Source organism: Mobula hypostoma, chromosome 5, assembly GCF_963921235.1.
Source record: "Mobula hypostoma chromosome 5, sMobHyp1.1, whole genome shotgun sequence".
NCBI classification, from domain to species: Eukaryota; Metazoa; Chordata; class Chondrichthyes; order Myliobatiformes; family Myliobatidae; genus Mobula; species Mobula hypostoma.
In genome coordinates, this window is record NC_086101.1 from 22,141,741 (window position 1) to 22,213,829 (window position 72,089).

Sequence of the window (72,089 nt, forward strand, 5' to 3'; positions counted from 1 at the left end):
CACACTCATCCACATAGGACTGCTGCGTTCCACCAGCATTTTGTGTGTGTCACTTTGTAGAGAACTGTCTTCACTTTCACATGAAACTTTTTCTGTTGATCAGTGTCAAAAAAAGCCAAATCAAATCAACTGTGATTCAATGTTGTAAAACAATAAAGCATGGACTTCCAAGGGGAGGGGGTGATTTCTTTATAAGCACTATATATATATAGTATGTGTGTATGTATATGTGTACAGTGTTTATACACACACACACACAAACTGCAAAAATTCTGTTTAAATCAGAATCAGGTTTAATACCACTGACATATGTCATTAATTTTCTTTTTGATTTGCTGCAGCATTACAGTGCAATGCATAAAATACTATAAATTACAATAAGAAATATGTTTTAAAAATTCAATTAACTGATTAGTGTTAAAATAGAGCAGAAACAGAGTGGTAGTGTTCATGGTTTGTTCGTTCAGAGATCTGATGGCCTTGGGGTAGATCCATAGCCTGAACGTTGAGTGTGTGTCTTCAGGCTTTTGTACCTCCTCACTGATGGTGGTAATGAGAAGAGGGCATGTCCTGGATGGTGAGGGTCTTCAAAGATCCGTGCCGCCGTCTTGATGTACCACCTCTTGAAGATGTCCTTTTAATAGATTTGGCTAAATCTACAACCTTCTGCAAGCTCTTGTGATCTTGTGCATTGGAGCCTTCGTATAGGCATTGTCTTCAACCGGAACCACCCAATCAACTTAACGTCACCAGGGGGGGATAAAACACCTTCTGAATTTATTGTATTTTTACAGACAGGGTTACCCCGGTTTTACGCAATGCCTGTCCCCACCCCATTTAGATGGGGCGTTGGCTGGTCGAGCAGAGTTTTCAAGGATCGCTGAAGTTTAGAAGACGGCAAATGAATTATTTGTTCGCGTTTTGTTTTTGTTCGCTGTTAAGGCTGGGCAGCGCTGGAGGTAAGAAATAATGTTCAGGGAATGGGAAGCGCGCTTCACGGTGATTCTCGGTGCCGCCGCAGGAGCGCTGAGGCCGAGGTGGCTCGGCATCCAGAACGGCTCGTACCTTATGGGCCCTGGAAGCTGCTGCCATCACGTTTGAGAACTTCGAGAGAAAGCCTGGTTTCTAATTCTGCGTCCACGCGTCGCCGTTTATAGTGTTGCTGTGACGCGCACCTCTCCCAAACTTCGCGTCGCGGCAACGCAAACGTAACAACTGTGATTGGTCCGCAAGTCACCCTACGCTGCAGTAGCTTCCCAGTGGGCGACTGAAGGACTGGGGAGGAATTCTGGCTGCAAAGCTTTCCATAAAGCTTTACAGACCTCCGAAATTATGGAGGACACATTTCGCACGAAAAAAGACGCTCTCGTCTTGTTCACCCCGAGACTACCATGACCATGAAGCATTGCGCGGGCAGGTGAGTGCGCATGCGTGATATGCGCGAATTGCCGAGCGACGCAGACTCACTAACGCACAAGTATAAATACTCACTACGCGTAAGCCACTTGCGTAGTTTACGGCGTTCAGTTAAGGCTGCAGATGCTGAAAATTCAAGCAACACACATCAAAGTTGCTGGTGAACGCAGCAGGCCAGGCAGCATCTCTAGGAAGAGGTGCAGTCGACGTTTCGGGCCGAGACCCTTCGTCAGGACTAACTGAAGGAAGAGTTAGTAAGAGATTTGAAAGTGGGAGGGAGAGGGGGAGATCCAAAATGATAGGAGAAGACAGGAGAGGGAGGGATGGAGCCAAGAGCTGGACAGGTGATAGGCAAAAGGGATATGAGAGGATCATGGGACAGGAGGTCCGGGAAGAAAGACTGGGGGGGGGGAACCCAGAGGATGGGCAAGGGATATATTCAGAGGGACAGAGGGAGAAAAAAGAGAGTGAGAGAAAGAATGTGTGTATAAAAATAAATAACAGATGGGGTACGAGGGTGAGGTGGGGTATTAACGGAAGTTAGAGAAGTCAAAGTTCATGCCATCAGGTTGGAGGCTACCCGGATAGAATACAAGGTGTTGTTCCTCCAACCTGAGTGTGGCTTCATCTTTACAGTAGAGGAGGCCGTGGATAGACATATCAGAATGGGAATGGGATGTGGAATTAAAATGTGTGGCCACTGGAAGATCCTGCTTTCTCTGGCGGACAGAGCGTAGGTGTTCAGTGAAATGATCTCCCAGTCTGCATCGGGTCTCGCCAATATATAGAAGGCCACATCGGGAGCACCGGACGCAGTATATCACCCCAGCTGACTCACAGGTGAAGTGTCGCCTCACCTGGAAGGACTGTCTGGGGCCCTGAATGGTGGTAAGGGAGGAAGTGTAAGGGCATGTGTAGCACTTGTTCTGCTTACAAGGATAAGTGCCAGGAGGGAGATCAGTGGGGAGGGACAAATGGACAAGGGAGTCGCATAGGGAGTGATCCCTGTGGAAGGTTGGAGGAGGGGAGGGAAAGATGTGCTTAGTGGTGGGATCCTGTTGGAGGTGGCGGAAGTTACGGAGAATTATTTTTTGGACCCGGAGGCTGTTGGGGTGGTAGGTGAGGACCAGGGGAACCCTATTCCTAGTGGGATGGCGGGAGGATGGAGTGAGAGCAGATGTGCATGAAATGGGGGAGATGCATTTGAGAGCAGAGTTGATGGTGGAGGAAGGGAAGCCCCTTTCTTGAAAAAAAAGGTGGACATCTCCCTTGTCCTAGAATGAAAAGCCTCTTCCTGAGAGCAGATGCCGCGGAGACGGAGGAATTGCGAGAAGGGGATGGCATTTTTGCAAGAGACAGGGTGAGAAGAGAAATAGTCCAGATAGCTGTGAGAGTCAGTAGGCTTATAGTAGACATCAGTAGATAAGCTGTCTCCAGAGATAGAGACAGAAAGATCTAGAAAGGGAAGGGAGGTGTCAGAAATGGATCAGGTAAACTTGAGGGCAGGGTGAAAGTTGGAGGCAGAGTTAATAAAGTCAACGAGCTCAGTATGCGTGCAGGAAGCAGCGCCAATGCAGACGTCGATGTAGCGAAGGAAAAGTGGGGGACAGATACCAGAATAGGTTCGGAACATAGATTGTTCAACAAAGCCAACAAAAAGGCAGGCATAGCTAGGACCCATGCGGGTGCCCATAGCTACACCTTTAGTTTGGAGAAAGTGGGAGGAGCCAAAGGCGAAATTATTAAGAGTAAGGACTAATTCCGCTAGACGGAGCAGAGTGGTGGTAGAGGGGAACTGATTAGGTCTGGAATCCAAAAAGAAGCGGAGAGCTTTGAGACCTTCCTGATGGGGGATGGAAGTATATAGGGACTGGACATCCATGGTGAAAATAAAGCGGTGGGGGCCAGGGAACTTAAAATCATCGAAAAGTTTAAGAGCGTGAGAAGTGTCATGAACATAGGTAGGAAGGGATTGAACAAGGGGGGATAAAACCATGTCGAGGTATGCAGAAATGAGTTCAGTGGGGCAGGAGCAAGCTGAGACAATAGGTCGGCCAGGACAGGCAGGTTTGTGGATCTTGGGTAGGAGGTAGAAACAGGAAGTGCGAGGTGTGTGAACTATAAGGTTGGTAGCAGTGGACGGGAGATCCCCTGAGCGGATAAAGTGGGTGATGGTGTGGGAGACAATGGCCCGGTGCTCCTTAGTGAGGTCACGATTGAGGGGTAAATAAGAGGAGGTATCCGCGAGTTGTCGCTGTGCCTCAGCAAGGTAGAGGTCAAATGCACGGGGATCTCATTGAAACCCATCGAATGTTGAAAGGACTAGATAAGGTGTAAGTGGCGAGGATGTTTCCTCTAGTGGGAGTATCCAGAACTAAAGAGCACAGCCTCAAAATTGGGCGGGGGGGGGGCGACCTTTTAGAACAGAAGTGAAGAGGAATTTTTTTAGCCAAAGAATGATGAATCTGTGGGATGCAGTGGAGTCCAAGTTGGTGGACAGATGTAAAGTGGATTCCTGATTAGTTGGGGCATCAAGCTATCAGGGATCAGCCATGGTGAAATGGTGGAGTGGACTTGATGGGCTGAATGGCCTAATTCTGCTCCTATGTCTTACGATCTTAGTGTGCCAGACTACAACAGCACCTCCCTTATCGGCGGGTTTAATAGTAAGGTTAGGATTAGTGCAGAGGGAGTGGAGAGCAGAGCGTTCGGAAGGAGTGAGGTTGGAATTGGAACAAGGTGCAGTGAAGTCGAGACAGTTGATGTCCCATCGGCAGTTAGCAATAAAGAGATCCAGAGCAGGCAGAAGACCAGAGTGGGGTGTCTATGAAGAGGAGGAGGGTTGAAGATGGGAGAAGGGGTCATCGGTGGGGGTGGAAGAGTCCTTGCCGAAGAAGTAGGCTCGGAGACAGCGGAAGAACAGTTCCGTGTCATGGCGAACGCGGAACTCGCTGAGGTGTGGGCGAAGGGGGACAAAGGTGAGGCCCTTACTGAGGATAGAGCATTCTGCCTGAGACAGTTGAAGGTCGGAGGGGATGGTAAAGACCCGGCACGGATGAGAGCTGGGATCAGAGGGGGTGGGGGGAGGCTGGGGGTGTCAGTGGAGAGGGGAGGGTTGGGGTGAGAGGAAGATGGAGCCTCTGAGGGCCCAGGAGTTGACGGTGGGATCTGAGGGAGACGGGGTTGTAAATTGGTGGTGGGGGAAGGGGAGACGAGAGTCACAATAGCAGCACATAAAGACCCGGCCTGGAGTTCAAGGCTGGCGTCGCAGTTGGTGGTTGTGCAATCACTTTGAAGGTGTCCATGGTCGTTGCTGGAGTCCGGGTTTTGAATATGCCCTGAGGTGTTGAAGCCGGCGAGATCAATGGCAGAGGCCGCAATCTGAAGTTCATGCCTGCTAGCATCGGGGCCAGCAGGCTCTGGGGTCTGCAGATGTAGGATCTTGCGATCTTTGCCTAATATGACAAAGTCAAAAAAACAGCGATTGCAGGCGTGAATCCGACGGAGGATGAAATAACGGGTAGGACCATTGCAGCCGGCGAAGAAAGTGTCCCGAAGGTGTGGAAGGGTCTGGGATAGGGACACCAAATACCTGTTCATGGCGGAGAGGGTCGCCTTCAAACAAGGCTGTAGTGAAGAAGTTGCAAAGACTCAGCGGGTCAGACTGCATTGGTGGTTGGGTTGGGTGGGTGAGTGGGTAGGGGAATCGATCTGACGTAAACGGAAGAGATGGGGCTGGGGAGAGAAACAACAGCAGGGAGGTGATGGGAGGAAAAGTTTTCAGGAGGTTGATTTTCAGCAGTTGTGTGTCAAGGTCATTGATCTCAAACTGAACTCTTTCACTCTCCTCTCATCAGGGCCGGATTAAGCTAGTGCAGGGCCCTAAATTTTTAAAAAATGCACATAAGTATTAAAACATAAATTATTTACTTGCATAGTAAAGTAATTAATTTTTCTCATTTGATATACAGCCAGATAATACGATGAATGTCTGACACTTCAGTAGTAGTATTACTTACACATAGGTATCAATTTCAAATGTCAAAAATAACAAAACTACAATTTAAAAGTTATGTTATCTAGGTTTAGCATGAGCAAATTTGTTGATGATACTGGAAATGTCTATATCACGCAGAAGTTCATGTTCAATGCTCATTAGAGTGAGATTGTTCAATCTGTTTTGACCCATAGTGCTCCTTAGTGCATTTTTAATCCTTTTCAGTTTTGAAAATGAGCGTTCTCCACTGCATTTGGTCACCATGAGTGACAAATAGATGCACAAGGCATTTTCTACATTTGGAAAACATGACTCCAAAGAATTGTCAGTTATCAAACGGTACAACCGTAACTCTACAAGGTCTTGTTTGGTGCCAATATGAGAAGCAAGATCAGTTTTCAACAGTTCAGTAAGCTACACAAATTCTTCATCAAGACTTTCTTCCAGATCTTCCGGATATGATTTAATAAGATTTGATGACCTCTTTACAATCTCTTCAGGTGTAAACAATGGTAACTGATGAAGGAATTCAAAAACACCATTCACCTTTAGATAAGCTTTCTGCCTTTTTGACAGGGCAGAAAGCAAGCTGTCAATAATGGCAAAAAATGTTCAGCTTTTAAACTTCTGAGAAGGCGTTTGAGATTCAATAAGTGGATCAAGAGTGCTGGAACTACTGAAATCATCATACGCGCGATTTTGCTTGTGTTTTCTTCAAGTTTGCTGTTGATAATCTTCACACTTAGTCAGATCCTTGGCTTTTTGCTCAATGTCTAAAAAAGTAGACTGCATAGCTTGAATATATCCATGCAAGGATTCATAGAGTGCACAAGCTGTGTTCAAGTCTTGGCCAGAAGATTGCAAAGAAGCACTGGTCATTTGAAAACACTGTAATACTTGATCCCACAATATGACCAATATTCCTGTTTCCAACTTCATCATGGTTGAAAGTAGTCCATGAGCCTGTTGTCAACACCCTGCCTTCTGATCATTGTTATTTGAAATGTCATCCAAGACTTGTTTTATTGCAGAAAAGCTGTGTAAGAGTGCTTTTGTTGCATCTGCACAAGCTGACCACCTGCTCTGAACATACTGTATGCCAACGTAAGTGAACTTGAGACCAGGTATCTGGAGGCTTTGCTCATTACAGCCGGGGACTTTAACCAAGCCAACCTTAGAAAAGCGCTGCCAAAGTTATACCAACATGTCTCCTGCCCCACTAGAGGCCCGAATATACTTAACCACTGCTACACAGCAGTCAAGGATGCCTACCATTCCGTCCCACGACCTCACTTCGGAAAATCGGACCATTAGGCCGTACTCCTCCTCCCGGCTTACAAACAGAAACTGAACCGGGAGGTCACGGTGTCAAAAGTAGTGTCGCGATGGACGGAGGAAACGGATGAGGTCCTCCGTGACTGTTTTGAATCGGTGGACTGGTTAGTATTCAAGGACTCGGCAGCTAACCTCGATGAGTATGCCTCAGCTGTCACAGACTTTATTTGGAAATGCATGGAGGACTGTGTGTCTCGCAAGACGATCCGGGTATTCCCTAACTGGAAACCTTGGATGAATTATGAGGTCAAGTCCCTTTTGAAGGCTAGAGCTGCAGCTTTTAGGTCCGGGGATGCCAGTCGCTACACGGAATCCAGGCGTGAACTCCGGAAAGCCATTAAGGGCGCCAAGAGGCAATATCAAACCAAGTTGGAAGCCCAGGCTAACCAGAGGGATGTCGGTAGACTATGGCAGGGTCTAAATGAGATCACTGGGCACAAAGAAAAGGCTGGGAATATCAATAACTGTGGCACTTCTCTTCCTGATGAACTTAACGTATTCTATGCAAGATTCAAAAAGGAGCATCCCGCTCCCTCCGGATGAACCGGACCTGGTGACATCGAGATTCATCATCACAGAGGAGGATGTTAGAAGGGCCTTCCTGAAGATAAATCCAAGGAAGGCGACGGGCCCAGATGGCGTCCCAGGACAGGTTCTCTGGGCCTGTGCAAGTGAGCTAGCTGGAATATTTGCTGACATCTTCAACTGCTCCTTGCTTCAGTCTAAGATCCCCTTGTGTTTTAAGAAGGCAACGATGATCCCGGTGCCGAAGAAGAGCAAGGTGGCATGCCCAAATGACTATCGACCTGTGGCTCTGACATCAATTGCGATGAAGTGCTTTGAGCGATTGGTTATGGCACACATCAACCACAGCCTACTGTTCAACCTCGACGCTTTGCAATTCGCCTACTGGAGCAACAGGTCAACAGCAGATGCCATCTCTCTGGCCCTACATTCCTCTTTGGAACATTTGTAGAACAGACGTATATGTAAGGCTCCTTTTTATTGATTACAGCTCTGCCTTTAATACCATCATTCCAAATAAACTGATCCCTAAGCTCTGGAACCTAGGTCTTAGCACTCAGATCTGCAGCTGGATCTTCAACTTCCTCACAGACAGGACCCAGGCTGTAAAAATAGGGGACAAGCTCTTCTCTACAATTACTCTGAGCACCGGTGCCCCACAAGGCTGTGTACTTAGCCCCCTGCTGTACTCACTGTACACCCATGATTGTGCAGCCAAGTTCCAATCGAACTCAATATATAAGTTTGCTGATGACACCACAATTGTAGGCCATATCTTGGGTAATGATGAGTTTGAGTACAGAGAGGAAATTAAGAACCTGGTGGCATGGTGTGAAGACAATAACCTATCCCTCAACGTCAGCAAGACGAAGGAATTGGTTGTTGACTTCAGAAGGAGTAGCGGCCCGCACAACCCTATTTACATCGGTGGTGCGCAAGTGGAACAGGTCAAAAGCTTTAAGATCCTCGGGGTCAATATCACAAATGACCTGACTTGGTCCAACCAAGCAGAGTTCACTGCCAAGATGGCCCACCAGCACCTTTACTTCCTGAGAAAGCTAAAGAAATTTGGCCTGTCCCCTAAAACCCTCACTAATTTTTATAGATGCACCATAGAAAGCATTCTTCTAAGGTGTATCACAACCTGGTATGGAAGTTGTCCTGTCCAAGACCAGAAGAAGCTGCAGAAGATCGTGAACACAGCCCAGCACATCACACAAACCAATCTTCTGTCCTTGGACTCACTTTACACCGCACGCTGTCGGAGCAGTGCTGCCAAGATAATCAAGGACACGACCCATCCAGCCAACACACTTTTTGTCCGTCTTCCCTCCGGGAGAAGACTCAGGAGCTTGAAGACTCGTACGGCCAGATTTGGGAACAGCTTCTTTCCAACTGTGATAAGACTGCTGAACGGATCCTGACCCAAATCTGGGCTGTACCCTCCAAATATCCGGACCTACCTCTCAGTTTTTTGCACAAGCTTACGTTCCCTTTTCTATTTTCTATTTATGATTCATAATTTAAATTTTTACTATTTACTATCGATTTGTACTCCAGGGAGCGCAAAGTGCAGAATCAAATGTCGCTGTGATAATTGCTCTAGTATCAATTGTTTGGCAACAATAAAGTATCTGACATTCTTTTCACAATGGGCAAATGAGCACCACCATCAGATAATGCAGCAGAAAGGAGATCCCACCGATAAGTAGAAGCAGAAAAAAATATGTACAGGCTTTCTACAAATTGAAAGAAAATTAATGCTTCTTGACAACATTCAGCAGCACATTTTCCAACCAAATTAGTGAATGTGCAAAACATGGAATGTAATCTGCACACTCATTCAGCTCTTTAATTCGTGATTGTAAGCCGCTATACTTGCCACTCATGTTGCTGGCATTGTCATAACTTTGACCACGGCAGTCTTTTCTATCAATGTCATTTTCCCTTAAAAAGTCAAGTAAACTATGAGCGAGCTGTTCAGCACTATGCCCTTCCATATCCAAAAACTTCACAAATCTGTTAACTGGTCCAGCTGGCAGAACATAGCGCACAATCAAAGTCAGTGGCGTACCCTCCAGCAGCGTAACAGCACATGCTGTAGTGGCTTGGGAGCATGGGAGATAGCACAAAGGTCACCACAACACAGCAAGGAACCAACACAAGCCTGCACACACATACCATGCAGCATGCAGCTCCCCCGACATGAAAACAACAACGTTGCCAGATCGTTGTGAGAATACAGTGAGATGTCGATTTCACCAGACTGCAGCTTGCAAGCATTTACTGTGGGGCCAGTAGCATATGCTACTTTTGCTACTAGGTTAATCCGGCACTACCTCTGATGCTGCTTGACCTGTTGAACACGTCCAATATTTTCTGTTTTAATTTTAGACCTGTGTCTAGTGCAAATGCCCCTTATTGAGAGGAGTTCTTATGTCTACTTCATTTATCACCTTGCCTTGACCCCTGCCCACATTTCACCCTTTTCAAGGATGCAACTTAATTGATTTTTTTTTTTCCTTCCTTAATGCCCAGCTAAAACGATGCAAGTTCAGGGTGCCCTTGGTTCGAATGTTTTGTTGGAGTCTGGAAACAGTGCTGATCTCCACGGTCGTGAAGTTGTGTGGGAGTTCACCAGCAGCAATGGAACCGAGTTCACCATTTTGGATGTTGGACCAAACCACCCAGAAGTGAAACCAAACAAACATTTTAAAGATTTGATTTTTAATCTGTCCACTGGAGATTTATTATTAAGCAATTTAAAGACAAGTGACCAGGGAAATTATACTGTCAGCATTGATGGTCAGGAGCGGAGAAAAATAGAATTGCGAATCTTTGGTGAGTAGCTTGTGTCACTGAGCATTTATAGTACGGTTGGATGCTGTTCAGCTTGGACAAGTTCTCATGAACAAACACAAATTGCTGCAGGAATTCTGCACATCAGACAGCATCTATGGAGAGGAATGATACTGATGAAGGGTCTCAGCTTGAAACGTTGACTGTTCATTCCTGTCCTTAACTGCAGCCTGACCCGCTGAGTTCAGGTATGTGAGTGTTACTCTGGATTTCCATAAGATATAGGAGCAGAAATAGGCCATTCAGCCCATTGAGTCTGCTCTCCCATTTCACCATGACTGACCCATTTTCCTCTCGACTCCACTCTCCTGCTTCTCCCATAACCTACATGGGAAAGAGGTGGGGGTGTGGCACTGTTGATTAGATTGGCTGCAGAAAAGGTGGACGCCATGGAGGGATTGTCTACGGAGTCTCTGTGGGTGGAGGTTAGGAACAAGAAAGGGTCAATAACTTTACTGGGTGTTTTTTATAGACCACCCAATATTAACAGGGATATAGAGGAGCAGGTAGGGAAACAGATCTTGGAAAGGTGTAATAATAACAGAGTTGTCGTGATGGGAGATTTTCATTTCCCAAATATCGATTGGCATCTCCCTAGAGCAAGGAGTTTAGATGGGGTGGAGCTTGTTAGGTGTGTTCAGGAAGGTTTCTTGATGCAATATGTAGATAGGCCTACAAGAGGAGAGGCTGTACTTGATTTGGTATTGGGAAATGAACCTGGTCAGGTGTCAGATCTCTCAGTGGGAGAGCATTTTGGAGATAGTGATCATAATTCTATCCCTTTTACAGTAGCATTGGAGAGAGATAGGAACAGACATGTTAGAAAATTGTTTAATTGGAGTAAGGGGAATTTTGAGGCTACCAGGCAGGAAATTGGAGGCTTAAATTGGAAACAGACGTTCTCAGGGAAAAGTATGGAAGAAATGTGGCAAATATTCAGGGGATATTTGTGTGGAGTTCTGCATAGGTACGTTCCAATGAGACAGGGAAGTTATGGTAGGGTACGAGAACTGTGGTGTACAAAGGCTGTAATAAATCTAGTCAAGAAGAAAAGAAAAGCTTACAAAACGTTCAGAGAGCTAGGTAATGTTAGAGATCTAGAAGATTATGAGGCTAATAGGTAGGAGCTTAAGAAAGAAATTAGGAGAGCCAGAAGGGGCCATGAGAAGGCCTTGGCGGGCAGGATTAAAGAAAATCCCAAGGTATTCTACAAGTATGTGAAGAGCAAGAGGATAAGACGTGAAAGAATAGGACCTATCAAGTGTGACAGTGGGAAAGTGTGTATGGAACTGGAGGAAATAGCAGAGGTACTTAATGAATACTTTACTTCAGTATTCACTGTGGAAAAGGATCTTGGTGATTGTAGTGCTGACTTGCAGCAGACTGAAAAGCTTGAGCATGTAGATATTAAGAAAGAGGATGTGCTGGAGCTTTTGGAAAGCATCAAGTTGGATAAGTCGCCGGGACCGGATGAGATGTACCCCAGGCTGCTCTGGGAGGTGAGGGAGGAAATTGCTGAGCCTCTGGTGATGATATTTGCTTCATCAATGGGGATGGGAGAGGTTCCGGAGGATTGGACGGTTTTGGATGTTGTTCCTTTATTCAAGAAAGGGAGTAGAGATAGCCCAGGAAATTATAGACCAGTGAGTCTTACCTCAGTGGTTGGTAAGTTGATGGAGAAGATCCTGAGAGGCAGGATTTATGAACATTTGGAGAGGTATAATATGATTAGGAGTAGTCAGCATGGTTTTGTCAAGGGCAGGTCGTGCCTTGCGAGCCTGATTGAATTTTTTGAGGACGTGACTGAACACATTGATGGAGGAAGAGCAGTAGATGTAGTGTATATGGATTTCAGCAAGGCATTTGATAAGGTAGCCTACGCCAGGCTTATTGAGAAAGTAAGGAGGCATGGGATCCAAGGGGACATTGCTTTGTGGATCCAGAACTGGCTTGCCCACAGAAGGCAAAGAGTGGTTGTGGGCGGGTCATATTCTGCATGGAGGTTGGTCACCAGTGGAGTGCCTCAGGGATCTGTTCTGGATGACCTGGATGAGGAAGTGGAGGGATGGGTTAGTAAGTTTGCTGATGACACAAAGGTTGGAGATGTTGTAGATAGTGTGGAGGGCTGTCAGAGGTTACAGTGGGACATTGATAGGATGCAAAACTGGGCTAAGAAGTGGCAGATGGAGTTCAACCCAGATAAATGTGAAGTGGTTCATTTTGGTTGGTCAAATATGATGGCAGAATATAAAATGGTAAGACTCTTGGCAGTGTGGAGGATCAGAGGGATCTTGGGGTCCGAGTCCATAGGACGCTCAAAGCAGCTGTGCAGGGTGACTCTGTGGTTAAGAAGACATACGGTGTATTGGCCTTCATCAATCGTGGAATTGAATTTAGGAGCCAAGAGGTAATGTTGCAGCTATATAGGACCCTGGTCAGACCCCACTTGGAGTACTGAGCTCAGTTCCAGTCGCCTCACTATAGGAAGGATGTGGAAGCCATAGCAAGGGTGCAGAGGAGATTTACAAGGATGTTCCCTGGATTGGGGAGCATTCCTTATGAGAATAGGTTGAGTGAAATCGGACTTTTCTCCTTGGAGCGACGGAGGATGAGAGGTGACCTGATAGAGGAGTATAAGATGATGAGAGGCATTGATCGTGTGCATAGTCAGAGGCTTTTTCCCATGGCTGAAATGGTTGCCACAAGAGGGCATAGGTTTAAGGTACTGGGAAGTAAGTACAGAGGAGATGTCAGAGGTAAGTTTTTTACTCAGAGAGTGGTGAGTGCATGGAATGGGCTGCCAGCAATGTTGGTGGAGGCGGATATGATAGGGTCTTTTAAGAGACTTTTAGATAGTTACATGGAGCTTAGTAAAATAGAGGGCTAGTAATTTCTAAGGTAAGGGCATGTTCAGTACAACTCTGTGGGCCGAAGGGCCTGCATTGTGCTGTAGGTTTTCCATGTTTCTAATCAAGAACCTATCTTCTCCATTTTGTAAATGTCCATTGTAATTTCCATCCATATATTTAAAGTTGGGCTCTCCTGAGATAACCATTTTCTGGTAAGGGTCTTTTTACCAGCCACCAGCAGTACATTCATTAAATATTTATATCTCTTTTCAACCATTCTTGAGGTATATACCAAAATATATGGTCTTACTCTCATTTATCTGTTAGTATATCATTGAAATTTGCAGAATATAGCTTAATCAATCTACTCCCTGAACAAATAAGAACCAAGAAAAGTGAATTTTCAAAAAAGGGTAACAAAGGTGTGGTTCCAAGGCTGGGGTCTCTAGATGACCCTGGGTTGGGCTAGAAGAAAAGTCTAGCCGTGGGGGATAGCCCCACCTACATGTGGGTTGAGGGCCCCTACTGCAGTACCTATAAAAGTAAGTTTAAAAAAAACGATGTCCATTACACAGAAATGATTTCCTGTGTATTCCTCCCATGTATATATTCTCATTTAGGCGGGGAAAAAGGAATGAATAAATGAATTTTAAAAATTGAGTAATATAAAATCCACGTTATAACACTATTTCTCGAGATGGGTATCTCACCGTCTATTTTTGCTTCTGTTTAGTTTATCAGCACTTTTAAAATTAGCCAAACCTTATGGCTCTTCTGGAGGAGGTGAGGGCTGCCCTCGGAGAACTGACAGTCTTCTCCTAAAATCCTTCTCTTGTCCTGTTCCTGTCCCCTGCTTTCTAGGTTCTCTTACTATTTCCCAAGCAGTTCGGGATAACTGCTCAGCCAGACTTTCCCTTGGTTTGACCACGCTAATAGACAGTCCTCTGTTATTCATGTCTGTAGTTGCCTCCTCCACCATCTGGTACAGTTGCATCCCTTCTTGGTAAAATACCCCCAGTTTAGCAGGGTATGGGATTTGGAATTTAATCTTTTCTTGCTTTAATATTCGTTTTGCTTCGGAATATTCTTTCCGTTTCTGTAGGACCGCCAGGGGGGTAATCATGATCGAAGTATGTTAACTTCCCCTTCCAAAATACCCTCTTCTTACCCCAGGCCCTTCGTAGAATCTCCGCCTTGCTCTTGAATCGAAGGAATCTAAGTACCATGGAGCGCGGTTTACTTTGTCTCCGGGAGGCCGCTGGATGAGTGAATTTCAATCTCTGTAGTCTGAGGAATCTCCAGCGCTTCCCACAGCAGCTTGTCTACAAAGTCCGTCTTCGACAATCCCTGCGCTCCTTCGGGAACATTATAAATCCTGATATTTTTCCGTCACGGTCTTCCCTCCTGGTCAAGCAATTTACTTTCCTGTTGATTTAATATTTTTATTGTCTTACTTTTAGTATCTGCTCCACATTTTGCATGCGATCTTCCATCTTCTCAATTTGAGTCTCTGCCACCGCTATTTTCTCATTGACGTTGGCGAGCTCTGACTGGATATCATTGAGTTGTTGTTTTATATCTTTTTGGACTTCCCTTATCTCTTCCAGAATCCTTATCATATTTGCCGCTTGGACTGCACTAGGCCCAGCGTCAGCATCGCCGCCACGGGCACGTGTAGGAGAGCCGCACGCTGTACCTCTCTCTTCCATAGGCTCCGCAGTGGTGCTTTTTTTATCTCCATTCTTTCTCCCCATTCTTGCCCCCCCCCTTATCAATTCAGATATTTTCGAAAGATCTTATATTTGATGGATTAACGGGCCAAAATATGCGTTTTTCCAGAGACGCTGTTGATTTAAGCTGCCATTCTGAGCAATGATGTCACTGGAACTCCAGTATTAGCCTGCACTTTTATACCTTCTTCCAAAGTGTGTGCCCAAACACTTCCCGACACAGTATTCAATCTGCCACCTCTTTGCCCATTCTTCTAATCTAAGGCCTCCTGCAGCCTCTCTGCTTCCTCAACACTACCTACCCCTCCATCCATCTTCATATCATCCACAAACTTGGTCATAAAATGATCAATTTCATCATCCAAATCGTTGACATGCAATGTAGAAGAATCGGTCCCAACACAGACCCCTGTGGAATACCACTAGTCACCAGCATCCAATCCAAAAAAAGGCTCCCTTTATTCCCACACATAGCCTCCTGCCACTCAGCCAATGCTAGAACCTTTCCTGTGATACCCTGGGCTCTTAACTTGTTTAGCAGCTTTACGTGTGACATCTTGTCAAAGGCCTTCTGAAAATTCAAGTACACAACATCCACCAATTCTCTTCATCTATCCTACTTATTATTCAAAGAATTCCAACATATTTGTCATGCCAGATTTTCCCTTAAGGAGGCCATGCTGACTTTAGCCTATTTTGTCGTGTGCCTTCAAATTCCCTGAAACTACATCCCCAACAATCGAATTCAACACTTTCCCAGCCACTCAGGTCAGGGAAACTGGCCTATAATTTCCTTTCTTCTGCCTCCCTCCCTGTTTGAAGAGTGGAGTGACTTTTCAATTTTCCTTCCTCCAAATCCATGCCAGAATCGATTTCTTGAAAGTTCATTACTAATGCCTCCATAATCTCTTCAGCTACCTCTTTTTGAACCCTGGGGTATTGTTTGGCAGGACCAGGTGACTTTAGACATTTCTGTTTCCCAAACACCATCTCCCTTGTAATAGCAACTGCACTCACTTCTGTCCCTTGATACTCTTGAACTTCTGGCATACTGGTGTCTTCCCCAGTGAAGACTGATAGAAAATACTTGCTCGGTTCGACCACCTTTCCCTTGTCCCGCATTATTTTCCAATGGTCCAATCCTACTATTGCCTCCTTTTATATATCTGAAAATATATTGGTATTTTAGGCTAGCTTAGCTACATATTTCATCGTTCCCCCCCCCCACAGCAAAACTGTTTTTTTCAGTTGCCTTCTGTTTAGTTATATATATCACCTTGCCTTGAACCCTGCCCACATTTCACCCTTTTCAAGGATGCAACATAACTGATTTTTTTTTCCTTCCTTAATGCCCAGCAGAGATGAAGCAAGTTGAGGGTGCCCTTGGTTCAAATGTTTCGTTGGAGTCTGGAAGCAGTGCCAATCTCCATGGTCGTGAAGTTGTGTGGAAGTTCACTAGCAACAATGGAACTGAGTTCACCATTTTGGATGTTGGACCAAACCACCCAGAAGTGAAACCAAACAAATATTTTGAAGATCGTTTGATTTTTAATCTGTCCACTGGAGATTTATTATTAAGCAATTTAAAGACAAGTGACCAGGGAAATTATACTATCAGCGTTAATGGTCGAAAGCTGAGGAAAATAGATTTGCGAATCTTTGGTGAGTAGCTTGTGTCACTGAGCATTTATATTAGGATTGGATGCTGTTCAGCTTGGACAAGTTCTCATGAACAGACACAAATTGCTGCAGGAATTCTGCACATCAGACAGCATCTATGGAGAGGAATGATACTGATGAAGGGTCTCAGATTGAAACGTCGCCTGTTCATTCCTCTCCATAAATGCAGCCTGACCTGCTGAGTTCCTCCAGCACCAGTGTATGTGAGTGTTACTCTGGATTTCCATAAGACATAGGAGCAGAAATAGGCCATTCAGCCCATTGAGTCTGCTCTCCCATTTCACCATGACTGACCCATTTCCCTCTCGACTCCATTCTTCTGATTCTCCCATAACCTACATGCTCCAACTAATCAAGAACCTATCAACCTACGCCTTAATTACATCCAGTGACCTGGCCTGCACAGCTGCCAGTGTCAAGAAATTCCACAGATTCACCTCCCTCTGGGAAAAGAGCTTCCCCCTCTCTCTGTTCTAAATGGATGTCCTTCTATCTTGAGGCTGTGTCTTCTGGTCATAGGTTCCCCCACCAAAGTAAACAGCCTCTTCACATCTGCACTATCTCGGCCTTTCAGTATTCAATGAGATTCCCCCACCACCCCCAGTCCTTCTCAATTCCAGCGAGTACAGGCCCTGAGCCTTCAATCGCTACTCTTTCCCTCCTGGAATCATTCTCGTGAACCTACTCCAATCCCTGTCCAGTATCAGCATGTTCTTTCTTGGATAAGGTGCCCAAAACTGCTCACACCACTCTGAGGCCTCACCCTTGCCTTATACAGGCCTCAGCATTACATCTTTGTGTTTATATTGTAGTCCTCTTGAAATGAATGCTAACATTTCATTTGCCTTCCTCACAACTGATTCAACCTGCATATTAACCTTTTGGGAATCCTACATGAGGATTTCCAAATCCCATTGCACCTCAGATTTTTGAATCTTCTTCCCATTTAGAAAGTAGTCTACACTTTTATTCCTTCTACCAAAGTGTGTGCCCATACACATCCCGACACAGTATTCAATCTGCCGCCTCTTTGCCCATTCTTCTAATCTGTCTAACTCCTCCTGCAGCCTCCCTGCTTCCTCAACACTACCTACCCCTCCATCTATCTTCATATCATCAGCAAACTTGGTCGCAAAAATGGTCAATTCCATTATCCGAATTGTTGACATACAATGTAGAAGAATCGGTCCCAACACAGACCCCTATGGAACACCACTAGTCACCAGCAGCCAATCCAAAAAAAGTTTCCCTTTATTCCCACACTTAGCCTCCTGCCACTCAGCCAATGCTAGAACCTTTCCTGTGATACCCTGGGCGCTTATCTTGTTAAGCAGCTTTATGTGTGACATCTTGTCAAAGGCCTTCTGAAAATCCAAGTACACAACATCCACCAATTCTCTTCGTCTATCCTACTTATTATTCAAAGAATTCCAACATATTTGTCATGCCAGCTTTTCTCTTAAGGAAGCTATGGTGACTTTAGCCTATTTTGTCAAGTGCCTCCAAGTTCCCCGAAATTACATCCTCGACAATCGAATCCAACACTTTCCCAGCCACTCAGGTCAGGCTAACTGGCCTATAATTTCCTTCCTGCTGCCTGCCTCCCTCCCTGTTTGAAGGGTGGAGTGACTTTTCAATTTTCCTGTCCTCCAAATCCATGCCAGAATCGATTTCTTGAAAGTTCATTACTAACGCCTCCATAATCTCTTCAGCTACCTCTTTTCGAACCCTGGGGTGTTGTCTGGCAGGACCAAATGACTTTAGACCTTTCTGTTTCCCAAACACCATCTCCCTTGTAATAGCAACTGCACTCACTTTTACCCCTTGATACTCTTGAACTTCTGGCATACTGGTGTCTTCCCCAGTGAAGACTGATAGAAAATACTCACTCGGTTCGTCCACCTTTCCCTTGTCCCGCATTACTATCTCTCCAGCGTCATTTTCCAATGGTCCAATCCTACTATTGCCTCCTTTTATATATCTGAAAATATATTGGTATTTTAGGCCAGCTTAGCTACATATTTCATCTTCCCCCGCCCCCCCCAGCAAAACTTTTTTTTAGTTGCCTTCTGTTTAGTTATGTATATCACCTTGCCTTGAACCCTGCCCACATTTCACCCTTTTCAAGGATGCAACATAACTGATTTTTTTTCCTTCCTTAATGCCCAACAGAGATGAAGCGAGTTCAGGGTGTACTTGGTGAAAATGTTTTGTTGGAGTCTGGAAACAGTGCTGATCTCCACGGTCATGAAGTTGTGTGGAAGTTCACTAGCAACAATGGAACCGAGTTCACCATTTTGGATGTTGGACCAAACCACCCAGAAGAGAAACCAAACAAATATTTTAAAGATCGTTTAAATTTTAATCTGTCCACTGGAGATTTATTATTAAGCAATTTAAAGACAAGTGACCAGGGAAATTATACTATCAGCGTTAATGGTCTGAAGCTGAGAAAAATAGATTTGCGAATCTTTGGTGAGTAGCTTGTGTCACTGAGCGTTTATATTAGGATTGGATGCTGTTCAGCTTGGACAAGTTCTCATGAACAGACACAAATTGCTGCAGGAATTCTGCACATCAGACAGCATCTATGGAGAGGAATGATACTGATGAAGGGTCTCAGGTTGAAATGTCGCCTGTTCATTCCTCTCTATAAATGCAGCCTGACCTGCTGAGTTCCTCCAGCACCAGTGTATGTGAGTGTTACTCTGGATTTCCATAAGACATAGGAGCAGAAATAGGCCATTCAGCCTGTTGAGTCTGCTCTCCCATTTCCCTCTCGACTCCATTCTTCTGCTTCTCCCATAACCTACATGCTCCAACTAATCAAGAACCTATCAACCTACTCCTTAAATGCATCCAGTGACCTGGGCTGCACAGCTGCCAGTGGCAAGAAATTCCACAGATTCACCTCCCTCTGGGAAAAGAGCTTCCCCCTCTCTCTGTTCTAAATGGATGTCCTTCTTGAGGCTGTTTCTTCTGGTCATAGGTTCCCCCACCAAAGTAAACAGCCTCTTCACATCTGCACTATCTCGGCCTTTCAGTATTCAATGAGATTCCCCCACCACCCCCAGTCCTTCTCAATTCCAGCGAGTACAGGCCCTGAGCCTTCAATCGCCACTCTTTCCCTCCTGGAATCATTCTCGTGAACCTACTCCAATCCCTGTCCAGTATCAGCATGTTCTTTCTTGGATAAGGTGCCCAAAACTGCTCACACCACTCTGAGGCCTCACCCTTGCCTTATACAGGCCTCAGCATTACATCTTTGTGTTTATATTGTAGTCCTCTTGAAATGAATGCTAACATTTCATTTGCCTTCCTCACAACTGATTCAACCTGCATATTAACCTTTTGGGAATCTTACATGAGGATTCCCAAATCCCATTGCACCTCAGATTTTTGAATCTTCTTCCCATTTAGAAAGTAGTCTACACTTTTATTCCTTCTACCAAAGTGTGTGCCCATACACATCCCGACACAGTATTCAATCTGCCGCCTCTTTGCCCATTCTTCTAATCTGTCTAACTCCTCCTGCAGCCTCCCTGCTTCCTCAACACTACCTACCCCTCCATCTATCTTCATATCATCAGCAAACTTGGTCGCAAAGATGATCAATTCCATTATCCGAATTGTTGACATACAATGTAGAAGAATCGGTCCCAACACAGACCCCTATGGAACACCACTAGTCACCAGCAGCCAATCCAAAAAAAGTTTCCCTTTATTCCCACACTTAGCCTCCTGCCACTCAGCCAATGCTAGAACCTTTCCTGTGATACCCTGGGCGCTTATCTTGTTTAGCAGCTTTACGTGTGACATCTTGTCAAAGGCCTTCTGAAAATCCAAGTACACAACATCCACCAATTCTCTTCGTCTATCCTACTTATTATTCAAAGAATTCCAACAGATTTGTCATGCCAGTTTTTCCCTTAAGGAAGCTATGGTGACTTTAGCCTATTTTGTCAAGTGCCTCCAAGTTCCCCGAAATTACATCCCCGACAATCGAATCTAACACTTTCCCAGCCACTCAGGTCAGGCGAACTGGCCTATATTTTCCTTTATTCTGTCTTCCTCCCTTCTTGAAGAGTAGAGCGACATTTGTAATTTCCAGTCCTCCAAATCCGTGCCAGAATCTATTGTTTCTTGAAAGGTCATTAATTGTGCCTCTATAATCACCAGCTACCTCTTTTCGAACCCTGGGGTATTATCTGGGAGGTCTGGGTGACTTTAGTCTTTTCTGTTTCCCAAACACCATCTCCCTTGTAATAGCAACTGCACTCACTTTTGCCCCTTGACACTCTTGAACTTCCGGCATTGTCTTCCACAGTGTAGACTGATACAAAATGCTCACTCGGTTCATCGACCATTTCCTTGTCCTACATTACTATCTCTCCAGTGTCATTTTCCAGTGGTCTAATATCTACTCTTGCCTCTCTTTATATATCTGAAAATATATCGGTATTTTTAGCTAGCTTACCAACATATTTCATCTTCCCCCTCCCAATGTTCTTTTAAGTTGCCTTCTGTTTAAATATCTCTCAATTCTCGAACTTTCCCTCTAATTTTTGCTCTACTAGATGCTATTTCTGTTGCTTTAATGTTGGCTTTGACTTCACTTGTCAGCCACAGTTGCATCTTTCTACCTTAAGAACACTTCCTCTTCTTTGGGATGTATCTATCCTGTGTCTTCCGAATTGCTCCTGGAAACTCCAGCCTTTGCTGCTCTGCCATCATCCCTGCTAGTGTTCCCTTCCAAAGAACTTTGCCCAGCTCCTCTCTCATGCCTCTATAATTCTCTTCACTCCACTATAATACTGATATATCATATTTGAGCTTCTCCCTCCTAAATTGCAGGATGAATTCTATCATATTATGATCTGTTTCCTAAGGGTTCTTTTACGTTCAGCTCCCTAATCATATCCAGTACATTACACAACACCTAATCCAGAATTGCTGATCCCCCAGAGGCTTAACCACAAGCTGCTCCAAAAACCCATCTTGGAGGCATTCCACAAATTCCCTCTCTTGGGATCCAGAGTCAACTTGATTTTCCCAATCTATCTGCATATTGAAATCTCTTGTGACAAAAGTAACATTACCTTTTTGACATGCTTTTTCTATCTCCTACTGTAATTTGTACACCTTGTTTTGGCTATAGTTCGAAATCCCGTAAGTAACTCCCATCAGGGTCTTCTTACCCTTGCAGTTTCTTCACTCTACCTACAAAGATTCTACATCTTCTGGTCGTATGTCACCTCCTTCTAAAGATGTGATTTAATTTCTTACCAGCAGAGCCACTCCTCCTCCTCTGCCTACATGCCTGTCCTTTCAAGAGACTGTGTATCTTTAGGTATTAAGCTTATACATCTGAAGACTTTCTTGTGTCCTCATTTGCTCTTTGCAAGTCAATATAGTGAATCTTGCTCCCTTGCAGATCATTTTCTTTAATGTAGTCTAGCTGTTCAACTGTCTTTTGAATTCTATAAATAAATGCCTGCACTACTATCCCAGACAATTCATTTCCGAGACTAGTCAAATTAAGTCAAGTTTATTGTCATTTAACTATAACGTGTATAACCATACGATGTACAGAGAAACAAAACATTTCTTCGAACCGGGGTGTAAAGCACATAACACACATAGCACATGATGACATATGAAGGTAAGGATAAAATCTACAGATGAATCACACATAAATAACAAACTAAAGTAAATTAATATTAAATATTGTAAGGTAAGGAACAGATTAACCAGTGGCACTTCGAATACGATACAGCAGGGAGTTCAGAAGCCTGATGGCCTGGGGGAAGAAACTGTTTCTCATTCTGACCGTTATTGTTTATATGCATTGTAGTCTCCTGCCTGCTGGTAGAAAGTCAAAGAGGATGCTGGATGCAGGGGATCCTTAATAATACTAAGGGCCCTGTACACACAGTGCTCCTGATAAATGACCCTGATGAATGGTAGGGAGACCCCTATAATCGTGTCAGCTATTCTCACAGTCCTTTGTGGGGATTTCTGGTGCAGTGCTCGACTGCTGCCATACCAGATGGAGATGCAACTTGTCAGGACACTCTCAATGGGGCTCCTGTAAAACACAGTTAAGAGGGTAAGGGGCGTGGGGGTCAGGTAGCCTTGCTTGCCTCCATCTTCTTAGGAAGTGGAGGTGCTGCTGTGCCTTCTTTTTCAGGGAGGTGATATCAAGGGACCAGATGAAGTCATTTGTGGTGTGAACTCCCAGCAACTTGGTGCACTTAACTCTCTATACAGAAGCCAGGTTTTCGCAGAGGGGGATGGTTCATCTGCACCTCCCTGAGGTCCACAATGATTTCCTTTGTCTTCTCAGTGTTCAGGCTTAGGGTGTTTTTCTCACACCATCCGCCAGCCCCTCCATGTCCTCTCTGTATTCCATCTCATCACGTTCTTGGTAAGGCCGACCACTGTTGTGTCATCCGCAAACTCGGTGACACGGCTTGAGCGGGATCATGCGACAGACACAGTCATGTGTCAGCGGCGTGAACAGCCGTGGGCTGAGCACTCAGACTTGGGGAGCGCCAGTGCTCGGCGAAATGGAACAAGAGACATTGTTGTCCACATGGACTGACTGTGGCCTTACTGTTAAGATGCCCAGTATCCAATTGCAGAAGGAGGTGCTGAGACCAAGCGAGGACAGTTTCTCCACCAGTTTCTGGGGTAGGTTATGATGGTGTTGAACTCAACTCCGAACTGAACTCTATAAACAGCAGTCTGGCGTATGAGACCCCGTTTTCCAGTTGGGACAGGACAGTGGAAAGCTGTGGCTATTGCATTGTCAGTGGATCGACTTGACCGATAAGTGAACTGGAAAGGATCCAATGTAGCCAGGAGAAAGGCTTTAATGTGCTCCATGACCAGCCGCTCAAAGTATTTCATAATCATTGATGTTAATGCCAGCCGACGATTGTCATTTTGGTAGGATACTGGCGCTAGGCACGGACCTCTGCTGTAAGCCATGGCTTCTGATTTTCCCTCACCCGGATGTGTTTCATGATGGTAACATCCTCAGTACACTTCTCTGTGGCTGGTCACAGAATCGGCACACAGTGTTGCTAGAAAGTTTGGAAACCCTTTAGAATTTTCTCTGTTTCTTCATAAATATGACCGAAAATGTAATCAGTTTTTCATGTTGTCCTAAAGCTAGATAAAGAGAACCCAATTAAATAAATAACGCCAAAACATTGTACTGGTTTATTCATTTATTTATTGAGAAAAATGCTTCATCATGACATGTATTTGTTGGAAGAAGTATGTGAACCTTTGCTTTCAGCAACTGATGTGACCCCCTTGTACAGCAACAACTTCAACCAAACATTTCCAGTAACTGTTGATCAGTCCTGCACATCAACTTGTTGGACGCCGTTCCTCCTTACAAAACTGCTTCAACTCTGGAATGTTGGTGGGCTTCCTTGCATGAACTGCTGCTTCAGGTCCTTCCACAACATTTTGCATAGGATTAAGGTCAGGACTTTGACAACCATTCCATAACACAAATTTTCTTCTTTTTAAACCATTCTGTTGTTGACTTACTCTTTCGGATTATTGTCTTGTTGCATTATCCAACTTCTACTGAGCTTCAGGTGACGTACTGCTACCCTGACATTCTCCTGTAAAATATCTTGATACCATTTTGAATTTGTTGTTCTCTCAACGATTGCAAACCGTCTCAGCCCTGAGGCAGCAAAGCAGTCCCAAACCATGATGCTCCTTCCACCATACTCCACAGTTCAGATGAGGTTTTGGTGTTGGTGTGCAGTGCCCTTTTTCTTCCAAACATGGCAATGTGCATTTCTGCCAAAAGGTTCAACTTTTGTCTCATCTGTCCAGAGAACATTGTCCCAGAATTGTTATAGAACATCCAGGTGGTCTTTTGCAAACTTGAGAAGTGCAGCAAAGTTTTTTTTCTGGAGAGGAGTGGTTTCCTCTGTGGTGTCCTTCCATGAACACCATCCTGTTCAGTGTTTTTCTTAAAGGGAACACATGAACAGAGACTTTAGTAAGTTCTAGAGATTTCTGAGGGTCTTTTGCTGTTACCCTTGAGTTCTTTTTCACCCTCTTCAGCATTGCACATTGCGCTCTTGGTGTGATCTTTGCAGGATGCCCACTCCTAGGAAAAGTAGCAACAGCACTGCGTTTCCTCCATTTGTAGCCAATATATTTTACTGTGGACTGATGAACACTCAGGTCTTTAGAAATGCTTTTGTAGCCTTTTCCAGCTTCATGCACCTCTACAGTTCTTCTTCTAAGGTCCTCTGAAAGTTGTTTTCATTGAGGCATGGTGCATGTAAACAGATCTTTCTTGAGAAGAGCAGGCTTTCAGTAGCCTGACTTTGTGTGTCTTTTTTATCGGGCAGGGCACCTCTGCAATCCACACCTCCAATCTCATCTCATTGATTGGAACACCTGACTCCATATTTGGAGAAGGCATTAGCCCAGAGGTTCACATACTTTTTCCAACAAATACATGTAATATTGGATCTTTTTGCCTCAACAGAAGTTTTTTTTGTGTGATGTATTTAATCGGGTTCTCTTTATCTAGCTTGAGGACTTGCATAAAGATCTGATCACATTTTAAGTCATATTTATGCAGAAATAGCGAAAATTTTACAGGGTTCACAAACTTTCTATCAATACTGTATTCCTCGAGGTTAACGTGGTTGCCATAGGTAACAACCTCCCTGAACATTCTCCAGTTTGTATTATCAAGGCAGTCCTGCAGTGTAGAGATTGCCCCCTCAGGCAAGATTTTCACCACCCTTGGAACTGGTTTGACCTGTTTGATCACTGGTTTGTTATGCTGGAATTAACATTACAGATTGGTGATTTGAGAGTCCATTGTGGGGTTGAGAGACTGCTTTATAGGCAGCTCGTATGTTAATGTAAACTGGTAGCAGATTCAACATGTTGATGGAATTTAGGCAGGACTGCCTTTAGGTTTGCATGGTTAAAATCACCTGTAATCATGAAGATACCATTGGGGTGTTTGGTTTGAAAGTCACTGATGGTGCTGTAGACCTCACGCAGTACCTTGCTGGTGGGGGAGGGTATTTACAGCTACAGTGGCATGCAAAAGTTTGGGCACCCCGGTCAAAATTTCTGTTACTGTGAATAGCTAAGCGAGTAAAAGATGACCTGATTTCCAAAAAGCATAAAGATGACACATTTCTTTAATATTTTCAGCCCGAAAACATTTTTATTTCCATCTTTTACAGTTTCAAAATAACAAAAAAGGAAAAGGGCCTGAAGCAAAAGTTTGGACACCCTGGTCAGTACTTAGTAACACCCGTTTTGGCAAGTATCACAGCTTGTAAATGCTTTTTGTAGCCAGCTAAGAGTCTTTCATTTCTTGTTTGGGGGAGTTTCACCCATTTTTCCTTGCAAAAGGTTTCTAGTTCTGTGAGATTCTTGGGCCATCTTGCATGCACTGCTCTTTTGAGGTCTATCCACAGATTTTTGATGATGTTTAGGTCGGGGAACTGTGAGAGCCATGGCCAGACCTCAGCTTGCGCCTCTTGAGGTAGTCCATTGTGGATTTTGAGGTGTGTTTAGGATCATTTTGCTGTTGTAGAAGCCATCCTCTTTTCATCTTCAGCTTTTTTACAGACGGTGTGATGTTTGCTTCCAGAATTTGCTGGTACTTAATTGAATTCATTCTTTCCTCTACCAGTAAATGTTCCCCGTGCCACTGGCTGCAACACAAGCCCAAAGCATGATCGATCCACCTCCATGCTTAAGTTCTATTCAAAAAGTTCAAAGGAACATCTAACCAAGCCTGATGCATTTTGGAAACAAGTCCTGTGGACTGATGAAGTTAAAATAGAACTTTTTGGCCGCAATGAGCAGAGGTATGTTTGGAGAAAAAAGGGTGCAGAATTTCATGAAAAGAACCCCTCTCCAACTGTTAAGCACGGGGGTGGATCGATCATGCTTTGGGCTTGTGTTGCAGCCAGTGATACCTGTAACATTTACTGGCAGAGGAAAGAATGAATTCAATTAAATACCAGCAAATTCTGGAAGCAAACATCACACTGTCTGTGCAAAAGCTGAAGATGAAAAGAGGATGGCTTCTACAACAGGATAATGATCCTAAACACACCTCAAAATCCACAATGGACTACCTCAGGGGGCGCAAGCTGAAGGTTTTGCCATGGCCCTCACAGTCCCCTGACCTAAACATCATGGAGAATCTGTGGATAGACCTCAAAAGAGCAGCGCATGCAAGACGGCCCAAGAGTCTCACAGAACTAGAAGCCTTTGCAAGGAAAAATGGGTGAAAATCCCTCAAACAAGAATTGAAAGACTCTTAGCTGGCTACAGAAAGTGTTTACAAGCTGTCATACTTGCCAAAGGGGGTGTTACTAAGTACTGACCATGCAGGGTGCCCAAACTTTTGCTTTGGGCCTTTTACCTTTTTTGTTATTTTGAAGCTGTAAAAGATGGAAATAGAAATGTTTTCTTGATTAAAATATTAAAGAAATGTGTCATCTTTAACTTTATGCCTTTTGGAAATCAGTTCATCTTTTACTCGCTTAGCTATTCACAGTAACAGAAATTTTGACCAGAGGTGCCCAAACTTTTGCATGCCACTATATTCCTGAGCCTCCACATGGGACTTGGATAACTAACCCTAGTGAAATCCAAGAGGAAGCTATTGACATGATGAAGGAAGCTGTGAGCACTGCCAGAGATGGAGAACCTTCATTGCTGCCCTAAACACCAGCAGTGTAACGGGCAGTAAAACCAACATTGTGGGCCAAAGGGCCTGTAATGTCCTGTGTTCCAGTTCAGTCCTCTAACCACAAGTCGGTGAGACTGGGCAGGGGTGGCGCATTCTCTTCTCTGCAGCAGATAAATGGTTATTGCAACATCTCGCAGCTTTTATGTTAACTGGGTGAATAATGAGAATAAGGGATAGGCCATTTAGAACGGAGTTGAGGAAAAGCTTTTTCACCCAGAGAGTTGTGGATCTGTGGAATGCTCTGCCTCAGAAGGCAGTGGAGGCCAATTCTCTGGATGCTTTCAAGAAAGAGCTGGATAGAGCTCCTAATGACAGTGAAGTCTGGCGTTGTTGTGCAGGAGAGAAGGAGGGTGAAGAGAAATGCGGTAGTCGTGGGGGATTCCATAGTCAGGGGAACGGACAGGAGATTCTGTGAGCCTGACAGAGGTACCCGCATGGTGTGTTGCCTCCCAGGTGCCAGGGTACGGGATGTCTCGGATCGGGTCCTGAATATTCTAAAGGGGGAGGATGAGCAGCCAGTTGTCTTGGTACATGTTGGTACCAATGACATAGATAGGACAAAGGAGGAGGTCCTGAAGAGAGATTTCCAGGAGTGAGGAAGGAAGCTGAGAAGCAGGACCTCCAGGGTAGTAATCGCGGGATTCCTACCTGTGCCACGTGCTAGCGAGGGCAAGAGGAGTCGGATCAGGCAGATGAATGCCTGGCTGAGAGACTGGTGCAGGGGGCAGGGCTTCAGATTCTTGGATAATTGGGATCTCTTCTGGGGGAAGTATGACCTGTTCAAAAAGGACAGGTTACACCTGAACCCGAAGGGGACCAATATCCTGGCGGGAAAGTTTAATAGAGCTGTTAGGGAGGGTTTAAACTAATTTGGCAGGGGGACGGGAACCGGAATGATAGAGCGGAGGAAGGGGAAAACAGAAATAAATCTAAGATAGTGAGCAGTAAAGATGTCAGGAAAGACAAGCAGGTGATGGGGCAAATGTGTAGCCATTGGGATGAGTTGCCGTGCAATAAAGTTGCAGTGAAATCAAAGCAAAAAGTATCAAATACTGGTCTTAAGGTGTTGTACTTAAATGCCCGCAGCATAAGGAATAAGGTGGATGATCTTGTTGTACAGCTACAGATTGGCAGGTATGATATTGTGGCCATCACTGAGACCTGGCTAAAGGACACATGTCTCTGGGAGCTGAATGTCCAAGGATACACGGTGTATTGGAAGAATAGGAAGGTAGGCAGAGGGGGAGGCGTGGCTTTATTGGTAAGAAATGATATTAAATCATTAGAAAGAGGTGATATAGGATCGGAAGGTGCAGAATCTTTATGGGTTGAGCTAAGGAATAGCAGGGGTAAAAGGACCCTGATGGCAGTTATTTATAGGCCTCCAAACAGCTGCAGGGATGTGGACTACAAATTACAACTGGAAATAGAAAAGGCTTGTCAGAAGGGCAGTGTTATGATAATTGTGGGGGATTTTAACATGCGAGTAGATTGGAAAAATCAGGTCGGCACTGGATCTCGAGAGAGAATTTGTAGAATGTCTGCGAGATGGCTTTTTAGAACAGCTTGTTGTTGAGCCCACTAGGGGATTGGCTGTACTGGATTGGGTATTGTGTAATGAACCGGAGGTGATTGGAGAGATTGAGGTGAAGGAACCCTTCCCCTTAGGAGGCAGTGATCATAACATGATTGAGTTCACTGTGAAATTAGAAAAAGAGAAGCCGAAATCTGATGTGTCGGTGTTTCAGTGGAGTAAAGGAAACTACAGTGGCATGAGAGAGGAACTGGCCAAAGTTGACTGGAAAGAGAGCACTGGTGGGAAAGACGGCAGAGCAGCAGTGGCTGGAGTTTATGCGAGAAATGAGGAATGTGCAAGACAGCTATATTCCAAAAAAGAAGAAATTTTCGAGTGGAAAAAGGATGCAACCGTGGTTGACATGAGAAGTCAAAGCCAAAGTTAAAGCTAAGGAGAGGGCATACAAGGAAGCAAAAATTAGTGGGAAGACAGAGGATTGGGAAGTCTTTAAAACCTTACAAAAGGAAACCAAGAAAGTCATTAAGAGAGAAAAGATTAACTATGAAAGGAAACTAGCAAATAATATCAAAGAGGATACTAAAAGCTTTTTCAAGTATATAAAGAGTAAAAGGCAGGTGAGAGTAGATATAGGACCGATAGAAAATGATACGGGAGAAATTGTAATGGGAGATGAGGAGATGGCAGAGGAACTGAACAAGTATTTTGCATCAGTCTTCACTGAGGAAGACAGCAGGATACCGGACACTCAAGGGTGGCAGGGAAGAGAAGTGTGCGCAGTCAAAATTACGACAGAGAAAGTACTCAGGAAGCTGAATAGGCTGAAGGTCGATAAGTCTCCTGGACCAGATGGAATGCACCCTCGTGTTCTGAAGGAAGTAGCTGTGGAGATTGCGGAGGCATTAGCGATGATCTTTCAAAAGTCGATAGATTCTGGCATGGTTCCGGAAGACTGGAAGATTGCAAATGTCACTCCGCTATTTAAGAAGGGGGCAAGGAAGCAAAAAGGAAATTATAGACCTGTTAGCTTGACGTCGGTGGTTGGGAAGTTGTTGGAGTCGATTGTCAAGGATGAGATTACAGAGTACCTGGAGGCATATGACAAGATAGGCAGAACTCAGCATGGATTCCTTAAAGGAAAATCCTGCCTGACAAACCTATTACAATTTTTTGAGGAAATTACCAGTAGGCTAGACAAGGGTGATGCAGTGGATGTTGTATATTTGGATTTTCAGAAGGCCTTTGACAAGGTGCCACACATGAGGCTGCTTAACAAGATGAGAGCCCATGGAATTACAGGAAAGTTACATACATGGATAGAGCGTTGGCTGATTGGCAGGAAACAGAAAGTGGGAATATAGGGATCCTATTCTGGTTGGCTGCCAGTTACCAGTGGTGTTCCACAGGGATCAGTGTTGGGGCCGCTTCTTTTTACATTGTACATCAACGATTTGGATTATGGAATAGATGGCTTTGTGGCTAAGTTTGCTGATGATGCGAAGATAGGTGGAGGGGCCGGTAGTGCTGAGGAAACGGAGAGTCTGCAGAGAGACTTGGATAGATTGGAAGAATGGGCAGAGAAGTGGCAAATGAAGTACAATGTTGGAAAGTGTATGGTTATGCACTTTGGCAGAAAAAATAAACGGGCAGACTATTATTTAAATGGGGAAAGAATTCAAAGTTCTGAGATGCAACGGGACTTGGGAGTCCTCGTACAGGATTCCCTTAAAGTTAACCTCTAGGTTGAGTCGGTAGTGAAGAAGGCAAATGCAATGTTGGCATTCATTTCTAGAGGAATAGAGTATAGGAGCAGGGATGTGATGTTGAGGCTCTATAAGGCACTGGTGAGACCTCACTTGGAGTACTGTGGGCAGTTTTGGTCTCCTTATTTAAGAAAGGATGTGCCGACGTTGGAGAGGGTACAGAGAAGATTCACTAGAATGATTCCGGGAATGAGAGGGTTAACATATGAGGAACGTTTGTCCGCTCTTGGACTGTATTCCTTGGAGTTTAGAAGAATGAGGGGAGACCTCATAGAAACATTTCGAATGTTAAAAGGCATGGACAGAGTGGATGTGGCAAAGTTGTTTCCCATGATGGGGGAGTCTAGTACGAGAGGGCATGACTTCAGGATTGAAGGGCGCCCATTCAGAACAGAAATGCGAAAAAAAATTTTTAGTCAGAGGGTGGTGAATCTATGGAATTTGTTGCCACGGGCAGCAGTGGAGGCCAAGCCATTGGGTGTATTTAAGGCAGAGATTGATAGGTATCTGAGTAGCCAGGGCATCAAAGGTTATGGTGAGAAGGCGGGGAAGTGGGACTAAATAGGATAAAATGGATCAGCTCATGATAAAATGGCGGAGCAGACTTGATGGGCCGAATGTACTACTTCTGCTCCTTTGTCTTATGGTCTACGCCAAGGGATATGGGGAGACTGCAGGCACGGGGTACTGATTGTGAATGATCAGCCATGATCACAGTGAATGGCGGTGCTGGCTCGAAGGGCTGAATGGCCTACTCCTGCACCTATTGTCTATTGTCTGTTGTCTCTGCCTCGCTGTTCCATGTTTGGTTAACCAGACTTGTGTTTAATTGCAGGCCCTTCCGCTGATGACATTCCGATGATTGTTCTGTCGATCTCAGCCCTGGTGTTTTCTTCAGTTTATCTTATTGCAGTTTTTCCTCTGAACATCTGGAAGTGTAAATCAAACAGAGGTATTCCATTTTTGTCCAGTTTACACTTTAACATAAATGTGCAGGCATTGCTTGCAAATCTTTACTAATATTAGTAACAACAGGCAGAGAGGCGAATGCTTGCAGGCTTTTTCCACTCAGATTGGTTGTGACTCGGAGGTCACAGGTTTAGAGTGAAAGATAAAATATTCAAGGGGAAGCTGAAGGGGAGCTTCTTTGCTCTGAGGGTGGTACGAGGGTGAACAAGCTGCCAGCAGAAGTGGTAGATGTGAGTCCAATTGCAACCTTTAAGAGAATGTTAATGGGGTGGCACGATCGCGTAGTGGTTAGCACAATGCTTTACAGTACAGGTAACCTGGGTTCAGTTCCCACTGTTGCCTGTAAGAAGTTTGTGTGTTCTCCCTGTGAACACGTGGGTTTCCTCCGGGTGCTCTGGTTTCCTCCCAGATTCCACAGGCATACTGGTTAGTAGGTTAATTGGTCATTGTAAATTATCCCGTGTTTAAGCTAGGGTTAAATTGTGGGTTGCTGGGCGAGGCGGTTTGAAGGGCTGGAAGGTCGGTGCTGTATCACATTCTCGCGATCGATCCGATACAGTTCATCATTCTCCAACCCTCCGCCCCCCCCCCACCCTATAGACGGGAACCACAGAGTAAAGGAACAAGTGAGGGGTAAACTCAGAAAGCTAGTGAGTCCTGCTTGGTACCAATCAGCCAGCAGCATTCACACTTACCACATTCTTGCCATCAATCCAGTATGCTTCAAAATGGATGGACCAAAGAGCATCACATTACAGAAACAGGCCTGATGGTTCCAAAACGTGACTTAACAACTACTCTATATTACAGTTCCTGTGAACTCTGACATGCAACGTCTTTCAGACGCCAAGCACCATCTGGATGATGCTTCTCACCCTCTTACCCCTTGCCCTAAACTTAAGCTGTCCAATGTCTCCCACTATTTACACTCCTCCTCATTTGCACATCTTGAATCTGGCTTCCTCCTTGTCCTCCTCCGCTCCAAGGAGAATGAAACACTCCATGCCCTGTTAATGTGGAATGCTGCAAGTCCGTTTCACTAACTTATTGGCGGACGGTAGAGGAGCTGCGTGGCGTCAGTCGTAGCGAGGACTAGGCCTTAAGCTGCAGTGTCGCTGTTTGCAGCTGCACAGGTGAAAGGCGTCAGTTGGTGCGCTCCACTGGGGGCAGTGTGGCGCGGCGTCCAAGCAGGAGTCAGCGCTACCCACGCTTCCCCTCTTCCCCCCTCCACCCCGCCCAAGTGTTCAGTCGGGGGTAGACAAGGCGTATTGTGTTCGACTGCAGATTTCTGCAATATTCATGGACTCAGGGTCTTGGAATATACATATTTTTGTGTGACTGTATTTTATTTGTATCTTATATTTGCTTGCTGCCTTCTATGTGCTTTGTGCTGTGTGTGACTGTTGGTACTGTGTCTTGCACCTTAGCCACGATGTAATGCTGTTTTGTTGCACAACACAGCATAGGCCCTTCAGCCTGCAATGTTGTGCCACCCTACCCCATGGTCGATCTAACCCTGTTACTCCGACACATCCCATAACTCTCCGTTTTTCTATCACACATTTGCCTATCTAAGAGTCTCTGGTGTCCCTAATATATCAGCCCCAACCACCACCCCTGGCTGCAGATTCTAGGCTCCCACCATAGGTCCTCTGTTGGTTGGGGTTGACCAGGGAAGTTGCATCCCGGCTTTCTACGTGATATGCAAACCAGGGCAGTATGACAGGCTCCCCTTCTCCACGCTGCTGATGAATCTAAAGGAACTGCAGAGGCCATTACAGTTTGGCACCAGCAGCGCCGCAGAAGTTGCCAGTCAGCATTGAACTCAACGTAAGTCTTCCCTATGAGTGGGAGTAGCCGCAAGGCAGCGGAGGCTGGAGATCTGAGTCTTCCTTCTCCCAAATGAGCTGCCAACCACAGCTGCTGAGCTCCATTTGCCCCAAGGTACCCACCACTGTCTGTGTAAGCAAAACCATTATCTCACCTTACAAGGCTAATATAGAAATATTTCCACATAGCAGGTGTGTAAAATTAAAGGAGATAAATTTTGAGTGAAGGGTAAGAGGTTTAAAAGTGATTTGAGCAAGAATATTTTTTCAAAGCAAGAAGTCCCTCTGTCTCATTGACTATCTTATCTACCTGAGTGACCAATTTCAAAGATCCTGGCCTTCTGCACCAAGCTTTATTCTTTCTGTTCCTTATTAGGTTCAGTATGTACTTTATCACTTCAGGCATATGTTGACCCATTTGTGTGACTTTTGCAGCTTTGATACTTGTGTCCTTTTCTCCATAGAATTACCAAAGTACAAATGGTGGAAGTATGTCCTGTATCTATGTAACATCCTGCAACTTCCTGTCATCCTCGCTGCGTTCAGTTGCTCGATTCATTTTAAAGGTTTGTGCACAGATGTTACTCACTTCCATAAGAGTGACCAACTTCCAAACCTCGGGGGGGGTTTGGAACGGACAAGTACCTTGTTCAGTGCATTTCTGTACAGTGCTTCCTTAGGACCACCAGCACCTGCAGCCCTCGGTCCCACAGCCGAGGGAAGAGAAACTGCTGGAGGTTTCGGCTTCAATAACGGTGAACAATGCTACACCGCGGCTTGCCAGTAGACTATCAAGGTCACATGTTGCTTGTAAATATCGGAATTGTTAGTTTTATTAAGCTGTACCACATGTATTGTAAATATCTGTTTTGCACAGACTGCAGTAGCCTCACAATCTCGTTGTCTAGCAATAGCAATCAAGTTCTATTCTGTTTTAATGAGCCACTGGCCACACTTAGTGTGGTTGAGCTTAATATCGATAGGTATACTGATAGGCACATTGGGGATCTGAACTCCCAGATGGCATTCAATAAAATCCTTATGTTGAAACTCGTTGAGTTGACAGTTTGTTGCTATTGACATGGGCAGACAATTGACTCGGGGTAGAAGTGTAGAGTTATTTGCAGGGGGAGGGGGTTAGCAGGTTTGCAGATGATACAGAGGTTGGTGATTTTGTGGATAGCTTTGAAAAATGGCAAAGGACATAGATTGTTTGCAGGGGGAAGGGGTTAGCAGGTTTGCAAATGATACAAAGATTGGTGACGTTGCAGTTAGTGTAGAATACTAGAAAAGAACAGAGATCACTTGCAGAAATGACAGGTGGCGCTTAATCTGGCCAAACGTGAAGCTTTGCACTTTGGCAGACGACATGTAAAAAGTCAGTGCACTGTTAATGGCAGGACCCTTAAATGTATTGATGTACAGAGACAACCTGTGGTCCAAGTCTGTAGGTGAAAGTGGCCTCAAGTTGATAGGATGTTAAAGAACGCATATAACATGCTTATTATCTTTATCAGTTGTGGAACTGATTTCAAGAATTGGGAAGTCATGTTGCGACTTTATTAAACTGTAGCTAGGTTACGTGTGGAGTACTGCATTTAATTCTAGTTGTCCCATTGCAAAAAAAGAATGCAGAAGCTTTGGAGAGGGTGCAGAAGAGGTTCACCAGGATGCTGCCTCAAATAGAGGGCACATGCCATGAGGGGAGTGTGGACAAAAATGTGTTGTTTTCTCTGGAGAGGTTGAGGTTGAGGCTGAGGGGAGACCTGAGAGTTTATAAGGTTATGAGAGGCACGGGTACGTATCTGGTATCTTTTTCTTCGGGTTGTAATGTATAATACCAGAGGGCGTGCATCTAAGGTGAGAAATGAGGCATGATCACACCAAGGAACTCTGAGACTGCCTACCCATGGGAACAGCGGAGGTTGCATTAGGGTGCTCGCTATCACCCTGTTGGGGGTAAACAGGTGAGCCACAAATGAGCACACGCAACGCACTCAAAATTCTGGAAGTTCGGCAGCATCTGTGGAGGGGAGGGGAATAAAACAGTTGACTTTTCGGTCCAGGACTCTTCATTAGGATTCGTTAGATCTGGATGAAGAGTCTCGACCTGAAACGTTGACTGTTTATTGTCTTCCTTGGATGCTGCCTGGCTTGCTGAGTTTCTCCAGCATTTTGTGTCTGTTTCTCAAGATTTTCAGCGACTGCAGAATCTCTTTTGCTTATGGACAGCAATGAAGCCTTTCTGGTGCTGCTCACGATGGAGCTAGAAGAAATCTGTGGATTGGTCACCGTCTCTCTGAGGGAAATGGCCACTTCAAGTTTTGGATCGAGACCCTTGATCAGGATTGGAAACAAGAGTGGAGATGCCCATTATAAAAAGATGAGGGGAAAGGGGTGAAGTAAGAGCTGGCAGGTAATAGGTCAATCCAGGTGAAGCTGGGGGGGTTGGGATGGGGGAGTCATACGAAGATGAGGTAGGGAGAGGAGAGACTGGGCCTTTCCAGTCTCACCTACATCAGTGGAACTAATATCTAACTACTCTTGGGAAATGGGATTATGCTATCTTGTTGGCTTAATTTCTCAAATTCTGCATAAATTGCTAACCCTTACTGTTTGGTGTTTGCTCTAGATTCTTGTTTACTAAATGTGGCTACAGCATGCATTGCAGTTCTATTGTTTACTTTGCCTGTACCATTTATCACTCAAGTACCTAAATGCCGGCGAATTCGCAGATTCAGCACCAGTATCGGTGAGAAACAGCTCATCAGTTTTATATCAGTTTTACAGTCGTAGTGATATCCAACTCTCTTATCATCATGTCCTCTGTCTCTGACAGTTATTTCAGTTACTCAGCTTGCACTGCACGTCATCGTGGTTGGCACCTCAATTGCTTTCTTCATCAAAGACATCCATCAGGAAAGTGAGTTGTCTATTTCTCCATACTGTTCATGATCTAGCAGATGCAGTCACTCAAAGACTATTAGCATAAATCCCTGCGTGGCCTGGCCTGAAGGCTGACAGGTTGATATAAAGTGTGAGGTGCAGTTTATGTAACATAGTATAATGTTACTGGCACTGTTATAATAACACAGTGAACACAGTAACGCAGTCCCCTAATCTGAGGAAAGACATCCTTGCCATAGAGGGAGTACAAAGAAGGTTCACCAGATTGATTCCTGGGATGGCAGGACTTTCATATGAAGAAAGACTGGATGAACTAGGCTTGTACTCGTTGGAATTTAGAAGATTGAGGGGGGATCTGATTGAAACGTATAAAATCCTAAAGGGATTGGACAGGCTAGATGCAGGAAGATTGTTCCTGATGTTGGGGAAGTCCAGAACGAGGGGTCACAGTTTGAGGATAAAGGGGAAGCCTTTTAGGACTGAGATTAGGAAAAACTTCTTCACACAGAGAGTGGTGAATCTGTGGAATTCTCTGCCACAGGAAACAGTTGAGGCCAGTTCATTGGCTATATTTAAGAGAGAGTTAAGATATGGCCCTTGTGGCTAGGGGGATCAGGGGGTATGGAGGGAAGGCTGGTGCAAGGTTCTGAGTTGGATGATCAGCCATGATCATACTGAATGGTGGTGCAGGCTCGAAGGGCCGAATGGCCTACTCCTGCACCTATTTTCTATGTTTCTATATAAATATGTGAAACAGCAGCAATAAAAGATGAAAAGTGCCAGTGCAGGACAAGAGTGTGTCTGTGAGTCACAGCAATTAGAGTTGTGTGTGTAAGGTCAGGAAGGTTTCTCTTTTAGATTGGTTCATCGCGAGATGAGTAACTGCTGCGTGCTTGTTCTTGCAGAAACGTGGCTTCAGGACAACATCCCACACTTTCAGACCACTCAGCGACTTATGCTTATAGTATTTTGTGACTGTATGTGCTGGATCATAACTCTTATGTACTGTGTGTGACTCTGTGTAATGTGTTTGTTCACCTTGGCCCCGGAAGAACGATGTTTTGTGTATGGTTGAATGACAATTATACTTGAACAACTTCTATCTGCCATTGCTTGAGTGCACAGCAGTTAGTTGTGTCACAACCTGTGATACACTTGGACATTGAAATACCCCACACAGAGTGCATTCCTCCTCTGTTCATCTCAGTGCTTCGTCCAAGGGACGGGTTCACTGTTCGGGAGAGGCCTGATTAATGAGTCTGCGGAGCGTAGAAGATGGTATTGAGGAGGTTTTGTTCATTTGAAATCAGAACTACGGTCATTATTTCATGAACTGATCCCACTATGTTACTTGTCAATGGACAAGGTGACATTAGATTTTGGATGTGCCCTGTGAGTCCAACTGTTGCTTAACCACTTTGTTATGTCCATAAGACCATAAGACATAGGAGCAGAATTAGGCCATTTGGCCCATCAAGTCTGCTTCGCCATTCAATCACAGCTGGTCCTTTATTCCCTTCCTCAGCCCCACTCCCTGACCTTCTCCCTGTAACGTTTGATGCTGTGTCCAATCAAGAACCTATCAATCTCTGCCTTAAACACACACAGCAGCCTGGCCTTCACAGCTGCCTGCGGCAACAAATTCCACAAGTCCACCAGCTGCTGGTGAGGAGACCTTTACCAAAAGGCATAGGAGCAAATTAGGCCATTTGGCCCTTCGAGTCTGCTCCACCATTCCATCGTGGCTGATTTATTATCCCTCTCAACCCCATTCTTCTGCCTTCTCCCCACAATCTTTGACGCCTTGACTAATTAAGGACATCAACATCCGCTTAAAATACACCCAAATACACTCTCTGAATGCACAACATGTCAAACCTTGAAGTGGATGGGCTACCGCCCTGAATGTCAGGCGGTACCTAATAAAAATGGCCACTGAGTGTATAAAATGAGGGGGTGTTTGCCAACAAATTAACAAATGGAGTTCTAGGGAGTTGTCGTTCTATAGAGCAGGAAGTTCCAGATTTTGTGAATGAGTTTAATTGCTGAACAAAATAATTAAACATTATTCAGAATAATCTCTGAATGATCGCCCAAACTGAACACTATAAATTGGATATAAACAGGTGTCAAGGGAATTTGTATGTGGCTGAGGTGTTGATATAAGAATCTGACGTTCCATTTTTTAGTTGGAAAGGATGCAGGCATCCGTTTTGGCAGGGCTGGTAGCAATGAAGTGAACCTCCATTTGAGATGAGATGGGACTCCTGTCATAACAGAAACATCTCATAGGCTTCTCATGACGCCTTGGATCACCTGGACAATACTAATATTTATGTCAGGTTGATGCTAGTAGACTACAGCTCAGTGTTTAACACAGTCATTCCTACAGTTCTTCTCAAAAAGCTCCAAAACCTGGACCTCTTTACCTCCCTCTGCAACTGGATCCTTGACTTTCTCACCGGAAGACCATGGCCTGTGCAGATCGGAAATAGCATCTCCACCTCACTGATAATCAACACTGGCGCACCTCAAGGTTGTGTGCTTAGCCCACTACTCTACTCACTCTCTAAACCCATGACTGTGTGGTTAGACACAGCTCAAATGCCATCTATAGATTTGCTAATGGCACAAATATTATTGGCAGAATTTCAAATGGTTACAAGAGGGCGTACAGGAGTGAGATAGATCAGCTGTTTGATCCATCAACAACCTTGCACTCAACGTCAATGACACCAAAGAATTGATTGTAGACTTCAGAAAAGGAAAGACATGAGAACACACACCAGTCCTCACAGAGGGATCAGAAATGGAGAGAGTGAGCAATTTTAAGTTCCTGGGTGCCAAAATCTCTGAGGATCTATCCTGGGCCCAGCATATCATTGCAGTTACAAAGAGGGTATGATAGCTGCTATATTTCATTTACAGTTTGAGGGGATTTGGTATGTCACCAAAGACATTCGCAGATTTCTATAGATGTACCGTGGAGAGCATTCTAACTGGCTGTATCACTGTTTGGAATGGGATGGGGGATACTGTCCTGGATCAGAATAAGCTGCAGTTGTGGGTGTAGAGAGAATAGAGCTGTGGGCTAAGCATGCATCGTTCAGTGTTGGTTGTTATTTTGGATCTAAAATGACCGGTCTCCCAATGAGGAAGTCAAGAATCCATTTTGCAGGAGGAGGCCCAGGTTTCAAAGCTCTTTCATTATTACTGAGGGGACGATGGTTTTGAGCACTAAGCTGTAATCAGTAAACGGCAGTCAGACGTTTGAGTGGAGGCAGAAGGCAGTCTGTCTTTCCCAGATTATGTAGCGATTGTGGGGGGTGGGAGAGGGCAGAAGAGGGAGATAGAACATAGAATAGTACAGCACAGTACAGGCCCTTCGGCCCACAATGTTGTGCCAACCCTCAAACCCTGCCTCCCATATAAGCCCCCAACTTAAATTCCTCCATATATCTGTCCAGTAGTCTCTTAAACTTCGCTAGTGTATCTGCCTCCTCCTATAGAGCTGCATTATTACATCGTGACTCTTAAACTCTATCCCTCGACTTATAGAAACATAGAAAATAGGGGCAGGAGTAGGCCATTCGGCCCTTCGAGCCTGCATCGCCATTCAGTATGATCATGGCTGATCATCCAACTCAGAACCCTGCACCAGCCTTCCCTCCATACCCCCTGATCCCCCTAGCCACAAGGGCCATATCTAACTCCCTCTTAAATATAACCAATGAACTGGCCTCAACTGTTTCCTGTGGCAGCGAATTCCACAGATTCACCACTCTCTGTGTGAAGAAGTTTTTCCTAATCTCGGTCCTAAAAGGCTTCCCAATTTTCTTCAAACTGTGACCCCTCGTTCTGGACTTCCCCAACATCAGGAACAATCTTCCTGCATCTAGCCTGTCCAATCCCTTTAGGATTTTATACGTTTCAATCAGATCCCCCCTCAATCTTCTAAATTCCAACGAGTACAAGCCCAGTTCATTCAGTCTTTGTTCATATGAAAGTCCTGCCATCCCAGGAATCAATCTGGTGAACCTTCTTTGTACTCCCTCTATGGCAAGGATGTCTTTCCTCAGATTAGGGGACCAAAACTGCACACAATACTCCAGGTGTGGTCTCACCAGGGCCCTGTACAACTGCAGAAGGACCTCCCTGCTCCTGTACTCGAATCCTCTTGCAATAAATGCCAGCATACCGTTCGCCTTTTTCACCGCCTGCTGTACCTGCATGCCCACTTTCAATGACTGGTGTATAATGACACCCAGGTCTCATTGCACCTCCCCTTTTCCTAATCGGCCACCATTCAGATAATAATCTGTTTTCCTATTTTTGCCACCAAAGTGGATAACTTCACATTTATCCACATTAAATTGCATCTGCCATGAATTTGCCCACTCACCTAACCTATCCAAGTCACCCTGCATCCTCTTAGCATCCTCCTCACAGCTAGCACTGCCGCCCAGCTTCGTGTCATCCGCAAACTTGGAGATGCTGCATTTAATTCCCTCATCCAAGTCATTAATATATATTGTAAACAACTGGGGTCCCAGCACTGAGCCTTGCGGTACCCCACTAGTCACTGCCTGCCATTCTGAAAAGGTCCCGTTTATTCCCACTCTTTGCTTCCTGTCTGCCAACCAATTCTCTATCCACATCAATACCTTACCCCCAATACCGTGTGCTTTAAGTTTGCACACTAATCTCCTGTGTGGGACATTGTCAAAAGCCTTTTGAAAATCCAAATATACCACATCCACTGGTTCTCCCCCATCCACTCTACTAGTTACATCCTCAAAAAAATTCTATGAGATTCGTCAGGCATGATTTTCCTTTCACAAATCCATGCTGACTTTGTCCGATGATTTCACCGCTTTCCAAATGTGCTGTTATCACATCTTTGATAACTGACTCTAGCAGTTTCCCCACCACTGACGTTAGGCTAACCGGTCTATAATTCCCCGGTTTCTCTCTCCCTCCTTTTTTAAAAAGTGGGGTTGCATTAGCTACCCTCCAATCCTCAGGAACTAGTCCAGAATCTAACGAGTTTTGAAAAATTATCACTAATGCATCCACTATTTCTTGGGCTACTTCCTTAAGCACTCTGGGATGCAGACCATCTGGCCCTGGGGATTTATCTGCCTTTAATCCCTTCAATTTACCTAACACCACTTCCCTACTAACATGTATTTCGCTCAGTTCCTCCATCTCACTAGACCCTCGGTCCCCTACTATTTCCGGAAGATTATTTATGTTCTCCTTAGTGAAGACAGAACCAAAGTAATTATTCAATTGGTCTGCCATGTCCTTGCTCTCCATAATCAATTCACCTGTTTCTGTCTGTAGGGGACCTACATTTGTCTTTACCAGTCTTTTTCTTTTCACATATCTATAAAAGCTTTTACAGTCAGTTTTTATGTTCACCCATAAGCTTATATGGAGATGATCAGTTTTTGGGTGTTTACTAAGGAGTGGAAAGGCACAGTCTGTGATGGAGTGGAGAGAATTACTTTGGGCACCTGTTACCTCCCTGTCATCTTTCCAGCTCGGCAGCCCACTGCTCTCCTCCCACTGCAGTAGATGGAGCAGCAGCTGGACAGCAGTGAGCTTCATTGTGGAGGTACTGGGTATCAGTGGTAGGAGGAAGTGTGTCTGCTTGGCCCAGCCAGGGGAAGACTGGCTGGCCCCAGAGGCTCAATTGCATCGGCACAGTTTCTGAAGTTGGTCAGCAGCTGGAGCTTTTGATGACTAACTGACAGCCCCACTTCTTCAAATGGACAGTAGACAGTAGGAGCAGGAGTAGACCATTCAGCCCTTCGAGCTAGCACCGCCATTCACTGTGATCATGGCTGATCATCCACAATCAGTACCCCTTTCCTGCCTTCTCCCCATATCCCTTGACTCCGCTATCATTAAGAGCTCTATCTAATTCTTTCTTGAAAGCATCCAGAGAATTGGCCTCCACTGCCTTCTGAGGCAGAGCGTTCCACAGATCCACAACTCTCTGGGTGAAAAAGTTTTTCCTTAACTCTGTTTGAAATGGCCTAGCCCTTATTTTTAAACTGTGGCCTCTGGTTCTGGACTCCCCTAACATTGGGAACATGCTTCCTGCCTCTAGCGTGTCCAATCCCTTAATACTCTTATATGTTTCAATCAGATCCCCTCTCATCCTTCTAAATTCCAGTGTATACAATCCCAGTCGCTCCAATCTTTCTACATATGACAGTCCTGCCATCCCGGGAATTAACCTCGTGAACCTACGCTGCACTCCCTCAATAGCAAGAATGTCCTTCCTCAAATTTGGAGACCAAAACTGTACACCATACTCCAGGTGTGGTCTCACCAGGGCCCTGTACAACTGCAGAAGGGCCTCTTTGCTCCTATATTCAACTCTCCTTGTTATGAAGGCCAGCATGCCATTAGCTTTCTTCACTGCCTGCTGTACCTGCATGCTTACTTTCAGTGACTGATGAACAAGGACACCAAGATCTTGTTGTACTTCCCGTGTTCCTAACTTGACATCGTTCAAATAGTAATCTGCCTTCCTGTTCCTGCCACCAAAGTGGATAACTTCACATTTATTCACATTAAACTGCATCTGCCCACTCACCCAACCTGTCCAAGTCATCCTTCATTATATCAACATCCTCCATACATTTCACACTGCCACCTAGCTTTGTGTCATCTGCAAATTTGCTAATGTTACTTTTAATTCCTTCATCTAAATCATTAATGTATATTGTAAATAGCTGCAGTCCCACCACCAAGCCTTGCGGTACCCCACTAGTCACCGCCTGCCATTCTGAAAGGGACCTGTTAATCCCTACTCTTTGTTTTCTGTCTGCCAACCAATTTTCTATCCATGTCAGTACCCTATCCCCAATACCACGTGCTCTAATTTTGCCCACTAATCTCCTATGTGGGACCCTATCAAAGGCTTTCTGAAAGTCCAGATACACTACATCCACTGGCTGTCCCTTGTCCATTTTCATAGTTACATCCTCAAAAAATTCCAGAGGATTAGTCAAGCATGATTTCCCCTTTGTAAATCCATGCTGACTCGGACCGATCCTGTTACTGCTATCGAAACGTGCTGCTATTTCAGCAACACTCATCAAAGTTGCTGGTGAACACAGCAGGCCAGGCAGCATCTCTAGGAAGAGGTACAGTCGACGTTTCAGGCCGAGACCCTTCGTCAGGACTAACTGAAGGAAAAGCTAGTAAGAGATTTGAAAGTGAGAGGGGGAGGGGCAGATCCAAAATGATAGGAGAAGACGGGAGAGGGAGGGATGTGCCGCTATTTCATCCTTTATAATTGACTCCAGCATCTTCCCCACCACTGATGTCAGGCTAACTGATCTATAATTCCCTGTTTTCTCTCTCCCTCTTTTCTTAAAATGTGGGATAACATTAGCTACCCTCCAGTCCTCAGGAACTGATCCTGAATCCATAGAACATTGGAAAATAATTACCAATGCGTCCACAATTTCTAGAGCCACCTCCTTAAGTACCCTGGGGTGCAGACCATCAGGCCCTGGGAATTTATCAGCCTTCAGTCCCATCAGTCTATCCAAAACTGTTTTCTGCCTCATGTGAATCTCCTTCAGTTTCTCCGTTACCCTAGGTCCTCCGGCCACTATTACATCTGGGAAACAACAGGAATTCTGCAGATGCTGGAAATTCAAGCAACACACATCAAAGTTGCTGGTGAACACAGCAGGCCAGGCAGCATCTCTAGGAAGAGGTGCAGTCGACGTTTCAGCCAGAGACCCTTCGTCGGGACTAACTGAGATCTCTTCCTAGAGATGCTGCCTGGCCTGCTGCGTTCACCAGCAACTTTTATGTGACTCACTCTTCCTTCAGTTAGTCCTGACGAAGGGTCTCGGCCTGAAACGTTGACTGCATCTCTTCCTAGAGATGCTGCCTGGCCTGCTGTGTTCACCAGCAACTTTTATGTGTGTTGATTACATCTGGGAGATTGTTTGTGTCCTCCCTAGTGAAGACAGTTCCAAAGTACCTGTTCAACTAGTCTGCCATTTCCATAATAAATTCACCCGTTTCTGTTTTCAAGGGCCCAACTTTGGTCTTAACTAATTTTTTGCTCTTCACATACCTGAACAATCCTTTATATTCTTGGCTAGCTTGCCTTCATATCTCATCATTTCTCCCTGTATTGCCTTTTTAGTTATCCTCTATTGCTCTTTAAAAGTTTCCCAATCCTCTGGCTTCTTGCTCATCTTTGCTATGTTATACTTCTCTTTTATTTTTATACTATCCTTGACTTCCCTTGTCAGCCACGGTCGCCCCTTACTCCCCTTGGAATCTTTCTTACTCTTCGGAATGAACTGATCCTGTACTTTCTGTATTATTCCCAGAAATACCTGCCATTGTTGTTCCACTGTCATCCCTGCTAGGGTATCTTTCCAGTCAACTCTGGCCAGCTCCTCCCTCATGGGTCCATAGTCTCCTTTGTTCAACTGTAATACTGACACTTCCGATTTTCCCTTCTCCCTCTCAAATTGTAGTTTAAAACTTATCATATTATGGTCACTACCTCCTAATGGTTCCTTTACCTCGAGTTCCCTTATCAAATCCGGTTCATTACACAACACTAAATCCAGAATTGCCTTCTCCCTGGTAGGTTCTGTTCAGGTTTTGATGTTGCCATTCTGGGACGTCCCATTATGAATGGCTATTGATATGATTGATATGCATGTGCGAGATTACTCAGTGTCTTTGCTGTTCTATATTTTCAGAACAAAGATATACCTTCCACACTTGGAATGTGCTCATCGCCTCAGTGGTCGAATGTACAGTCAGCTTCATCGTGGCCTCAATGTTCCATTACTGTAAGTATCAAAATGATCAGAACCCTTCAGATCACAAACCAGATGCTGGAAATCAAAGCAGCACACACAAAATGCTGGAGGAACTCAGTCATAATGAAAACTTTCCCCAGGGTCCCACTGCCCCTTCAGGTTGGGGTTATGGGGAAACTTCCAGCACGTTGTTCCTTCCCTGTCCCTGACTGGCTGCTGTCGTTCAGGAGGAGCTCTGGCCTGTATTTTCCCTGCTGCTACTGGAAGCTCCTCATGGAGTCATTGGCGTTTTTGTCATAAATAGACTACAAGACGTAGGAGCAGTTTAGGCTATTCAGCCCATTGAGTCTGCTCTGCCACTCCATCAGGGCTAATTTACTATCTCTCTCAACCCCATTCTCCTGCCTTTCTCAGTAAAATACCACAATTACACACACATTAAGCAAGCATAGGAAAAGTTAATCTGCGTAAAATAACAATATTACACACTAGTCTAACACTTCCCTAGTCATTTCTTGCCAATCAAGCGTTGCAATAGAGTTGTATCCCATCTCACCCTGATATCAGGGGATCACTTTTGCCTTTTGGGATTAGAGTATGATTTTCATTAAGGTCCTGCCTGACCTCATCAGAATTCCACAGTGAAGAAAGACACAGTATCAATCAAAAGTATTGTCAAAACACCCAAAATGTTTTTATTGCCTAGATCCTCTTTATGGACTTCGCTGAGTATTTTCTATTTATAGTGCAGAGGGCTCTTGGTTCTATTCTGTGAGACGGTGGTAAAACTAATTTTTTGGCCCGATAAGCCTGAATCCTGAAACAGGGCAAGGGGAAAATTAAAATCTGGTGAATTAAATAAAAGAATCCAACGTAAATACTGATGAATATAAAACTGGAGGATTTCACCGTCTTTCAAGAAAAAAATCTGCCGTCCTTACGGGAGACTGCTGGAAATCTGCAGGAATGCGGAGCTCCAGAATTTCTTGCTGCGCCTGTCCCCGGATGCTGCGTGGGCCTCAAACGTGAATTACTTCTGTCTCCACAGAGGCTTCCTGACCTGCAACTGCCCTAAGCCATTCCTATTTTTATTGCACCTTTTAAAATAATTTCAAATTGGTACTTCAGTAATATAGTTTTAGTTTTGATGTTTCAGAGTGATGGGGGACGGACTGTGGTGTTAAGGTTTCCTGGGATAATGTGGACGAGGCTTGATTTATCCTGTTTTATCACTGTATCCACAGCTTTGCACAGCCGGATTTGCCTTTGGGTCCGGAAAGGGTACAGCTGGATGACTGGTGAGTGCAGGCGGAGTTTTCCATTCCTTCCCACCCCCCCCCCACCTTGACCTCCCCCAGGGAATATCTGGCCTGTGCAATTCCCCTCCCTCCCCCCCCCACCCTACCCCAGTGAATATCCGGCCTGTGCCATTCCGGATGGTCAAATTCTTGGGGTAAGTGAAGGTGAAGTCCAGGGGCTTTTGTCATTTCTCTTTTGGAGATTCCGTGTTGGGGAGCGAATTCAAGAGGTTTTCCATCTCGTAGAGTCGGATCAATCACTGGAGGGAAGGGGTGGGTGAAACCCGGTGCCGTGTCCATCAGGGGAACATCTGGGAGGAGGGCAGGGACGGAGGATTCCAGAAAGTGCCAGATAAATGAGCCGAAGGGCACTTTGCACCTGTGGTCTCTCCTGTGTTGGGACTTGGTGTCACTCACATTCCCGGGGTAGGAAGGTGAAAGGAACCTTGCCCATTGGGAGCAGATATGGGAAACGAGTTGCTGTCTGATTGTCTGCCCCTTCATTTTAAGTATTTGGACATTCAGCACACAGTCCACAATTTTCAATCATTCAGCTGGGAGCAGGCAATGGGAATGTGATGGCAGACCCTGTCTTGGGGAAAGCCATGATCTTTAAAGGCAAGTAACAAGAAGGCACATTTCCTGGCCTGGCTCCCAGTGCAGGACGGGAGCCTGTGTCCCGATTCTGCGCTCTCTGAGTGCAGGAAATTCCATCAGTCAGAAGAATGGGGGAGCAAAATTTCCTGTTTACTCCATGTTAAACACCTCCAGGAAGTTACTGTGGGAGCCTGTGCATAAAGTAACTCTTCCATTGATTGTTAACCCTTTCCCACTGTGTGACCCGGGACCTTCCCCAGTCTGTAAACTGGAGATCCTGTCTGCACTCTCTATTAAGTCACTAAGAAGGGGTCAAATTCTCAAGAGTAAATGAGAGAGGATTGAAACTCTTTTAGTGACTGTTGGTGAGACAAGTCATTGAAATATTGAATATCCATAGTTATTGATTATTTTCTTTATTATAGGCAGAAATAAAAGCAACACTAATGAAAAAGGACCGCAGGTATTTTGTTCGTATTAATTTCAGCGAATGTATTTTATGCAGTAGAGCTTATTTAATATGCTATAAATTATTGACACACAGCTACAAATTTGTGCACACTGAAATCTTCCCACTCTGTTTATACAAGTCAGACATTGATACTCACAATCCAATATATTAAGTCAAATCCAATCACATATATCTGACACGCTTACAGAAATTACCTCAGAGGCCAAATCTGGACTGTGAATATTAACATATATAGTGCCTATAAAAAGTATTCACCCCCCCTTGGAAATTTTCATGTTTTATTGTTTTACAACATTGAATCACAGTGGATTTAATTTGCCTTTTTTGACACTGATCAACAGAAAAAGACTTTTTCGTGTTAAAGTGAAAACAGACCTGTATAAAGTGATCTAAATTAATTACAAATATAAAACACAAAATAATTGATTGTGTAAGTATTCACCCCCTTCATGTCAGTATTTAGTAGATGCACCTTTGGTAGCAATTATAGCCTTGAGTCTGTGTGGATAGGTCTCTGTCAGCTTTGCACATCTGGACACTGCAGTTTTTCTCCATTCTTTACGGAGCTGCACAAGCTCTATCAGATTGCATGTGGATTGTGAGTGAACAATGCTTTTCAAGTCCAGCCACAAAATCTCAATTGGTTTGAGGTCTGGATTCTGATTTGGCCATTCCAGGACATTAACTTTGTTGTTTTTAAGCCATTCCTGTGAAGCTTTGGCTTTATGCTCGAGGTGATTTTCTTGCTGGAAAACAGATCTCCCAAGTCTCAGTTCTCTTACAGATTGCATCACGGTTTCCTCTAGGATTTCCCTGTATTTTGCTGCATTCATTTTACCCTCTACTTTCACAGTCCTTCCAGGACCTGCTGCAATGAAGCATCCCCACAGCATGATGCAGCCACCACCATGCTTCATGGTAGAGATGGTGTGCTTTTGATGATGTGAGGTGTTTGGCTTATGCCAAATGTAGCATTTAGTGTGATGGCCAAAAAATTCAATTTTGGTTTCATTAGACCAGCTGACTTCAGAGTCTCCCACATGCCTTCTGGCAAACATTAGCTGAGATTTCATGTGAGATATTTTAACAGTGGCTTTCTCTTTGCCACTCTCCCATGAAGGTGTGACTGGTGAAGCACCTGGGCAACAGTCGTTGTATGTGCAGTCTCTCCCATCTCAGCCACTGAAGCTTGTAACTCCTTCAGAGTTGTCATAGGTCTCTTGGTGGCTTCCCTCACTAGACCCCTGCTCTAGGCAGATTTACAACTGTGCCATATTCTTTCCATTTCTTGATGATTGACAACTGTACTCCAAGGGATATTCAGTGTCTTGGAAATTTTCCTGTATCCATCTCCTGATTTATGCTGCTCAATAACCTTTTTGCGGAGCTGCTTGGAGTGTTCTTTTGTCTTCATGGTATAGTTTTTGCCAGGGTACTGACTCACTAGCAGTAGGACCTTCCAGATACAGGTACATTTTTACAGCAATCAATTGAAATGCCTTGACTGCACTCAGGTCTCCAAAAACAGATTTCTATTCAACTAATTACGTAACTTTTAAAACCAATTGGCTGTACCAGTGATGATTTAGTGTGTCAATGTTGTAAAACAATAAAACATAAAAACTTCCAAGGGAGTGAATACTTTTTACAGGCACTGTATATATAATATGTTTTGCACTGCACTCTGGTACAAAAAAAAACAAATTTTATGACGTGAGTGATGATAAACCTGATTCTGATTTGGGTCTCGATTGTCGACTGAAAGTGGGAAGGAGGCAGGGAGAGGGGAATCATGGTTGGGAAAAGGGGAAGGAAGAGGGAAGGGAGCGGGAAGCACTAGAGATCAATAAACCAATTGTTTGGAATCAAATGACCTTGCTGGTGTCTCAGGGAAGGGTATGTCTGCACCTGGGCCACCCTTCCACCAGCCCTGGCATTCCTTCTCTCCCACCTGTTCTACACCCCTCCTGCAGCACTCCATCCTCACCATTCCCAATATTCTTTGCTCCTGCCAGATTTACAAACCTGCTCTCCACATTGATAAGTACAGTCTGTGCAAAGGTCTTCATATGTGCCTAAGACTTTTGCACAGTACTGCACGGATTCTCCCACTGTCTACACAGCTCCTGTGTCTGAACACGTTGTCTATGAAGGTAACAGAGATGTACTACCATCTTGACCTTCTTTCACAGTCTCTCAGTTTGTAAATAGATGTTGCTTTGGTCTTCTGTGCTTTCATATCTCCCTCCTTCACTTACTCTCAGAATTAGAATCAGAATCAATGACATGCACTCAGTGGCCACTTTATTATGTATGCCTGTACTACTGCTTGTTAATCAAATATCTAATCAGCCAGTCCTGTGGTAGCAACTCAACGTATAAAAGCATGCAGACATGGTCGAGAAGTTTATTTACTGTTCAGACTGAACATCGGAATGGGGGAAGAAATGTGATCTAAGTGACTTTGTGGAATGACTGTCGGTGCCAGATGGGGTGGATTGAGTATCACAGAAACTGCTGATCTCCTGGGATTTTCAGACATTATCTAGATCTTAAAGAGAATGGTATGCAAAAAGAAAAACCCAGCATCCAGTGAGCGGCAGTTCTGTAGCCATAAATGCCTTGTTAATGAGAGAGGTCAGAGGAGAATGTCAAGCTGACAGAAAGGCAACAGCAACTCAGATGACCACATATGACAACAGTGGTGTGTAGAAGAGCACCTCTGATTGCAGACCACGTTAAAATCTTGAAGTGGGTGGGGTACCATGAACATACTCAGTGGCCATTTTATTTGGTACAGGAGGTACCCTATAAAGAGGCTGCTAAGGTGTGTCTTGTGGAATTCGTTCTTTTTCAGCAGTAGTGCAAGACATTAAAAAAAATCATAAAAGTGACAATAAGAAATATAAAAAATAATTAAGTAATGTAGAAAGTGAGGTCACGGGTTTGTGGCCTGTTCAGAAATTTGATGGCAGAGGGAAGGAAGTTGTTCCTAAGATGTGAGTGTGTGTCTTCATGCTCCTGTACCTCCTCCCTGATGGTCCCAATGAGAAGAGAGCATGTCCTGGGTGGTGGTGGTGGACCTCAGCCAACTTCTTGAAGCATCGCTTATTGAAGTTGTCCTCTGATGGGGTAGCTAGTGCCCATGATGGAGCTGATTGAGTTTACGATATACGACAGCCTTTTCTGATCACATCCATTGGCACCCCCATTCCAGACGGCAATGCAACCAGGCAGAATATTCTCCCCGGTACACCTGTTGAAATTTGCTAGAGTCTTTGGTGATGTACCAAATCTCCACAGACTCCTAATGAAGTATAGCCACTGACCTGCCTTCTTTGTGATTGCGCCAATGTGTTAGGTCAAGGATAGATCCTCAGAATTACTGACACCCTGGAACGTGAAGCTGATCAGTTTCTGCATTTTACAATTTCACTTTCTGTGTTTTCAGAATGCTGAAGAACTGCAGAGTTTCACAACCTTTCCCACAGAAGATGCTGGATATGTACATTCCGATTAGAAAGGGCTGAACAGTCTGCTTTTGGATGCCATTGCCTTGGAAAAACACTATCTGGTGTGACCGAACATTTCGATCCTATCGCTCCCAACTCAGGACTTGGGCTTCCGAAAAAGCAACACGGCATAATTTCCAGTCTGTTGGCTCCTGACTGGGAATGTTAATCTCTGACAATCTGGCAGAGATTTTATCAGCAGCAGAAACTTTATTGCAGGTTCTTTGTGGGAAGAGGCACAGAAGGACTCCCCCAGCAGTCAGCCCTGTAAGGAGAGAGTTAAATTTGCTGTTAAAGTACAATGAGAGTCCATGAACACACATCCATCTGTTCCTCCCCGCCCCAAAGTGCTACACCTGCCCACTCACCACCTCCTTCACCTCCATTCAGGCTTCCAAACAGCCCTCCCAGGTGATGCAACACTTCACCTACAAATCTGCTGCGGCCCAAAACGTCAATTATTTATTCAAGTACATAGGTGCTGTTTCCTGGCCTGCTGAGTTCCATTTGTGTGTGTGTGTGTGTGTGTGTGTGTGTGTGTTGCATGAGAGGCTGTTGGATCAGTAGTTGGCCACTGGGATTGTACAGATCAATGTATTAAGTGGATGATGAGTATTATTCTGCTTTTCTTTGTACCACTAAGTTATTAATCGATTGTCTTCCTTTTGTATTATAAGCTTTATATGACTGTAGTAAAGCAATTTCTCTTGCCCTTTAACACGTGTACGCTGCTTGCTTTGTTTGCAAATATATTTTTGAATGCCCTTGCTGATCAGGAAAGAACAGAAAACAAATTTTAAAATATTTTCATTACAAGAACTGTTCTTTTCTCTCCTTTTTTTAATCTTTTGAACGTTTCTTTTTCAAAAACATATACTTTATACATATTTTTTATACTGTCAATAGAATTGAGACATTTTTAACTATCAGTTTAAATAGAGAAAACTTTTTCTCACAAAACATCAACACCACTTATGTTCCCTCCAGCTGTGAAGTGTTTGGCAAGCTGTTCCACAGGACACAGTGCCTCCGTGTTCAGTGGTACCAGGACCTTAAACAGGCTCTTTCCATACACTCCTTCTAATAGCTGATTTCAGTTTTTGTGCAATTTGTATCTCAAAAAAATAAATCAAAAACTGTAAAGAATTAAATAAAATATAACTATTTATTTACCCCGAAGGAAATTATTGTTGCAGGGTTACTCAGTCAGACATTTATTCTTTAAAATACAAAATGTAAGCATTGAGGTACAAATAAATACAAAATGTGCATTAAAAAGTAATGGTGTAAAATACCGATGTGCGATGAAATCATGTTCTTGAGGAGTTGTAGAGTCTCATAGTCACAGGGAGAAAGGATCTCCTGTGATGTTCAGTGGTTCACCTCACTGGAATCAGTCCGTTACTAAAGGTGCTCCCCTCCCTGTCCAGTGCGTCACGGAGGGGGTGACAGGGATTGTCCATAATGCTCCGTAGCATCTACAGCATCCTCCTCTCGGATACAACCACTGAGGAATCCAGTTCCACCCCCAGAACAGAACCAGCCTTCCAGCTTATTGATCTTCTTGGCATCAGTTGCTCTCACCCCAGCAGAATGCGGAATGAGCAGAGCCTCCTCCGGAACTACAGTCAGCTCTGTCCCTTCCTGTACAGAGCCTCTGTATTTTTAGTCCAGTCCAGTTTATTGTCCAGGTGAGTTCCCGGGTATCTGTAGTCCCGGATGAATTCCACATCTGTTCCCTTGATGGAGATGGGAATGCAGGGTGTTCTCACCTTCAGAAGTCCACCACCAACTTGTTTGTCTTAGTGATTCAAATAGGATTAAAAAGATTAGCTTTATTTGTCACATCGATATTGAAACATCAGAAATGTGTTGCTTGCTTCAAATCTGTGCAGTCACAGGGAAAACACAGACTCCTTATAGACAGTGGCAGGAATTGAACCCCAATCACGATTGCTAGCGTTGTAAAGCGTTAGGCTAATCGCCACTCTAGTGTGCTGCCTATGGAGATGCCACGTTCATAACACCGTCCAATAAAATAATCTTCCCATACATTTGCAGTGTTAGTACACTATGTAAAAGTGGTACTAATGTCACACATGTAGATACTCTCAGGAATCTGAGAGGCTTTTACACAAAACTCAGCACCACGATGTTTACTGGAAGTCCCCACAATACCTTTGCATTGCTTAAGCCAATCTCCAGTGCAAACCTCAGCACACACATTAACACAGTGACCTGGGTTAGCAATACACCTTTTGGGGGGCCTGGAAATTGAATATATCACTAAACCGGTATTTACTTGGAACAGTGGTAGTGGTGGTGGGGGAGCTTAGGCCTGAGGGTCAGCCTCTTGTGTTCGTAACGGAGCCCCCGTGAAATTGGGTGTGCACAGGGTTGCATCGGGGTGGGGTAGGGGGAATTAGTGCAGAGGGGGAGTGCAGTCAGTGTTCTCCTGGGCTTTCTGTGGTTCGGGTAGGCCTCAGGAACCATCTAAAATCCTACCCAGTGTTCAGTGTAAGACATGTGAATTGACTGCAACAAACAGGAGTTGTATGTCACTGAAAAGGTAGAAATAATGTTGATGGAACTATGGAAGAAGAAGAGGTGCTGCATTTGAAGGGGGGGGGGGTGGGTGGAGAGCCTGTGCCCAGTAAATAGGGATTGGAGTAAGCAAAGGGTTTTTCATGGGTGAATGGTAATGTATGTCTACGGCAGGGATGATGAACAGATGGTGTGTGTGTGTCCAATGTGGCACATGCAAAGATTGTTAGCATGTGGTATGCAGTACAGCCCCTCAATTCTTTTGACTGCTTTGTTGGTTTCAATCTGTTTCTGATATACGTTGACAAACGAGAAAATCTGCAGATGCTGGAAATCTGAGCAACAGACACAAAATGCTGGAGTAACTCAGCAGGCCAGGCAGCACCCGTCGAAAAGAGTACAGCTGACGTTTCGGGCTGAAACCCTTCAGCAGGACTAGAGGACTTAAACTTCCTCAGGGTAGGCATCCCTGGAAGAAGGGTTTCAGCCCGAAATGTTGACTGTACTCTTTTCCTAGATGCTGCCTGGCCTGCTGAATTCCTCCAGCATTTTGTGTGTGTCGCTCTGATTTACTTTTATTAATTTAGTTAATTAACTTATTTTAATTTATAGAAATGATGAAGGCCTGTAGAGTATTGTTCCTGTTGGCACTGGGATCAGTGGATAGGGAAGGGGGTACTTGACAGAGGGATTGGTTTTAGGAAGCAAAGTTCGATTTCACAGGACACCTCAAGTGGGACCAGGCGAGGGGGTGGATTTCACATAGACACCCAACCCATCGGGCAACAGTAATGCCACAAGGACGCAGGGGAGAAGGGAGAACTCGAGCACCTTAGTGAGAAGAGAGTGGGCCGATAGAAATGATGTATTGGGGAAGCAAGCTTCAGGAAAAATCAGGGCCCAGTAAATACCTAAAGGAGGGAGAGATGGAGAAGGTGGCTGAGTAAAATATAAGAGCAATAAACCGGTTATAGCCAGAGACTCAAATGTTCTTCAGGAAAACACAATAAAGATCATAAGATATAGGAGCAGATTAGGCCATTCAGCCCCTCGGGTCTGCTCCACAATTCCATCATGCTGATTTATTCTCCCTCCCAACCCCATTCTCCCGCCTTCTCACCGTAACCTTTGATGCCTTGATTAATCAGGAACCTATCAACCTCCACCTTAAATATACCCAATGACATGGCCTGCACAGCCTTCTGTGGCAATGAATTCGCAGATTCACCACCCTCATCTCTCTTGTAAATGGACGTTCCTCAATTCTATGCCCCCGTCCTCAGATTGCCCCACTATTGGAAACATCCTCTCCACATACAGTCTAGCTAGGCCTTTCAACAGTCAATAAGATTCAATGTGATCACCCTCATTCATTTGAATTCCAGTGAGTACAGGCCCTCATGTGTTCACACTTTTGATCATTCTCATGAACCTCCTCTGGACCCCCTCCAATGCAGCTCCTCTTTTCTTAGATAGAGGTGTAAACATGATGAGAGGCATTGATCGTGTGGATAGTCAGAGGCTTTTTCCCAGGGCTGAAATGGTTGCCACAAGAGGACACAGGTTTAAGGTGCTGGGGAGTAGGTATAGAGGAGATGTCGGGGTAAGATTTTTACTCGGAGAGTGGTGAGTGCGTGGAATGGGCTGCCGGCAACGGTGGTGGAGGTGGATATGATAGGGTCTTTTAAGAGACTTTTGGATAGGTACATGGAGCTTAGTAAAATAGAGGGCTATAGGTAAGCCTAGTAATTTCTAAGGCTCTATGGCATGTGTAAAGGTTTTGTTGGCACACAGCAGTGCCTCAATACTGTTGATTGCTCTGTTTGTTTCCTTCAGTCTCTGTAATACTATTTTATCAATAGTCAAATAATGAATACAATAAATAAGCTTCGGGGCTCACCCCTTTTCCTTAAAGTACATAATTATTGTTACTAATTAACTCAGTAATGATAATCTCTGCTCAGAGTTACAAATTCTCTTTAGGAGTCTATTGTCAATTTATGCACACATTCCGAAAAGGGTTTCCCACCCCTGCCCTCGGGAGTATTCAGAAGAGTCACCGGCAAAGGATGAAGGGTCTCGGCCCGAAACGTCGACTGCACCTCTTCCTAGAGATGCTGCCTGGCCTGCTGCGTTCACCAGCAACTTTGATGTGTGTCACCGGCAAAGGTGTCGAATTTTCAGCCTCACTACTGCCCTCTGCAGGGTGAGCTGTGTGACTGGGTAAAATGCACCGGGTGCAACTTGCCGGCTTGTCAGATTCCTGGCGGTCATCGAGACAGTGCTCACCCTGAGCTGGACTTCCCCAAACTTTTCCAGTCTTATCTCAGGATCAGGTTCATCATTACTGACATGCGTATGTTGTGAAATAAGGTGTTTTGCAGCATCAGCACTGTGCAAGATATTTTAAGAAGTTACAATATGAAATATTAAAAAATAAACAATTGCTTCAATAAAGTACATTGAGTGTGGGTCTTCAGGCTCCTGTACTTTCCGATGGTAGTACTGAGAAGAGGGCGTATCCCGCCCGGGTGGTGAGCGTCCTTAATGATGGATGCTGCTTTCCTGAGGCATCGCATTTTGAAGGTGTTCTAAATGGTGGGTGGCTAGTGTCCCCGATGGAGCTAACGCGATTTGCTTCAGTCAGAAATCACTTTCAAGCACTCTGCAATTCATGTTCTCAGTATTCATCTATCTACCTATGGTTCCCAAGGCTGTCATAGCCGGGGTTGGTAGTGGGGATAATCTCCCACTACCTATAAAGTGCTCCAAATGCTGTGCGACTCTAACAGCCGCTGACAACCAAGTCCAGCTCTTGGCCTTCACGTGTGGCTCAGCTACTCATGCCGGTGGAACCGTTTGTACCAATAACAGGAGGGGCAAAGGTGCGCCGCTGGCCCCTCAAAACCAGTTGCTTCGGGCAACTGGGGCTCGTCAGCCTTGAATGGCAGCCCCGCCTCTGATTTTAAGCCCCCGCTGCCTTGTGGCCATGCCCGCCCATGGGAAAGGCCCTGGAAGTAGACCCTGAGGAAGAAATCCGGAGCCCGGGTCCCTAAGGCAGTTTGACGTTGCTTATAACTTCACTCCGGCAACCTCTGCGACGACACTGGTGTCAAGCTGTATCGGCACTTGTCCTTCTCTCGGACTCCATCAGTGACGTGGAGACGGGGAACCCGCTGCAGGGGCAACAGCCGGTTCTTCAAATCTTCCCGCCCAGGCTTGTGCCCTGGAGAGGACACGGTCCACCAGAGGCGCAAGCCCTTGATCCCCTGGGCTCGACGGCCGCCTATTACTATCTATCTATCTATTGGCACTGTTGGTCTTCTCTGCACGTGCGTGCTTGCCAGTTTTTGTTTGTGTGGTTTTGTTGGAAAAGATGAAATATGAAAGGAAGCTAGCTAATAATATAAAAGACAATACAAAAGTTTTCTCAGATGAACAAAGAGTGAAAGAGAAGTGAGAGTGAATATCCGACTGCTGGAAAATAATGCTGGAGAGCTAGTAATGGGCGAGAAAGAAATGGCAAATGAACTTGATAAGCATTTTGGATCAGTCTTCACTGTGGAAAACCCTAGCAGTATGCCGGAAATCTGAGTGTGTCAGTGGGCAGAAGTGAGTGTAGTTGCTATTAATAACGAAGCTGAAAGGTCTGAAGGTAAGAAGTGATACCTGGACCAGATGGACAACACCCTAGGGTTTCAGGGTAGCTGAAGAAATTGTGGAGGCGTTAGTAATGATCATTCTAGAATCACTAGATTCTGGAATGGTTTGAGAGGACTGGAAAATTGCAAATGTCACTCCGAGAAGGGAGGTAGGCAGAAAAAGAAAATTATAGGCTTGATTCAGTGGCTGAGCAGATGTTGGATCCAATAAGGATCAGGCTTCGAGGTACTGGGAGGCACATGATAAAGTCAACATGATTTCCTTAAGGGGAAATCTAGCCTGACAAATCTTTTGGAATTCTTTGAGGAAATAACAGGCAGGATAGACAAAGGAGAGCCAGTGGATGTTGTTTATTTGGATTTTCGGAAGGCCTTTGACAAGTTGCTGCACATGAAGCTGGAGCTGCTCCGGCCTATGGTCAGGCCACACTTAGAACCCCTCCAGTTCGCCTACCGGCCCCGACTAGGAGTTGAGGATGCCATCGTCTACCTGCTGAACCGTGTCTACACCCACCTGGACAAGCCAGCGAGCACTGTGAGGGTCATGTTTTTTGACTTCTCCAGTGCGTTCAACACCATCCGCCCTGCTCTGCTGGGGGAGAAGCTGACAGCGATGCAGGTGGATGCTTCCCTGGTGTCATGGATTCTTGATTACCTGACTAGCAGACCACAGTACGTTTGCTTGCAACACTGTGTGTCTGACAGAGTGATCAGCAGCACTGGAGCTCCACAGGGGACTGTCTTGTCTCCCTTTCTCTTCACCATTTACACCTCAGACTTCAACTACTGCACAGAGTCTTGTTATCTTCAGAAGTTTTCAGATGACTCTGCCATAGTTGGATGCATCAGCAAGGGAAATGAGGCTAAGTACAGGGCTACGGTAGGAAACTTTGTCACATGCTGTGAGCAGAGTTATCTGCAGCTTAATGTGAAAAAGACTAAGGAGATGGTGGTAGACCTGAGGAGAGCTAAGGTACCGGTGACCTCTGTTTCCATCCAGGGGGTCAGTGTGGACATGGTGGAGGATTACAAATACCTGGGGATACGAATTGACAATAAACCGGACTGGTCAAAGAACACTGAGGCGGTCTAGAAGAAGGGTCAGAGCTGTCTCTATTTCCTGAGGAGACTGAGGTCCTTTAACATCTGCCAGACGATGATGAGGATGTTCTACGAGTCTGTGGTGGCCAGTGCTATCATGTTTGCTGTTGTGTGCTGGGGCAGCAGGCTGAAGGTAGCAGACACCAACAGAATCAACAAACTCATTCGTAAGGCCAGTGATGTTGTGGGGATGGAACTGGACTCTCTGATGGTGGTGTCTGAAAAGAGGATGCTGTCCAAGTTGCATGCCATCTTGGACAATGTCTCCCATCCACTACATAATGTACTGGGTGGGCACAGGAGTACATTCAGCCAGAGACTCATTCCACCGAGATGCAACACAGAGCATCATAGGAAGTCATTCCTGCCTGTGGCCATCAAACTTTACAACTCCTCCCTTGGAGGGTCAGACATCCTGAGCCAATAGGCTGGTCCTGGACTTATTTCCTGGCACAATTTACATATTACTGTTTAACTATTTATGGTTTTATTACTATTTATTATTTATGGTGCAACTGTAACAAAAACCAATTTCCCCCGGGATCAATAAAGTTTGACTATGACTATGACTATGAAGCTGCTTAACAAGATAAGGGGCCATGGTATTACAGGAAAGATACTAGCATGGATAGAAGATTGGCTGACTAGCAGGAGGCAAGGAGCGGGAATAAAAGGAGCCTTTTATGGTTGACTGCCGGTGCCTAGAGGTGTTCCGCAAGGGGCAGTATTGGACTGCTTCTTTTCACGTTCTACGACGATGACGGAATTGATGGTTTTGCAGACGATACAAAGACAGGTGGAGGGACAGACAGGGTTGAGGAAGCAGGGAGTCTGCAGAAGGGCTTGGACAGATAGGGAGAATGGGCAAAGAAGTGGCAGACGGAATATAGTGTAGGGAAGTGTATGGTCATGCACTTTGGTAGAAGGAATAAAGGCACAGACTATTTTCTAAATGGGGAAAAGAATCAAAAATCAGAGGTGCAAAGGGACCTGGGAATGCTTGTGCAGGATTCCCCAAAGGTTAACTTGCAGATTGGGTCAATGGTGAGGAAGGTAAATGCAAGGTTGGCATTCATTTTGAGAGGACTGGAACACAAGAGCAAGGATCTAATATTGAGGCTTTGCAAGACATTGGTCAGACTGCACCTGGAGTATTGTGAGCAACTTTGGGAGCCTTTATCTAAGAAAAGATGTGCTGGGATTGGAGAGGGTTCATAGGAGGTTCATGGGAATGAAAATGTCAATGGATGAAGCATGTTTGATGGCTTTGGGCTTGTACTCACTGGAGTTTAGAAGAATAAGGTGTTTAGAAGATCTCACTGAAACCTACTGAATATTGAAATGTCTAGAAAGAGTGGGTGTGGAGAGGATGTTTCCTATAGTGGGGGAATCTGGGACAAGAGGGCACAGCCTCAGAATAGAGGGACGTCCATTTAGAACAGAGATCAGGAGGAAGTTCTTCAGGCAAAGGGTAGTAAATCTGTGGAATTCATTGCCACAAATAGCTGTGGCGGCCAGGCCACTGGGTATATTTAAAGCAGAGGCTGATAGGTTCTTGATTTCTCCGATTAAGGGTTATGGGAAGAAGGTGGGAGAAAGGGGTTGAGAGGGATAAAAAATCAGCCACGAGTGAATGGTGGAGCAGACTCGATGGGTTGAATAGTCTAGCTCTGGTCCTGTCTTGGTCGCAAACCACGGTTGTGTTTGGAAGGGACAGGGTAGGAATACTGACTGAGATCCGATGGGACAACCAACGAATTTTTTAAACCAACAGGCAGAGCAGAGCAGGGGTTCAGGGATGAGCATTCAGGCTGCTGAAAGCTGAGTGGAAACTACTGCAGATCCCAGGGCAAAATAAGGTACAAACTGGTAAAACAGCCAGGGAGAGTGACACTCAGCAGGTCCGGCAGCATCTCTGGAGGAAAATAAACAGTGAACGTTGATCAGGACTGGGAAAGAAAGGGGGCAGTAGCCAGAATAAGAAGGCGAGGGGAGGAGGAGGTGGCATGAAAGTATGTGTGCAGTATACAACTCTGAGATTCTTCTTCTTCAGATAGCCATGAAACAAAGCAAAAACACGGAAGCCACTTCAAAGAGAAATAGCAACCCTGCCCAATAAAAAAGAATGGCAACACGATCATCAACCACCCAAACTCCCTCCCCCCCACCGCACAGAATGCAAAAAAAGGATATAGGCTCCCAAATCCCCCCACCTTGCCCAAAAAACTAACAAAAACACAACAGGAACATTGCTCCCCAGACCCCCTCCCTGCTGCACAAAAAAACGAGAAAGATTGGGCAAAAATGCAGAATACAAAAACCGTAAGACTGAAAATGTCCATAGCCAAAATCCACAAATGCAGAACCTCGGTAACATCCTCTAATGTCATCGGAAGGGAGAGACACCACTCCAACGCAGAGCCCTAGACCGGGGTAAAGTGATAGGCCACACAGGCTCCTCCTTCAGGAGCAGAGCCATCCCGCCAGAGAACAAAAGGCAAGTAATCTGGGAGGGGGAAATAAAATGAGAAGTCATGAGGGGATAGATGAAAGAGGTAAGGGATTTAGTGAGGGTGGAGGGTGACTTGGGAACCCTGTGTTGGTTCATTATGTTGGCCATTACCTGTTTATACACTTGTAATTTCACCTGGATTTTCCCTCTGTGTCAGTGTTGAATGAAATATTGGACTCATTGTATCAATTCTCTAAGTTCAAAATTCAAGGTATATTTATTATCAAAGAACATATACAGTATGTTCTGCCAGAGGGTTTCTGTCTGAAACGTCAACTGCACTTTTTGCCGTAAATGCTGCCAGGCCAGCTGAGTTCCTCCAGCATTTTGTGCGCGTTGCTCGGATTTCCAGCATCCACAGAGCACATTTCCTCTCGTCTGGGAGCGACTGACTGGATCCCGCACAAGCGCATGCGTTCTGTGAATGGGACCCACCAGGCACGGTCCGACACCCAGCGGGCAGCTTCGACTACACGTCAGGGGCTGCTTCCATTTAAGGAAGGTATGCAAATAATCAAGGCGAAAAGAAGCCGTGAAACCTTAAAAAGTAAAGCTAGGTTAGAAAGAGAGGAGAAACAACAGATGTAGCTGCATCTTCTTTCTAGGCTATATGTGGCTACACAGAAGCAAAGTAATTGAGCTCGTGTTGATATTAAGGAGTCGTGCCTCTCGTTGGCTCACTGCGCGGGGTGTATTGAGGCATACTTACCTGGCAGGGAACCGTCGGTGATCAGGAGGGCCGAGGTTCCAGGACGAGGCTATCCCATTGCACTCCGGGTGTGCTGACGCCTGCGATATCCCCAAATGCGGGATACTCGACTGCATAATTTGTGGTAGTGGGGGACTGCGTTCGCGCTCTCCCCTGAAAATCAATGTAAAGACAGACTTAAATGTGTTTGTTAGCCGTCTGTTTTCTCCCTTACACAGCTTTCTCACCACCAGATCTCATCGCTATCGTTGGGGACAGGCTGGGGAGGTAGCACATGCTTATACGTTGCTCGAGGAAGACCTAGAGGCTAACAGGTGAGTACGTTACACGCCAAGCGGTTAAGACATTGTACTAGTGACCAGAAGGTCGTGAACGTGTTGGGTCCCTGAGCAAGGCACCTAATCACGCATTGCTCTGCGACGGGACGACATTGGTGCCTAGTTGTGTGGGTCCCAATGCCCTTCCCTTGGACAACATTGGTGTCGTGGAGAGGGGAGACTTGCAGCATGGGCAACTGCCGGTCTTTCATACAACCTTGCCCAGGCCTGCGCCCTGGAGAGTGAAGACTTTCCAGGCGCAGATCCATGGTAGAGACCAACCTCCACCCCGCCTCCCTGATGTTATTTTTTAATATCTTGGAAGTCAAGGCCCTGCACTCTACCATAGAAAGTCAAATAAGTGGAGGTTGAATCATTCGAAGCCCAAAGGTCAAACTTATGGTTGGTGGTCTTAGGTCAGAATCGGGCATATTATTACTAACATACTGTATGTTGTGATAATTGAATTTACTTTATGACTTACATCCTTCACATACGTGAGGAGAAAAAATCGTTATGTTACATCCACAGATGAGCTGGGCTGTCCGCACTGCAGTCCTGCGATTGAGGGAAGTACAATTCCCATACCAGACTGGATGCTCTCAATTGTGCCCCTGTAGAAGGTTATTAGAATTTGGGAGGCTATACTAAACTTCCTCAACTATCTGAGGTGAAAGAGGCATTGTTGTGCCTTTTTCACCACACAGCTGGAATGTAAAGACCACGTGAGATCCTCGGTGCTGTTAATGCCGAGGAACTTAAAGCTGTTCACTCTCTCAACCAAAGATCCATTGATGTCAATGGCCTGTCTCCATTCCTCCTGTAGATCACAACCGGCTCCTTTGTTTTTGTGACATGGAGGGAGAGGTTGTTTTCTTGACACCACTAAGACTTCTCTGTAGGCTCCCTCATTATTGTTTGAGATAAGGCCAATCAATGTAGTACTGTATCGCCAGATTTGCAGCAGCAGTACTCTGCAATAAATAAAAATACATTAAAACATTAAATTAAATAAGCTATTCATAAATGTGTTGTGTTGTGTTGTGCTGAACACTGTGGGCAAGCTGTATCTTGAGATGCTCACGTAATAAATAAAATGAATCTGAATGTCAATATTGCAACACAGCAGCGAGAGGCTGAATTTATGTTACAAGAGGGACAACCGATATGAGAAATGAGGCATAGTGGTTAGCACAAGGCTTTACAGTACCAGCAACATGGTTCAATTCCCGCCGCCGTCCATAAGGAGTGTACGCGTTCTCCCCGTGACCATGCGGGTTTCCTCCAGGTGCTCTGGTGTCCTCCCACAGTCCAAAGATGTACCGGTTGGTAGGTTAATTGGTCTTTATATGTCCTATGATTAGGCTAGGGTTAAATTGGGTGTTGCTGGCCTAGAAAGGCCCATTCCATGCTGTATATCAATAAATTTTTAAAAGTCTGGATGAACACACACAAAATGCAGGAGGAACTCAGCAGGTCGGACAGCATCTATGGAGAGAAATGCACAGCTGAGTTTATTTCTTCCCCTCACCTACTGCTGTCTCAATTGTCACCCATATCCACCAGGAAGGAAGGAAGTTTCAAGGTCTGTGGAGCCCATCCTATCCCCATGTAAGAGCAATGCAGCTTTTTCACTCTGTCTCAGTACATATGGCAACGATAAACCGATTCCAGTTCTATCCTGCTGTGATGTGGAAGATGGACACGACCTCAACCTATCTCGTCATGCTCCTTGCGCCTTATTGTCTTTCTGCACTGTACTCTCTCTGTACCATAAACACAAAATAATCTGCTGATGCTGGGGTCAAAGCAACACTCAAAACACGCTGCAGGAACTCAGCAGGTCGGGCAGCATCCGTGGAAATGATCAGTCAACGTTTCGGGCCGAGACTCTTCGTCAGGACTGAAGAGGGAGGGGGCAAAGGTCCTATAAAGAAGGTGGGGGGAGGGTGGGAAGGAGAAGGCTGGTAGATTCCAGGTGAAAAACCAGTAAGAGGAAAGATAACGGGGTGGGGGAAGGGAGGCAGGGAGGTGATAGGCAGGAAAGGTGAAGAAAGAATAGGGGAAAACACAATGGGTAGTAGAAGGGGGTGGGACCATGAGGGAGGTGGTAGGCAGCTGGGGGAGGGAGCAGAGTGACATAGGGATAGGGGAAGGGCGGGGGTGGGAATTACCGGAAGTTGGAGAATTCTATGTTCATACCAAGGGGCTGGAGACGACCTAGACGGTATATGAGGTGTTGCTCCTCCAACCTGAGTTTAGCCTCATCATGGCAGTAGAGGAGGCCATGCATGGACATATCTGAATGGGAGTGGGAAGCAGAGTTGAAGTGGGTGGCTACTGGGAGATCCTGTCTGTTTTGGCGGACGGAGCGGAGGTGCTCGATGAAGCAGTCCCCCAATCTGCGTCAGGTTTCACCAATGTAGAGGAGGCCGCACCGGGAGCACAGGATGCAATAGAGGACCCCAACAGACTCACAAGTGAAGTGTTGCCTCACCTGGAAGGACTGTTTGGGGCCCTGAATGGTGGCAAGAGAGGAGGTGTAGGGACAGGTGTAGCACTTGTGCTTACAGGGATAAGTGCCAGGTAAGAGATCCGTGGGGAGGGACGTGTGGACAAGGGAGTCACGGAGGGACCGATCCCTGCAGAAGGTGGAGAGGGAAAGATGTGCTTAGTGGTGGGGTCCCTGTTGTGGTGGCGGGAGGATGGGGTGAGGGCCGAAGTGCAGGAAATGGAGGAGATGCGGGTGAGGGCATCATTGATGACAGCAGAAGGGAAACCACAATCCTTAAAGAAAGAGGACATTTGAGAGGTCCTGGAACAGAAAACCTCATCCTCGGAGCAGATGTGGCGGAGTCGGAGGAACTGGGAATAGGGAATGGCATTTTTGCATGTGGCTGGGTGGGAAGAGGTATAGTTGAGGTAGTTATGAGAGTCAGTGGGCTTGTAGAAGATGTCAGTGGACAGTCTGTCTCCAGAGATGGAGACCAAGAGATCGAGAAAGGGGAGAGAAGTGTCCGAGATGGCCCAGTTAATTTGAGGGCTGGGTGGAAGTTAGAAGTAAAGTCGATGAAATTGACGAGCTCAGCATGGGTGCGGGAAGCAGCACCAATGTAGTCATCAATGTAGCGAAGGAAAAGTTGGGGAGCAGTACCAGAATAGGTTCGGAGCACAGACTGTTCCACATAACCAACAAAGAGGCAGGCATAACTAGGGCCCATGCGAGTTCCCATAGCTACACCCTTGGTCTGGAGAAAGTGGGAAGAGCCAAAAGAGAAGTTATTGAGTGTGAGAACCAGTTTTGCCAACCGGAGGAGGGTAGTGGTGGTGGGGAACTGGTGAGGTCTATTATCCAGAAAGTAGCGGAGGGCTTTGAGGCCTTCTTCATGGGGAATGCAGATGTATAGGGATTGGACATCCATAGTGAAAATGAAGCGGTTGGGACCGGGGAACTGGAAGTTATTGAAGAGGTGGAGGGCATGGGATGTATCCCAGATGTAGGTGGGGAGAGACTGAACTATGGTTGTCACCCAAAACTTCACTTGTGAGTCTGTTGGGGTCATCTACTGCATCCGATGCTCCTGGTGCGGTCTCTTCTATATCAGTGAAACCTGACACAGATTGGGGGACCGCTTCATCGAGCACCTTCGCTCCATCCACCAAAACAGACAGGATCTCCCAGTGGCCACCCACTCAACTCTGCATCCCACTCCCATTCAGATATGTCCATACATGGCCTCCTCTACTGCCATGATGAGGCTAAACTCAGGTTGGAGGAGCAACACCTCATATACCGTCTAGGTCGTCTCCAGCCCCTTGGTATGAACATAGAATTCTCCAACTTCCGGTAATTCCCTCCCCCTCCCTTCCCCTATCCCTATGTCACTCTGCCCCCTCCCCCAGCTGCCTACCACCTCCCTCATGGTCCCGCCTCTTTCTACTACCCCCCATTGTGTTTTCCCCTATTCTTTCTTCACCTTTCCTGCCAATCACCTCCCTGCTTCCCCTCCCCCACCCCTTTATCTTTCCCCTTACTGGTTTTTCACCTGGAACCTACCAGCCTTCTCCTTCCCACCCTTCCCCCACCTTCTTTACAGGGCCTCTGCCCCTTCCCTCTACAGTCCTGACGAAGGGTTCCGGCCCGAAATGTTGACTCATCGTTTCCACGGATGCTGCCCGACCTGCTAAGTTCCTCCAGCGTGTTTTGAGTGTTACTTTCTCTGCACCACTTTGTGCTCCGCTCTGTTATTGATTTCCCCTTGTACTCCCTCAATGTGCTTATCAGACACAGAACATTGTAGGACAGCACAGGCCCTTCAGCCTATGATCTAGTAATCTACTCTCAGATCAATCTAACCCTTCCTCCCGACAGAGCCCTCCATGTTTCTATCATCCAAGTGCCTACCTAAAAGTTTCCTCTCCTATCGCTGAGCAATCCTACCCTAACTCTAGCCATCCTCCTGTTTTTCACATGTGTAGAATACCTTAGCATTTACCTTAATCCTACTCACCAAGGCCTTCGCATGTCCCTTTTTAGCTCTTCTAAATCCATTCGTAAGCACCTTCCTGATTTCCTTGTAACTCCATAGAGACCTGCCTGATCCTTGCTTCCTAAACCATAAATAAGCTTCCTTCTTCCTCTTGATTAGATGGTCTGCATCTCTTGTCAAGTTTTATGGAAATAGTTAAGATGTTATAAAAAAACTCAAGCTACCACTTAAGTGAGTAACAAATTATGTATTTAAATAAAATACAGAAGAAATTAGAACACTACCAATATAGTACTATAAACCTGTGTATTAGTTCCTAATAGCTGTCGACAGAGGAATTCATTTTAAGTATGCTATCGTGTTCTTCCGGTGAACTGTAAATGAACGAAATGAGCGCAGAGATCTAATGCAGATACTGGACTGCCTTCATGCAATACCTTCGATGGTTGCATTCTCCAATTCTTCATTTTCATTATAACATTCATGATGGTTGTCGATACTGTCACATTTTTTGGTAGTGCTGAACCTGGTGAGGTTGTGAAATTGTTTCATTTTCACTCCTGGACATTTCAGGCATCTCCAAGCCTGAATGCTTGAAACAGCAGTGAGCAAAACAGTTCTGAATTATCTTATCGCTTATTTCTCACCAACTATCCGTGTTAAAAATTACTGATGCAACTGGCACATGCAATTGACGTTATTTAAAAACTGTTCACTCTAAGCGCAGTGTAGTGTCTGATTGCCACGCAATCACACGCGACTAATGTTAGTTAGAAACTGTTCAATGTCTCCTATCCTAATTCAGTGGCATAATGTCCCAAATAAATGAAGGGCATCCCAGCTACTTTCTTGATTAGTGTCTGCTCTTTAAGAGCTGTCCCAAATAAGTGGTTGTTCTGGTTAACTGATGATACGATTAACCAGAATCCACTGTATTTGTTATTGAGAGCAGCCACAAGGAAACTCTGCACAGTATATATATTCCCTTTCTATCTTCTGACGGTCACCCAGCGACCTGCTTCCTGCAACTTGGGTGTGACTGCCTCCCTGTAGCCCCTATCTATCAGCTCTTCATTCTCCTGAATGATCTATAGGTCATCCAGCTCCGGCTCCAGTTGCCTAACGTTGTCTGTAAGCAATGGCACCCAGATACACATCTCACGGACGGAGCAATTGGAGAGAATGGAGGTGTTCCAGATCTCCCACATCTTGCATGAGGAGGGTACCACTTCCCTGGGATCCATTCTCACTACTCCAGCTGGGCACGAATAGACAAAGAAAGAAAAACCTGACAGAAACTTCAAGTTAGCCTTTACTCTCCTCTCTCAAGCCTCAGCTCCCCACTCTAACCATAAAGTATCATTGTACAGTCAGTAGAAAGACTACTTTGTCAGTTTGTGAATCTAGTTCCTTCAGTGGCCTGTCACTGTGAACCAGCAGCCTGCAATCGCTGTCTTTGATAAACCAGTCAGTTCTCATCATTCACCAGGTGTTTATTTATTTCATTGACAAATTCTCCGAGAGCGAATATTTGTATTTCAAATTGTGCGGGAGTGATTTGTGAGTGTTTTAAGGGCAAATTACCATTCAGGACACAGGAATGGTTTACACACTGGTCAAGACATCGTCAGCTCCTGGGTACTCAGAGGCTCCATCTTCCTCTCACCCCAACCCTCCCCTCTCCACTGACACCCCCAGCCTCCCCGCTCTGATCCCAGCTCTCATCCGTGCCGGGTCTTTACCATCCCCTCCGACCTTCAACTGTCGGAGGCAGAATGCTCTGTCCTCAGGAAGGGCCTCACCTCTGTTCCCCTTCGCCCACACCTCCGCGAGTTCCGTGTTCGCCATGATGCGGAACTCTTCTTCCGCCGTCTCCGTCTCCGAGCCTACTTCTTCGGCAAGGACTCTTCCACCCCCACCGATGACCCCTTCTCCCGTCTTCAACCCTCCTCTTCTTCATGGACACCCCACTCTGGTCTTCTGCCCGCTCTGGATCTCTTTATTGCTAACTGCTGACGGGACATCAACCGTCTCGACTTCACCGCACCTTGTTCCCATTCCAACCTTACTCTTTCCGAACGCTCTGCTCTCCACTCCCTCCGCACTAATCCTAACCTTACTATAAAACCCGTCGATAAGGGGGGTGCTGTTGTAGTCTGGCGTACTGACCTCTACCTTGCCGAGGCACAGCAACAACTCGCGGATACCTCCTCTTATTTACCCCTCGATCGTTACCCCACTAAGGAGCACCAGGCCATTGTCTCCCACCCCATCACCGACTTTATCCGCTCAGGGGATCTCCCATCTACTGCTACCAACCTTATAGTTCCCACACCTCGCACTTCCCGTTTCTACCTCCTACCTAAGATCCACAATCCTGCCTGTCCTGGCCGACCTATTGTCTCAGCTTGCTCCTGCCCCACTGAACTCATTTCTGCATACCTTGACATGGTTTTATCCCCCCTTGTTCAATCCCTTCCTACCTATGTTCATGACACTTCTCACGCTCTTAAACTTTTCGATGATTTTAAGTTCCCTGGCCCCCACCGCTTTATTTTCACCATGGATGTCCAGTCCCTATATACTTCCATCCCCCATCAGGAAGGTCTCAAAGCTCTCCGCTTCTTTTTGGATTCCAGACCTAATCAGTTCCACCCCCACCACCACTCTGCTCCGTCTAGCGGAATTAGTCCTTACTCTTAATAATTTCTCCTTTGGCTCCTCCCACTTCCTCCAAACTAAAGGTGTAGCCATGGGCACCCGTATGGGTTCTAGCTATGCCTGCCTTTTTTTTGGCTTTGTGGAACAATCTATGTTCCAAACCTTTTCTGCTATCTGTCCCCCACTTTTCCTTCGCTACATTGACGACTGCATTGACGCTGCTTCCTGCACGCATGCAGAACTCGTTGACTTTATTAACTTTGCCTCCAACGTTCACCCTGCCCTCAAGTTTACCTGATCCATTTCCGACACCTCCCTCCTCTTTCTAGATCTTTCTGTCTCTATCTCTGCAGACAGCTTATCCACTGATGACTACTATAAGCTGACTGACTCTCACAGCTATCTGGAGTATTCCTCTTCTCACCCTGTCTCTTGCAAAAATACCATCCTCTTCTCGCAATTCTTCCGTCTCCGCGCATCTGCTCTCAGGAAGAGGCTTTTCATTCCAGGATGAGGGAGATGTCCTCCTTTTTTAAAGAAAGGGGCTTCCCTTTCTCCACCATCAACTCTGCTCTCAAACACATCTCCCCTATTTCACGCACATCTGCTCTCACTCCATCCTCCCGCCACCCCACTAGGAATAGGGTTCCCCTGGTCCTCACCTACCACCCCACCAGCCTCCGGGTCCAACATAATATTCTCCGTAACTTCCGCCATCTCCAACGGTATCCCACCACTAAGCACATCTCCCCCCCCCTCTGCTTTCCGCAGGGATCACTCCCTACGCAACTCCCTTGTCCATTCGTCCCCCCTATCCATCCCCACTGATCTCCCTCCTGGCACTTATCCTTGTAAGCGGAACAAGTGCTACACATGCCCTTACACTTCCTCCCTTACCACCATTCAGGGCTCCAGACAGTCCTTCCAGGTGAGGCGACACTTCACCTGTGAGTCGGCTGGGGTGATATACTGCATCTGGTGCTCCCGATGTGGCCTTCTATATATTGGCGAGACCCGACGCAGCGACGCAGACTGGGAGACTGCTTTGCTGAACACCTACGCTCTTTCCGCCAGAGAAAGCAGGATCTCCAAGTGGCCACACATTTTAATTCCACATCCCATTCCCATTCTGACATGTCTATCCACGGCCTCTTCTACTGTAAGGATGAAGCCACACTGAGGTTGGAGGAACAACACCTTGTATTCCGTCTGGGTAGCCTCCAACCTGATGGCATGAACATTGACTTCTCTAACTTCCGCTAATGCCCCACCTCCCGCTCATACCCCATCCGTTATTTATTTTTATACACACATTCTTTCTCTCACTCTCCTTTTTCTCCCTCTGACTATACCCCTTGCCCATCCTCTGGGTTCCCCCCACCTTGTCTTTCTCCCCGGGCCTCCTGTCCCATGATCCTCTCATATCCCCTTTGCCAATCACCTGTCCAGCTCTTGGCTCCATCCCTCCCCCTCCTGTCTTCTCCTATCATTTTGGATCTCCCCCTCCCCCTCCCACTTTCAAATCTCTTACTAACTCTTCCTTCAGTTAATCCTGACGAAGGGTCTCGGCCCGAAACGTCAACTGTACCTCTTCCTAGAGATGCTGCCTGGCCTTCTGCGTTCACCAGCAAATTTGATGTGTGTTGTCAAGACACAGGAACGGTTTACACGGACACTCGGTCGGGACACGGGAACGGATAACACGGACACTCGGTCGGGACACGGGAACGGTTTACACAGACAGTCAGGTCATGGAGATGGTTTACACAGATACTCAGTCAGGACACAGGGATGGTTTACATAGAAACATAGAAAACCTACAGCACAATACAGGCCCTTCAGCCCATAAAGCTCTCCTTACCTTAGAAATTACCTCTCTTCATTCACCAGGTGTTTGTTTATTTCATTGACAAATTCTCCAAGAGCAAATGTTTGTATTTCCATATATAACCATATAACAATTACAGCACGGAAACAGGCCACCTTGGCCCTTCTAGTCCATGCTGAACTCTTACTCTCACCTAGTCCCACCGACCTGCACTCAGCCCATAACCCTCCATTCCTTTCCTGTCCATATATCTATCCAATTTAACTTTAAATGACAACATAAAATGTGCCTCGACCACTTCTGCTGGAAGCTCGTTCCACACAGCTACCACTCTCTGAGTAAAGAAGTTCCCCCTCATGTTACCCCTAAACTTTTGCCCTTTAACTCACAACTCATGTCCTCTTGTTTGAACCTCCCCCCACTCCCAATGGAAAAAACCTATCCACGTCAACTCTATCTATCCCGCTCATAATTTTAAATACCTCTATCAAGTCCCCCCTCAACCTTCTATGCTCCAAAGAATAGAGACCCAACTTGTTCAAACTTTCTCTGTAACTTAGGTGATGAAACCCAGGTAACATTCTAGTAAATTTTCTCTGTACTCTCTCAATTTTGTTGACATCTTTCCCATAATTCAGCGACCAAAACGGTACACAATACTTCAAATTTGGCCTCACCAATGCCTTGTACAATTTCAACATTACATCCCAACTCCTATACTCAATGCTCTGACTTATGTATGGGGTCTTTCTTTTTTTGTATGTTAAATTTAAAATGGCTTCTTTGTTATGTTATACTGGGTAATGCTTCTTTGTTATGTTAAATGCTGAGAAAGCCTCCAGCTAGACAGTTGCTTGGGTTAATACAGACAGCAGGGTGCTATTAGCCAATGGGTGGTCATGTATCATTTTGATTTTGGATGATAATGCTGTCTCATATGACTGGGAACGGGGTTTTTGTCGGGGAGTCGGAGGAGAGACGGGGAGGACGGCAGACGTGCGGAAAGGCTCCGGTCGATCACTTCGGGTGGTCCCAAGCCGTGAGTCAACAGGATCCGGGTGGTTGTCAGGAATCGATTGAGCTCTTGGTTGCGCGCCAAGAACTTGGACTTTGATAAGTCTTGGCGCCTTTTTTTCATTACTTCCTTTCCTGTATCGAATTTATATTAATGTCATAGACTTACTAATATCTATAAAGTGTACTTGGTAAAACGTACTAGGTGTGCTGGCTGATGATTGATGTTTGGGATTGAGTTGGGCAGCAACCGACTCCGTGGGAAACGTTGAGGCAGGTGCTGGGTGGGATTTCCCCTAGACATATACGAGCCAAAATAACTGAGCGTTACACTTATAAAGGCCAGCATTCCAAAAACTTTCTTCACCACCCTATCCACATGAGAG

General features: G+C 45.4%; 1 protein-coding gene and 1 non-coding gene across 4 annotated transcripts; both read left to right on the plus strand.

The window, feature by feature from the left end:
- The first annotated feature begins 254 nt into the window (after positions 1-254).
- LOC134346677 (uncharacterized) lies at positions 255-52,064 on the plus strand. Of its 3 annotated transcripts, XM_063048172.1 has the most exons (12): positions 257-959; positions 9,812-10,114; positions 16,071-16,373; positions 18,564-18,866; positions 31,298-31,414; positions 33,725-33,826; positions 35,893-36,012; positions 36,100-36,183; positions 44,924-45,016; positions 46,231-46,284; positions 47,307-47,344; positions 50,805-52,064. In XM_063048172.1, exons 1-12 carry the CDS (start codon positions 842-844, stop codon positions 50,871-50,873), a joined length of 1,704 nt encoding a protein of 567 aa, XP_062904242.1. In that variant the 5' UTR covers positions 257-841; the 3' UTR covers positions 50,874-52,064. The 3 variants fall into 3 exon arrangements, with proteins under 3 accessions (XP_062904244.1, XP_062904242.1, XP_062904243.1); XM_063048174.1 differs by lacking the exon at positions 18,564-18,866 and having other exon boundaries at positions 255-959; XM_063048173.1 differs by lacking the exons at positions 35,893-36,012; positions 36,100-36,183 and having other exon boundaries at positions 258-959.
- Positions 52,065-61,385: 9,321 nt separating this feature from the next.
- LOC134347374 (U1 spliceosomal RNA) lies at positions 61,386-61,549 on the plus strand. The gene has a single exon (XR_010018130.1). It is a non-coding gene; the product is annotated as a U1 spliceosomal RNA (small nuclear RNA).
- The last annotated feature ends 10,540 nt before the right edge of the window (positions 61,550-72,089 follow it).

Bases quoted from the DNA above. Each gene is read 5' to 3' on its own strand.
- LOC134346677 (XM_063048172.1), top strand. From the start codon at position 842: ATGGGGCGTTGGCTGGTCGAGCAGAGTTTTCAAGGATCGCTGAAGTTT. The intron at 18,867-31,297 runs GTGAGTAGCTTG...GTTTAATTGCAG, and splicing joins AATAGATTTGCGAATCTTTG to GCCCTTCCGCTGATGACATT. The intron at 47,345-50,804 runs GTATTTTGTTCG...CTGTGTTTTCAG, and splicing joins CTAATGAAAAAGGACCGCAG to AATGCTGAAGAACTGCAGAG.